At 44.2% G+C, this 72,089-nt stretch overlaps 1 protein-coding gene across 1 annotated transcript; it reads left to right on the top strand.

The window, feature by feature from the left end:
• Window positions 1-30,306: 30,306 nt before the first annotated feature.
• LOC119970442 (cysteine dioxygenase type 1-like) lies at window positions 30,307-62,630 on the top strand. Its single transcript, XM_038805060.1, has 5 exons — window positions 30,307-30,546; window positions 53,420-53,497; window positions 53,647-53,801; window positions 58,427-58,596; window positions 62,160-62,630. The coding sequence occupies exons 1-5, from the start codon at window positions 30,377-30,379 to the stop codon at window positions 62,187-62,189; spliced, it is 603 nt and encodes a 200-aa protein (XP_038660988.1). The 5' UTR covers window positions 30,307-30,376; the 3' UTR covers window positions 62,190-62,630.
• The last annotated feature ends 9,459 nt before the right edge of the window (window positions 62,631-72,089 follow it).

Raw genomic sequence — 72,089 nt, 5'->3', positions numbered from 1 at the left:
CATGGCTGCAAGGGGATCAGGGCTGAGATCTAAATATCCAAGGATATATGTCCTATTGAAAGGACAGGCAGATGGGCAAAGGGGGAGGGGTTGCATTGTTAGTAAGAAATGAATGAAATGAAATGAAAATCGCTTATTGTCACGTGTAGGCTTCAATGAAGTTACTGTGAAAAGCCCCTAGTCGCCACATTCCGGCGCCTGTCCGGGGAGACTGGTACGGGAATCGAACCGTGCTGCTGGCCTGCGTGGTCTGCTTTAAAAGCCAGCGATTTAGCCCAGTGAGCTAAACCGTTAAATCGATAGCAAGGAGCGATATAGGATCAGAAGACATAGAATCTCTGTGGGTAGAGTTGAGGAATCGCAAAGATAAAAAGCCTCTGATGGGAGCTATGTACAGGCCCCCTAGCAGTAGTCAGGGTGTGGGGCAGAAAATAAATCAGGAGATAGAAAAGGCAGGTAAAAAAGGCAATATTACAATAATCATGGGGGACTTCAATATGCAGGTGGATTGCGAACATCAGGGGCGGGATTCTCCGACCCCCTGGCGGGTCGGAGAATCGCCCGGGGCCGGCGTCATTCCCGCCCCCGCCGTGTCCCGAATTCTCCGCCACCCAAGATTCAACGGGGGCGGGAATCACGCCGCGCCGGTTGGCGGGCCCCCCGCGGCGATTCTCCGGCCCGTGATGGGCCGAAATCCCGCCGCTGACACGTCGCTCCCGCTGGCGTAGATTAAACCAACTACCTCACCGGCGGGATTGGCGGCGCGGGCGGGCGCCGGGGTCCTGGGCCCCCCCGGGATTGGGGGCGCGGGCCGATCTGACACCGTGGGGCGCCCCCACGGTGGCCTGTGCCATGGAGGCACTCTTTTTCTTCCACCTTCGCCATGGTCTTCACCATGGCGGAGGCGGAAGGGACCCCCTCTCCTGCGCATGCGCCGGTATGACGTCAGCAGCCGCTGACGCTCCAGCGCATGCGCGGACTTACGCCAGCCGGCGAAGTCCTTTTGGCCCCGGCTTGCGTGGTGCCAAAGGCCGTTCACGCCAGCCGGCGGAGCGGGAACCACTCCGGTGTGAGCCTAGCCCCTCAATGTGAGAGCTTGGCCCCTAAAGGTGCGGAGACTAAAGGTGCGGCCACTCCAACATGCCGGGACCCCCGGGTAGCCGAGAATCCCGGCCCAGGTTGGTACTGGATCCCAAGAAATGGAATTTGTGGAATGTCTAAGATGGTTTTTTTGGAGAAGCTTGTGCCAGAGCCGACTAGGGTACAGACAATTCTGGATTTGGTAATGTGTAATGAGGCAGACTTGATTAGGGAACTTAAGGTGAATGAACCCTTAGGGAGCAGTGACCATATTATGATAGAATTTACCCTGCAGTTTGAGGGAGAAGCTACAATCAGATGTAACGGTATTAGAATTAAATAAGGGTAATTACAAAGACATGAGGGAGGAGCTGGCCAGAGTTGATTGGAGAAGGAGCCGAGCAGGGAAGACGGTGGAACAGCAATGGCAGGAGTTTTTGGAGGTAATTAAGGAGGCACAGTAGAAATTCATCCCAAGGAGGAGGAAACATGTGAAGGGGAGGACAAGGCATCCATGGCTGATGAAGGATGTCAAGGACAGCATAAAGGCTAAAGAAAAAGCATACAAAATGGCGAGGGTTAGTGGGAAACCAGAGGATTGGGAAGCTTTAAAAGCGAGCAGAGGACAACTAAAAAAGCAGTAAGGGGGAGAAGATGAAGTATGAGTGCGAGCTAGCTAGTAATATAAAGGAAGATAGGAAGAGATTTTTTCAATATATAAAGGGTAAGAGAGAGGCAAAAATAGACATAGGACCACTAGAAAATGTGGCTGGAGAAGTAATAATAGGAAAGAAAGAAATTGCAAATGAACTGAATAGTTACTTTGCATCAGCCTTCACGGTGGAAGACACCAGTGGGATGCCAGAGCTCCAGGACAACCAGGGGGCAGAGGTGAATGCAGTGACCATTACTAAGGAGAAGGTTCTAGGGAAACTGAAAGGGCTGAAGGTGGATAGGTCACCGGATGGACTACACCTCAGGGTCCTAAAAGAGATAGCTGAGGAAATTGTGGAGGCATTAGTGGTGACCTTTCAGGAATCACTGGAGGCAGGACGGGTCTCAGAGGATTGGAAGGTGGCTAATATAACATCACTGTTTAAGATGGGAGGGAGGCGGAAGATGGGAAATTATAGGCCGGTTAGCCTGACTTCAGTCATTGGTAAGATTTTAGAGTCTGTTATTAAAGATGAGATCGCGAAGCACTTGGAAGTGCATGGTAAAATAGGACTGAGTCAGCACGGCTTTGTCAAAGGGAGGTCGTGCCTGACAAATCTGTTAGAGTTCTTTGTGGAGGTAACAAGAAAGTTAGACAAAGGAGAACCAGTGGACGTGATTAATTTAGATTTCCAGAAGGCCTTTGACAAGGTGCCGCATAGGAGACTGTAAATAAGTTAAGAGCCCATGGTGTTCAGGGTAAGATCCTGGCATGGATCGAGGATTGGCTGACTGGCAGAAGACAGAGAGTGGGGATAAAGGGGTCTTTTTTAGGATGGCAGCCAGTGACTAGTGGTGTGCCTCAGGGGTCTGCTGGGACCACAACGTTTCACAATATACATTAATGATCTGGAAAAAGGTACTAAAGGCACTGTTGCTAAGTTTGCAGATGACACAAAGATTTGTAGAGGTACAGGTTGTATTGAGGGAGCAAGGGGGCTGCAGAAGGACTTGGACAAGCTAAAAGAGTGGGCAATGAAGTGGCAAATGAAATACAATGTGGAAAAGTGTGCGGTTATACACTTTGAAAGGAGGAATTTAGGCACTGACTATTTTCCAAATGGGGAAATGCTTCGGAAAGCAGAAGCACAAAGGGACTTAGGAGTCCTTGTTCACGATTCTCTCAAAGTTAATGTGCAGGTTCAGTCGGCAGTTAAGAAGGCAAAATGCAATGTTAGCATTCATGTCAAGAGGGCGAGAATACAAGACCAGGGATGTACTTCTGAGGCTGTATAAGGCTCTGGTCAGACCCCATTTGGAGTAGTGTGAGCAGTTTTGGGCCCCATATCTAAGGAAGGATGTGCTCGCCTTGGAAAGGGTCCAGAGGAGGTTCACAAGAATGATCCCTGGAATGAAGAACTTGTATGAGGAACGTTTGAGGACTCTCGGTCTGTACTCGTTGGAGTTTAGAAGGATGAGAGAGGATCTTATTGAAATTTACAAGATACTGTGAGGCCTGGATAGAGTGGACGTGGAGAGGATGTTTCCATTTGTACGAAAAACTAGAACCGGAGGACACCATCTCAGACTAAAGGGACGATCCTTTGAAACAGAGATGAGGAGGAATTTCTTCAACCAGGGGTTGGTGAATCTATGGAACTCTTTGCTGTAGAAGGCTGCGGAGGCCAATTCACTGAGTGTCTTTAAGACAGAAATAGATAGGTTCTCAATTAATAAGGGGATCAGGAGTTATAGGGAGAAGGCAGGAGAATAGGGATGAGAAAATATCAGCCATGATTGAATGGCGGAGCAGACTCGATGGGCAAGTGGCCTAATTCTGCTCCTATGTCTTATGATCTCGTGGTCTTATGGAACAGCTGAGGAAGGCAAAGGGGGCGATTTATGAGTATGGGGAAAAGACTAGCAGGATGTTAGCGCACCAGCTCAGACAAAGGGAGGTGGCTAGGGAGATAGGGAGAGTAAAGAGTAGAGGTGGGAATACGGTCCTGGACCCAGTGGGGGTGAATGAGGTGTTTAAGGACTTTTACAGCAAATTATATGAGTCGGAACCCGCGGTGGGGTGGAAGGGATGAGGCAGTTTTGGGGTCAGTTGAGGTTCCTGAGGGTGGATCAGGATCTGGTGGAAGGGCTGAGAGCCCCAATTGAAATTGAGGAAATAATTGAGGGGCTGGAGGGCATGCAGTCGGGCAAGGCCCTGGGGCTGGACGGCTACCCGGTGAGGTTTTCAGAGATATTGAGCCCACTCAATGTTGGTGAGGACATTTAATGAAGCAAGAGAGAAGGGTGTCCTCCCCCCAGCAATGTTGCAGGCCTCGATTTCATTGATCCTGAAACGGGAGAAGGATCCGGAGCAATGTAGGTCATACAGGCCAATTACTCTACTGAATGCGGATAACAAACTGCTGGATAAGATACTGGCCATAAGGATAAAGGACTGTGTCCGGGGGTGATAGGGGAAGACCAGACGGGATTTGTAAAGGGCAGACAACTCAAGGCCAATGTTCGAAGGCTTTTAAATGTTATTATGATGCCCTCAGAAGGAGGGGAGATGGAGATGGTGACAGCGAAGGATGCGGAGAAGGCTTTTGATCAGGTGGAGTGGGATTACCTGTGGGAGGCGCTGGGAAGGTTTGCATTTGGTGAGGGCTTCGTTGACTGGGTGCGGTTGCTCTACCAGGCACCAGTAGCGAGTGTGTGTACGAACCGGATGAGGTCGGGGTATTTTAAACTACACCGAGGGGTGAGGCAAGGATGCCCCCTCTCCCCGTTACTGTTTGCCCTGGTCATAGAGCCATTGGTCATGCGTTAAGAGCCTCTAGGAACTGGAAAGGGCTGGTTCGAGGGGGGGGGGGAAGGGTGGTGGAGCACGGGGTCTCGCTTTATGCAGATGACTTGCTCTTGTAAGTTTCAGACCCGTTGGAGAGGATTGGGGAAGTTATGTGGATCCTCGGGGAATTTGGCAATTTTTCGTGTTATAAATTGACCATGCGGAAAAGCAAGATGTTCGCAATCCAGGCAAAAGGGCAGGAGAAGAAACTTTGGGAGCTGTAGTTTAGAATGGTTGGAAAGAGCTTTTGGTATCTGGGAATCCAGGTGGCCCGGGAATAGGAGGCACTGCACAAGTTAAACTTATCCCGGCTGGTAGAGCAAATGAAAGAGGACTTTAAGAGATGGGACATGCTCCCGCTATCACTGGCGGGGAGGGTACAGACCGTGAAAATGATGCTCCTCCCCAGATTCCTGTTTGTCTTTCAGTGCCTCCCCATCTTCATCCCAAGCATCTTTTTCAAGTGAATAAGGTTATTTTGGGCTTTGTATGGGCGGGTAAAACCCCGCGAGTGAAGAAAGTGTTGCTGGAGTATAGCTTGGGGGGGGGGGGGGGGGTTGGCGCTGCTGAACTTGTGCAATTACTACTGGGCGGCTAATATAGCCATTATCAGGAAGTGGATAGAGGGGGAGGGGTTGGTGTGGGAGCGGATGGAGGTGTTGTCATGTAAAGACACATGTTTGGGAGCACTGATATCAGCACCTCTTCCGTTTTCGCCGGCCCGATACTCCACAAGTCCGGTGGTGGTGGCGGCTCTGATAATCTGGGGGCAGTGGAAGAGATATAAGAGAGTGGAAGGAGCTTTGGTTTGGACCTGACATAATAATCATCGGTTTCTACCGGGTAGGCTGGATGGTGGGTTCCGGAGATGGCAATGGGCAGGAATTAGGGGATGGGGGATCTATTTATAGATGGGAGCTTCCCCACCTTGAAAGCCTTGGAGGATAAATTTGAATTACTAGCAGGGAATGGGTTTAGGTATCTGCATGTATGAGACCTTTTGAGAAGGCAGGTTCCAGCCTTCCCCCTGCTGCCGCCATGGGGGATTCAGGACAGAGCAGTCTCCAGTACATGGGTGGGGGAGGGGAAGGATGGAGATATTTACCAGGAACTTTTGAATGTGCAGGAAACTCCGGCGGAGGAGCTTAAGGGCAAGTGGGAAGGCGAGCTAAGAGGAAAGATAGAGACGGGTCTGTGGGCGGATGCCCTAAGCAGGGTTAATACATCCTCATCATGTGCCAGGCTTAGCCTGATACAATTCAAGGTAGTCCACCAGGTACACATGACGGTGGTCCTGATGAGCAAGTTTTTTGGGGTAGAGGACAGGTGTGCGAGGTGCATGGGAAACCCAGCAAATCATGTCCACATGTTTAGGACATGCCCGAAGCTTAGAGGGTTTTGGCAGGGTTTCGCGAAGGCAATGTCCACGGTACTCAAAACACGGGTGGTGCCGAGTCCAGAGGTAGCGATCTTTATAGTGTCGGAAGATCCGGGAATTCAGGGGGCGAAAGAGGCCGACATCTTGGCCTTTGCCTCCCTGGTAGCCCGGAGACGGATCTTGTTAATGTGGAGGGATTTGAAGCCTCCGCGTGTAGAGACCTGGGTTAGTGACATGGCTGGTTTCCTCAGTCACGAGAAAATAAAGTTCACCTTAAGAGGGTCAATGGTTGGGTTGACCCGGAGGTGGCAGCCGTTCGTCGACTTTCTCTGGTAAAATTAAAATGTCAGCAGATGCAGAATTCCAAAGGGAAGCAGGGAGGGGGCCAGACTGCTGTTTTATGGTTGGGGTGTGTGAAGATTGTGATGGGGTTGGAAATGTTTATTGTACCATGTTTATGTAGCTGTTATTGTTATTATTCTAAAAACTTGCAAATATCCTAATAAAAATATTTTTAAAAAAAGGCACCTCGGCAAACATGGATGGATGGGTATGGAGGGATACGGCACTAGGACGTGCTGAGGGTTTTGGCTAAGGGTCGTATCATAACCGGTACAGACCTGGAGAGTTGAAGGGCCAGTTCCTGTGCTGTATTGTTCTTTGTTCTTCTTTTGTTCTTTGTTCTTTAACCCAAGAGTTAGAAGAAATGAAATCACTTCTAATTCCAGAGTAACTATTTCAACGCCCAGACCCGCACAAACGTGACTCTCAGCGGATCCCCCACATCACCCCACCCCTGACCGGACTGCCTCCAGACTGTGCCCCACCCCTGTCCGACTCACCCACGTGGACTGAAGCAACATCCCGGACTAAACCTTCCCCCGCCCCTGTCCCGTACCAAACTGACCTGGCCCGACACCCCGCCTCCTGGACTGAACCCCCTCCCAGACTGACGACTCCTCCCACTCTCAGTCCAACTGATCCGCACTCCTGGACTGACCCTCCCTTTCCAGTCCGAATCCCGGGAAGATCCCCAATATGGTCCAAACACCCTCCCGATCCGACCCCACCCCCACTCCCAGACAGACACCCCTCCTCTTCCCAGTAAGAACCCCCCCATCCCCCCACGTCCCCCCCCGGTCCGACCCCTACCGGTCCCAAAAATTTCCCCAATGGGCATTAGTGAACCGGATGAGTTTTTAATGACAATTGGCAATAATTTCATAGTCGTTATTAGACTTTTAATTCCAGATTTGTTTTTATTGAATTCAAATTCCACCAATGCCCTGATGTGATTCGAACCTGGGTCCCCAGAACGTTACCCTGCGTCCCGTGACAATACCATTATGCCACTGCCTCCCCTGTTATAAGATGCCTCAAATTCAAACATCCAACATGAAAATTCCTCACCTCAATCAGCACAAAATTAACAGTACACTACACTGAGCACCAGATTGTGCCAAGGAGGCTGCTACAGTCCCAATGACTTGAGTTTTGTCAGAATACCAATGTTACTGAGTTGGCCAAGACAACAACAGAGGCACAAAAGAATAGAAAACGTAGAGTTAATATGAATGAGTTTTGCCAAACCTCATTTGTAAAACATTCCATTTGTAATAAAAAGAAACAGGAAATGCTCAGCAGGTCTGGAGCATTGGAGCAAAGAAAAACAGTCAGGTTAATGACCTTTCATCAGACCTGTTCTGGCAAACGGTCACTGACCTGGGACATTAGTCAGCACTTTCCCAAGCTGTTGAGGGTGTGTTCCAGAGTGATGAATGGAAAAGGACTTTGCAGAGGGATGCTGATGTGATCCCACTCTCTTACAGCTTTTCCAGGGTCAACTTATGAGTTCCGAAGGTAGGTGGGAAATCAATTAATAATTTAAAAGACAATTAAGATCCTTTCTAAGCTTGGAGTATTTCTTTGCCAACATTACATGAGTCACATACTGTGAGTGCAATTAACCAGGTTGGAGACAGCAACTGCACAGCGGGAGCTCATAGAGTGAAAGAGACCTGATACCAACAGTATTGAGGGTGATACATGGCAAGTGGCAGTCATGTTGAAAGGCTAGTGCTGGCTGAAGCAGTTCTTTCAACCTTCACTCAATGATTTCATTGGGGACAGCATCTTTGTGCAACTTGTTGCAAATGTCTTGGACATTTCACTCCGAGGGTCATCTTTGCTTGCCTGTTAAACTTCCCTGTTACATGGAGTCTGCATATTCTGAAGGTGATTGGAGTTCTGAGGAGGAGGTGTGGCGTGCTCTAGCTCAGCTGCTACATTAACAGGGGCAGCATGTCTATCAGCAGCAATGACTTTCTCCATAGTTATGTTATTCTCTAAGTCTGAATGAAGACTGAAGACTTACAGTTAACACAAGCTCTCTATTCAATGGGTTCATTCTGCTTCCAGAGCTCAACTAGATGTAAAACAGTTAAGAGGTATGACCAGTGAAACTAAGGTAAACTGCCTATGCTGAGCTGTCTCTGTGTACTGCCGCACCCTAGCTCTGTGCTTATAAAAGAGGCGGATCCTACCTTGGGCTGGACCCTTTATACCCGTCACTGATGCTGCCCTCTAGTGATGCTGTGACTGTTACATCTGTGCTGCAGTCCCTGGTGTATGTGCAGATGTATGTACAGATGTACAGATCACTATATCCCCCCTTTTAAGTTGATATGTTTCCTAAACTGACCGCAAGAAAACTGTACAGAACAAGTGGTGAGAATAAGCAAATCTTCACACTATGAAAATGATAAAGTAATACAGAAACAAGTAACAGTGCTGTGAGACCATCGTTAGAAATGTTCATATGCGTCTTGTGGGTGTGTTGAAATGTCGTTACAAATCCAGCCGGTCGGGTGCCTTACGGCTTCTGCTGGAGCATAGTAACGGTGGAGGTGGGGATGACGGTTTGATGTCATCAAGAGTACTGTCTGGCGTTGTCTGGCTAGGAACGTCCTGTGGACTAATGGACTTGGTCAAGTCCAGTGTGGGAAACACCAGCGTTGTAGGCCGAAGCACGAACAGATCCTGATGGTTACGGCGAAAGAGTACTCCTACCGACGACTTGACAATGTAGGACTGCGGTGCCTCCTGCCTGATCACCGTGGCTGGCTCACACCATCCGCCTTCTGGGTCCCTGATCCTGACAATGTCGCCCATGTTCAGTGGCTTGAGTGGGATCACATGTTGATCGTAGTATTGTTTTTGTTTGGACTGTAGTACCCGCATGTTGTCGAGTACCAGAGCGTTATCAGGTCTCGGAATTGAATCACCGGTAGGGTTGTCCGGATGTCCCTGCCAAAGAGCATCTGTGCTGGCGACAGTCCTGAGCTCAATGGGGTTGCTCGGTAGGAAGCGCTAGGTTGATGTCTGAGCGTGAATCTGTTGCCTTGCTAATAAGCCGTTTAACGATGTGGACACCCTTTTCCACTTTCCCATTTGACTGTGGGTAGCGCAGACTGGACGTTACATGCCGAAAGCTGTATCGGTCTGAGAACTCTTTCAACTCCCAGTTCGCGAAGCAGGGACCATTATCTGACATCACCACGCGCGGGATTCCATATCGCACGAATGTCTCCTGGCACGCCTTGATGACAGATGAAGACGTGAGATCATGGAGTTTCAGTACCTCCGGATAGTTTGAGTAATAGTCTATGATCAGGACGTAATCACGCCCTGCGGCATGAAATAGGTCAATGCCCACTTTTGTCCACGGCGCCATTGTGAGTTTGTGTTGCTGCAGTGGTTCTTTACACTGTGCGGGTTGATGTCTTTGACAGGTGTCACATGTCATCACCATGTCCGTTATGTCTTGATTCATGCCGAGCCAGTACACAGCCTGTCGTGCTCGCCTTTTGCATTTCTCAATGCCTAGGTGGCCTTCATGAATCATACGTAGCATCTCAGCGCGGAGTGTGGCCGGAATCACAATCTGCGCATTGCGTAGGAGGAGGCCGTCAACTTCAATCAGTTCTGACTTGACAATCTGAAATTGTGGGCATTGTCCCCTCGTTCAACTGTGCTGGAGTAGGTACAGCACCCTCCGTAAGGTTGCATCTTTCTGCGTCTCCTGTCGGATTAGGCAAAGTTTCTCATCCGAAGCTGGCAAATTCTCCATGCATAACTGTGTTTGGGCCTCGATTTCTCTGATAGGGGCTGATGGTGCATTGTCAGTACCAATTGATCGGGACAGTGCGTCGGCAATGGCAAGATCTCTTCCCGGGGTGTATACTAGGGTGAAATAATATCTTCGCAGCTTCATCATGATGCGCTGCAGATGAGGTGTCATTTCATTTAGATTCTTGTCTATGATATGGACCAACGGTCTGTGGTCTGTTTCCACTATGAACATGGGCACGCCGTACACATAGTCACGGAACTTCAGAATCCCAGTGAGGAGTCCGAGACATTACATAGAACATAGAACAGTACAGCACAGAACAGGCCCTTCGGCCCTCGATGTTGTGCCGAGCAATGATCACCCCACGTTACCTGTAACCCAACAATCCCCCCATTAACCTTACACTACGGCAATTTAGCATGGCCAATCCACCTAACCCGCACATCTTTGGACTGTGGGAGGAAACCGGAGCACCCGGAGGAAACCCACGCACACACGGGGAGGACGTGCAGACTCCGCACAGACAGTGACCCAGCCGGGAATCGAACCTGGGATCCTGGAGCTGTGAAGCATTGAAGCTAACCACCATGCTACCGTGAGGCCCCCAATCTTTTTCAATCTGTGCATCTCTGCACTCAGTTGGGGTCATGGCCCTGGACGCGTATGCCACCGGGACCCAGTCAGACTGGTCGTCCTGTTGGAGGAGAATGGCGCCAATGCCGTCCTGGCTGGCATCAGTGGTGATCTTGGTGGGTCTGGTTGCGTCAAAGAAAGCAAGGGTCGGTGCGCTCGTTAGTTGCTGTTGAGACTCACCCATTCATTTTGGTGACGTTGTGTCCACTCAAACGCAGTGATCTTTTGTAGGAGATTGTGTAAAGCTGCCGTCCGTGCGGACAGGTTTGGGATGAACCTGCCGAGGAAATTGACGAAGCCCAGAAATCGTAGCTCCGCCTTCTTGTCATGTGGCGTCTTCATGGTCCATATCTCAGCGATTTTCGCCTGATCAGGGCTGACACCCTGAGATGATATGGTGTCACCCAAAAAGGTTACAGACTCCTTCGCAAATGTGCATTTTGCCTGGTTCAGTTTCAAACCGTATTTATGAATCCTCTGAAACACCTTCCTCAGACGACAGAGGTGTTCTTCTTCAGTGGTGGACCATACGATGATGTCATCCACAGAGACTCTGACACCCTCGGTGCCCTCGGTCATTTGCTCCATTATCCTGTGAAAAATCTCTGACGCAGAGATAATGCAGAAACGTCCAAATGGCGTGTTGAACGTGCACAGTCATCTTCTCGAATCATCGAGCTGTATCTGCCAAAACTCCTGCGAGGCATCGAGCTTGGTGAAGATACGAGCATTTGCCATCTCAGACATGATCTCTTTCCGCTTGGGGATGGGGTAGTGTTCCCGGCGAATGTCCTGGTTCAGGTCCTTCGGGTCTATACATATGCGAAGATCTCCAGAAGGTTTCTTAACACAGACAATGGAGCTAACCCAATCAGTCGGCTGCGTGACTCGTGATATGATGCCTTGTGACTGCAGTCTGTTGAGTTCCGCCTTCAACTTCTCCCGCAGTGGAGTTGGAACCTCCTGGGCGGCTGAATGACGGGTTTGGCGTCTGTCTTCAGCATGATTTTGTATTGGCAGGGTAAGGTGCCCATGCCTTTGAATACGTCGGGGTATTCTTGTAACATGCTGTGGATTTTAGCTTCCAGGCTTGATGGATCCTGGGTGTGCCTGTAAATGTGTTGCACCAGCCGCAGGTCTTTGCAGGCCTGAGCGCCTAACAGTGATGATTTATTGTCATCTACAATCTCGAATCGTAGCTGCTTACGTATCGTCTTGTTGTCCACCTGGAGATGGCACAATCCCTTTGAGGCAATCTGATTGCCATTGTAGTCCTTCAGCCAACATGCAGCGGGTATTATTTCATGGTCTCCTGGAATCGAATGGAGATCCTTGCTTGTGAGGAGATTAGCTGAGGCCCCAGTGTCAAGCTTGAAGACTAATGGAAAGTCATTGACTTGCACAGTCGCAGTCCACTCACTGCTGGAATCAATGCTGTTGACCAGGTGAGGCGTGGCGATTGTTGCACCAGGTTCCTCAATTATCTCAATCGTGTCCACAACAAGCGAGTTGTCGCAAGCGAGGTTGTCCTCGCCCGAGGAATACTCATCATTGGGTTTTTTGTGCTCCATTGAATCTATGCTTTTTATATTGAAGTTCATGTGTTTCTGTCTAGTTGTCTTCATTAACAGTGCAGCTCTGCACTGTGAGGCAAAGTGATTGTATTTGCCCCACTTTAAACATTGTTTTCCAGAAGCTGCACATTGCCCTTTCAAGTGGGCGTGTCCGCAGCGGGGACACGTCATGACGCTGTCCCTCCACGCTCACACATGCGCAGTAGGCCTTTCTTCCGTGTCAAATCTTCGGGAGAACTGCGCATGCGTGTGGCCTGCATCCAGGTTCGCGCGCGCGGGATTGCCGCTAGAGGAGCGCCTTCTGGAAGCCTGGGCCACCATTTTGACGGGGTCGACCTCGTGGTGAAGGCCTTGGTCCCGATAAGTAAACTACTCATATTCTTCTTTACTATTTTCATAAGTAGAGCATCTTTGCATGGCTGTTTCTAGGGTTAGATCTTTTAGTTTAAGTAAGGATTTTCTAAGTCCCTCATCAGATATACTATGAACTATCTGGTCTCTGATGAGAGAGTCATGGAGGTTTTCAAAGTTGCAGGATTGAGCTAGTAATTTTAAATCAGTTACAAAACTGCTGAAAGATTTCTCCCGGTTTTTGCAAACGCCTGGTGAACTTGAATCTTTCAAATATCTCATTGACTTCAGATTGACAGTGGGTTTCAAATTTTTTGATGATTATTTCCAGCTTGCCCTTGTCCTCCACTGCCGGGTAGGTAAAGGAATTATATATTTCTAGTGCCAGGGATAAGAGCAAGGCTATCTTCCTGGCATCAGACGCTGAGGTTAGATCCTTAGCTTCTAGATATATTTTGAACTGTTGTATAAAAAGTTTCCAATTGGAATGCATATTACCAGTGGTCTGGAGCAGGTGTGGAGGTTGGATTGGGTCCATCGCGCCGATTGGTATCTGAAGGGTCCGAATGCTGTGAGGCCTTCCGTGGTCAAATGTCTGGTTTAAGTCCTCTTCTCTTGCTGTTGTCTAGCTAGCTTGCTGAAATCACTCCTGGTACCATATGTTATTCTCTAAGTCTGAATGAAGACTGAAGACTTACAGTTAACACAAGCTCTTTATTCAAAGGGTTTGTTCTGCTTCCAGAGCTCAACTAGATGTAAAACAGTCAAGAGGTATGACCAGTGAAACTAAGGTAAACTGCTTATGCTGAGCTGTCTCTGTCTGCTGCTGCTCACTAGCTCTGTGCTTCTCAAAGAGGCGGATCCTAATTTTTTTTTTAATTTAGATTACCCAATTATTTTTTTCAATTAAGGGGCAATTTAGCATGGCCAATCCACCTACTCTGCACATTTTTTGGGTTGTGGGGGCGAAACCCACGCAGACACGGGGAGAATGTGCAAACTCCACACGGACAGTAATCCAGAGCCGGGATCGAACCTGGGATCTCAGTTCTGTGAGGTGGTTGTGCTAACCACTAGGCCACCGTGCTGCCCCAGAGAAGGAAATAAGATAGTAATTTTTAAATTTCTGCGGTGATAAATCAGTTTTTGGAGGCTCACCACACTGCAGAGGCAGTTGTTAGCCCTTTATTCCTTTAACATGGTGTACCCTTTCTGTCTAGAGAAAATGGTGCTTCTCCCCATCCCCCACACGCATGCGCATGATGTACGTGGTGCAACCATCAAAAGCAACAAGCAGACATAGAACATAGAACATAGAATAGTACAGCACAGAAGAGGCCCTTCCGTGGCTGTTCGTTCCTGCGTTTCCTCGAGTCATAACTCGTCTTTTCTTCAGCTTTTTGTGCATCTAGATTAGTTCTTTTACCTACTCAGGTCAGTGAATAGCTCTAGAACAGGTGCAACTACGTTTTTTATACGTTTTCTGGTGATACTTAATGAAATATTTACGTGGGATGTAGTAAGAGTGAAGCCTGGATGATCAGAGGACTGTTATGGCATTTAATCTCGGAATAGGAGACATTTATTCCTTAACATGCTAATATTCGAATACAGATACCACTAATTTGCAAGTCTATGATATAAATTGCACAAAATTATCAGTGGAGAATCAGTGTGAAATAAGTTGATACGAAGGAACAAAGAAATGAAATATGGTTTATCCGTCTGCAACTGACCGATTGTTTACCATTTTCTTCCCATTTTCTCATGCGTCTTACGGTTTTTGAGATAGAAAATGAAATGTTACGAGTATTTCGTGTACAACCGAGTGGAGCACAGAACAGGAAAAAAAAGAGGGCCAGAGTCGAAGAAGAGTCCCATCAAAGAGGGGCATTAGATGCATGGATAAAAAGAAGTAAAGGAGAAGTAGGAGAATCTGGAGAAGTAAAAGATGATGTGGGTGCAGAGAAGGATTTTTCTGATACGTATTCAGCTCGGTCAGAACATAATATTCTCTCTCCTCAGTCTCGTTGTCAGGATGATGATCCATGTGAAGAAAATAAAGAAGATTTTAGCATATTTTTGCAAAGAAGCGATTTTGGCTGTTTGAAGAAACCGATTCCAGATCATTTGAAGATGACAATATTACAACATGGCCCTGAAAGATATCAGAATAAAAGTGGTCCATTTGCTGAGAAGGATGGGAGATCATTTTCCAAACAGTGGTTTGATAAAGTTTCCACAAACGGAGAAATTGTGGAGAGAAAATGGTTGTTATACTCTCCATATCGGAAAGCATGCTACTGTTTTGTTTGCTTTTTGTTTTCAAATGAGCATTTGTCGTCTGTGTCAAACTTTGGAAAGGAAGACGGTTTCTCCACTTGGAGAAAATTAACTCCAACAATACTTGACCATGAGAAAAGCCCTTCTCATAGAGCTCACATGAGGGAATACCTGAACCTCGTAGTTCGACTCCATCATTCAACTACGATAGATGCTGAACTTCAACAGCAAATGTCTGCTGAAAAGAAAAGATGGAAAGCTATAACTGAACGGATTGTCGAGGTTATATCCTTTCTGGCAAAACAGAATCTGGCCTATCGTGGACATCGAGGAGAAGGAATATCTGGGTTATCAGAGCCAGGGGAGACAGTCAGTGAAAATACAGGAAACTTTCTAGCAACAATCAGACTTTTGGCCAAATATGATGACATCTTAGCAAAACACTTGCAGAGAGGGAAAGAGAAACCAAAAAGTGTCACCTACTTGTCCAACAGAATTCAAAACGAAATAATCAATCTTCTTGGTGAAACTGTCAAAAAAAATATAATTTCCGAAATTAAGGACGCAAAATATTTTAGCATAATGCTGGATTCAACTCCAGATATTGCCCATGAAGATCAGGTTTCTGAAATTCTGCGTTACGTTCATATTGATGAAACAGAAAAGTAGAAATAAAGGAGACATTTCTGGGATTTTTTCAAGTCAACAAGAAAGATGCAGTCAGCCTGGTAAATAAAATTCAGGAAAAATTGGAAGAAGACAAAATTTCCATGAATGACTGTCGTGGTCAAGCATATGATAACGCAGCAGTTATGGCTGGAGTGAGAGGAGGTGTTCAACAAAAAATTCTTGAAGTTAACCCAAAAGCTGTGTTTGTGAACTGCGAGAACCACAGCCTCAATTTGGCCTGTGACCATGCAAGTGAGGTGCAACCTGTTGTTGTTACATTTTTTGGCATTCTAGAAAAACTCTTTACTTTTTTTTCTTCATCTACTTCTCGTTGGGAAGTGTTAAACTCATTTGTCACTCGGACTGTGAAAAGACAGTGTGACACAAGATGGAGTTCCAGCCATGACGCTGTGCAAGTAATCCATGAAGAGTGTGACAACGTTATTGCAAGCCTTCAACACCTGCTGGAAGGAGAATTTTCAAGGGAAACTAAATCTGATGCAGGATAGCTACTGAACTCTATTCAACAGTTCCCGTTTATAGCTTTATTCAATTTTTGGTACTCAGTTTTATCATCAGTGGAGAAAGTCTCAAAACATTTGCAGGATCCTAAAATGGGGTTCCATGAAGCTTCTTGTGATCTGAGAGGACTTATTCATATCTTGAATTTGAAGAATGACGAAATTATCCACAATGCAATAGATTTAGCCAATGAATATTGTGAAAATTGGGGAATACCAATTGCACGAACAAGGAGAAGAAGAATAATGCCTGGAGAGTCAGCAAGAGATAGTGGACTGACGGCACAAGAAGAAATTAATAGAGTAATGGTAGAGATTGTGAACAGATTAAAAACTGAAATTGAAGACCGCAGTGTCCGTCTTCAAAGACTCAGTGACCGATTTTCTTTTCTTCTGAACTTAAATTCAGTAGTGATTGAAGATTGAAGATGAACAAGAAAGAGAGAAATTAAAAAAGGAATGTTCAGACTTTGCAAATTATTATGACAATGATGTGGTTGCAATTCAGTTATATGACAAAATTATTGATTTTGTGATGCTCCTTCGAGCTGGAGGGAATAGAGTTCCCCCTGATCCTAAAGATGCTCTGGAGTCTTTACTGCAGTATGGGAGGGATGTCTTTCCGACGCTGTGTGCTTCATACAGATTACTGCTTACAATCGCATTTTCAGTCGCAAGCTGTGAAAGGTCATTTTCAAAACTGAAATTAATAAAAACATATCTGAGGTCTTCTATGTCACAGGAGCGACTGACCAACCTGGCTTTAATAAGCATTGAAAAAGAATTTCTCACAGCTGATGTAAAAAGTGAAGTAGTTCAGATGTTTTGTGACAGGAGGTATCATTTGGGGAAAATAACTTAATAAATTTGATTGATTTATATTAAAATCGAATAAAGCGTTTATTTCATGTTTCATCTGTGTTTATATATTCAAAATGTTTTCCTTTCTCATAATATTTCTCAGTGTATTAGGCCTTATACTTGAGTCTTTGGGGCATACACTCAAGATTTGCCCCGGGCATCACCAGACCTCTGCACGCCACTGTCTCCCGGCCAAGAGTCAGTTTCCTCAACCTCTCTGAACAACAGTGTCTGTGGCAGCGGCCCAAGTAAATGTTCCTGGCTTCCCAGTGCAAAGTACCAAATACTCTAAAGGCGTTCAAGTTATTGCCCAGCTTATTGATCTGATGAAGTTTTAAGATCACTGCAAACTTGCAAACCATTTTCTGGCTGCCTCTGCTGGAATTCGACAGTCACCATTAGCAGGATGGGTTCACAGAGGCAGACTTACACTGATTGGTGCCACCTCTCAGTATGTGCCTCCCACTGGACAAGGCTCCGTGCTGTAGTGCTGTGTGTTTCATGGTAAGTCCACCTGTGATTCCAGTGATGATCCCATGCATCATTCATAGGTTACTAAGGAAATTTTTTAAAGTATCAAATTGAAATAAAAAGCTGTACAATTCTACAAAGACTAGTGGTGGATCAGAAGATTAAAAAAACAGTAAAGAATGATTCAAAAACGATGTGGGATAAATTTAAACCTGAGAGAAAGCTAGCTAGAAGTAAAAAAACAAACTGTAAGAGCTTATACAGGTTAGGGTTAAAAAAGGAAAAGATTTACCAGAGTAGTTTTGGTCCTCCAGAGAATGAGTTTGAGCAATTAAAAATAGGGAAATAAGGAAATGACAGATGTAATGAATAGATATTTTGTGTCTGTTTTTGGCATGGAAGACACATAACATCCCAGAAATAATTGTAAATCAAGAGGTGAAAGGGAGAGAGAAACTTAAAACAATTACAATCACTGGAGAAAGAGTACTGAGAAAATTATTAGAACTAAAGGCTGGCAATAATGATGAACTTCAGCCTAAGGTCTTAAACAAAGTGACTGCTGTGATAGTGGATACATTAGTTTTAATTTTCCAAAATTCCCTAGATTCTGGCAAAGTCCCATCAGATTGGAAAATAGTGAATGGAACATGTCTATTGAAGAAAGTAATGAGGGAGAAATCAGGAACCAGCTGGCTAGTTAGCTTCATATTTTTATAGGGAAAATGCTAGAATCGATTATTAAGGGGGTTATGACAGGGCACTTATTAAAAATCTTAATGTAATTAGTAAGAGCCATGTGGTTTTGTGAAATGGAAATGCATGAATACTTTATTTGCATTCCATGAGAAAGCAACAATCAATGTTGATAAAAGAGATCATGTCGATTTTCTTGGATTTTCTGGAGGCAGACATCTTGAGACCAGTTTCAATAAAGCTCTTACTGAGCCCACACTAACGAAGTACAGCAGTCCTTATATGTAGAGATCTCTGTATATCAATACACATGATCAATATATGTAATGCTAGTACAGGCAATTGAACACTCGAGGTCTCACTATCAGGACCTATATTAATAGTTTTCCCGCTCTTTCTGTTGAGAGTGTATCAGGAGTGCAGAGAGAACAGACAGAAAAGCTGGAGAGAGAAGTTATTAGTTATCAAAGCATTGTATTGTATAATTTAATTAGTTATCTATACAATTGTTTCTTTCTTTTACTAGTTGAGTATTAAGTAAAAAGAACTCACAATATTTACTTATATTACTCAATAAATTAATTTATCTTTACAAGAAGATGACTGCTCATTTCAACAACTCGGCTGGTTCAAAAGAGTAATATATGTATTACGCAAGGTAATATAACATGATACTTGCAAAAATCTCCTTCTCTACCCTGGATGACCTTTTTATGCCAAGATGCAATTATCTGCACACTTGTGTATGAGAGAATAACTTAAAATATGCTCACTTGATTGCAGCCTATTTTTAAAATCCAGATGCCTGAAATTCACAGTAACCAACCAGTGACTTGCATTGCAACAGCTACCAGCCAATTGGCATCTGAGCAGAGTGCAACTTCTATTTTACACACAAGGTGATGGTGGGATATCTTGAAATCAGTGGCAAAAAGAAAAAGCAATTAACCAGTCAGTGCAGTCTTGGAACTCATCTTTGTAAGTACAGTGCTCAACATAAACAAAACTTTCATATTGCTGCATTTAAATTTAGCACAACTGTTAATACTGAGGATTTCATTACATGCAAACTGGTCAGAATTTCATGCTCCTCCCCACCCCCCTCCAACCTAGGTGGGTTCTGAGGCAGGTGTGTGGGAGCATAAAATAGCATGGATAAGATTCCCTCCAGGATCCTGTCCTGGACATGATTTTTTGTCTCTTTGTCTGTGAGCAAAGATTGCTACTCCCCTCCTTGGTTCCCCACAGAAGCCCTTCCGCAAGGTTCACCTTTTTCCAAAGGAGTACTAATCGGCGCAAGTGTGACCATTTGCTGGGGAGGTCAATGAATGACAGGAGGTTATTGGATGATGGGTGGCTTTCATTAATTGTATGGAAATGGGCTTAAGTGGTGATAGTTGGTTTCTCGCCATGCTGTGGCGAGATTCTGATTTTGCCTACAGGAGCAGGCCGGTTGCATCGCAAACTGTTTGGCGCCTGGTGCGGTTCCCGTTTATGGCCTCTCTTGCTATTCACTGGCCTCGTTATGCTTGAGCACACTGGGCTAAATCGCTGGCTTTGAAAGCAGACCAAGCAGGCCAGCAGCACGGTTCGATTCCCGTACCAGCCTCCCCGAACAGGCGCCGGAATGTGGCGACTAGGGGCTTTTCACAGTAACTTCATTGAAGTCTACTCATGACAATAAGCGATTTTCATTTCATTTCAAGTGTAACGAAGCCGGAAGATCGCGCCGCGAGTCTCACTTTAATGTGCAGATTCCTGAGTAACCCGAGGCATGAGATAAATCTCCCTCGCCTTGGAGACGTCGGGCGAGCACCGTTCAGCACTAGTCTCCACAAAAATCATCCCGGTCTCTCAATACACTGAAGAGTTCCGGAGAGCAGAGTTCCTCAGTGCACAAAATGGAGCTCTGTGCAACCTGGGCCGCACGTTCCCCATTGAGTCCCCTTATCAAAAGCGAGTCGCGTTTTATAGCCTTGTGTTTCTCGGCGCTGCTAGCTTGCTTATGGACCTTTGTTCCCATTTAGTTAAGTCGCGCCCAACATCTTTGGCTGGATGGGGCTATACTGTTTCTGGGGATGAAATGGTTCATTGATATCATACAATGCGCAGGAATGGAGTGTTCTTTTGTACACTGCAGTACAGAGCTGAAACTATTCAAATAAATTACTCTATTGTTTTATTTGGCAACAAACAAACTAGATAGCTACAAAACATCTTGGCATTTTAAGGTAATTGCTAAATGATAATCAATAATAGAGTGATCCAAGACACTGGTCCATTCCAGGATCTGGAAACAGGATGCATTGTACATCTGAGGATCAGCACAGACATTTCTCCTGACATCTGAGAAGTGCAACTGAAGAAGTAGTGATCACTTGTGTTAAAATGGAATTCAATGGCATAAGCTATGTTGCACTCCTTTCAAACTACGTGGCTCTGAACTAGACGTCTACTCATCTGAGCATTTTGGAACTGGGACCTAGTTGTTCTGTGCCAAGGGAGCCGGAAACTCTCACTTACAATCATGGGAGAAAAATGTGTTAATTAGGACGGCCAAGTTATACAACTGCATATTAGCAAAAGGCTTGCAGATTGCAAGGGTGAATGCATTCCAAGGAACTGCAATGGAATAAAAACAACATATATGGTTGATATGATGAAGTAATCTGTTTCTTGTCATTGTAATGGAATTCTGCCAATAAAACAAGATTACATCACTTCATATAAATACCGAGGCTGCATATAAATGTACAAACATAAATAAGATATGAATGTATAATAATAACCTTTATCAATGTCACAAGTAGGCTCACATTAACATTGCAATGACGTTACTGTGAAAAGCCCCTAGTTGCCACACTGCGGCGCCTGTTCGGGTACACAGAGGGAGAATTCAGAATGTCCAATTTACCTATCAGCACGTCTTTGGACTGTGGGAGGAAACCGGAGCACCCAGAGGAAACCAACGCAGACACGTGAAGAAGGTGCAGACTCCGCTCAAACAGTAACTAAAGTCGGGATTCAAATCCTGGTCCTGCCGCTGTGAAGCAACAGTGCTAACCACTGTGCTACCATGCCACCAACATACTTCGACAGGTGAAAATCTCCACTGAAATTGTCCCTTATGTAATTTTTGTAATTTTCCTTCTGCAACAAAGATAAAAGGGGAAATCGAAATGCCCCTCAGATGGAACTTCATTAAAATAACATATCAATGTCGCAGAAGGCTGAATGTCTTTAAGACAGAGATAGGTAGGTTCTTGATTATTAAGGGATGAGGGGTTATGGGGAGAAGGTAGGAGAATGGGGATGAGAAATAAATCAGTCATGATTGAATGGTGGAGCAGACTCATAGGGCTGAGTGGCCTAAACCTGTTCCTATGTCTTACAGTTAGTTCTATGGTTAATCAAGAGGAGGGAGGTGGGGGGGAGTAAGGGGCGGAGAGATTGAAGAAAAGAGAAAGACATAACGGGGAGCGGTGGTTGGGAGAGACAGCTGGGGATGGGGGACAGAAAGCGAGAAACACTACCAGTTGTTACACTGTGGGGGCAAAGGTCATGTTGGTGTGGGATGGTGATAGTGTCCAGTTTTTGCATGGGGGAAGAGGGGAAATTGCTGCATTTGGTTGACAAGGCTGTGTACAACCCCAGGGAAATCCAGCTGGCGGTTGCAAGGGTAACCCCAGAGCTGAAGATGAATGGAATTAAAATGAATTAACAATAAAGTCACTGATTGAGATTATGACATAATCAGAGAGGGAGGGGAGAAAGGCTTTCTCTGGCATTAAGTATAATTGACAGCGGTTGCCACATAGTTCCAACTCATGTCACTGAAAAGTACTGGTGCCTATTGGTCAGAAACTGGGAGCCCATACTGTATTTCCAATGTGTCCATTAGAATTGCCAGTTCTTCAGTCACTTCCAGTAAAATCGACCTGAGACCTGTTCCACACCGGTTTATACTGAGATGTGTTTTCTTTCTGTCCTGAACATTTTACCCAATGGGAACAGACACACCCTGGCCTCCACCCACTTACTGCATGATGCACGATCAATGACGACTAAAGCGAGGTTGCAGTCCAACTGAAGGCTTTAATAAGCTAGATATTTCCCCCAGCAGCTCAGGTACAGAAAGGAGGCTGCTGGGGCGGCACGGGCTCTTATACCCCGCCTTGCAGGGCAGAGCTACCATACAGGCTCGACCAATGGAAAGCATACAGTATCTACCAATGGTATTCCAGCATTAATAGGTACTGTAATACCTCTACACAGACTACCACACTGCAATCAATACCATCCTGGAGAATCACTGCTCAGAGCACTTCATCTTTATGTAGCAAAGTGCATGGACACAGCAGCAGTGTCCCTGGAAATGGAAGTCATGATTGTACACCCTCACTCAATTATTATTGATCTTCCCTTCAGCACACTCTAGCCTTCATCAATCACCCTTGCCTACCCATCAGATAAGTTCCAAGTACCCGCTTATCAGCCATCAGGAACTCTTGATCTTTCCCCCCAGTGCAGTGGTATATCCCCCCCCACCCCCATAACCCGCATCTATCATCCTTGGCACCTCCTCGATTATCATTGAAATTTCCAAAATTACTCTCAAACTTCAGGACTTCGGGAATAATGTTTCCAATTTGACCCTTGCTCTCCACAATCATTCAGGACCTATGTTCTTCCAACATCTAAGTTCCTTGAATGGTCCAGTTGCCCATGAGGGGTTGTAAGGGACAATGGAGGAGACTACAGCATGACTACATCCATGATGTTTTGCCCTCTCCTCTGCTGCACGTCCCTGACCTTCGCCTTACCTCCTTGCCTCCTTCTCTCCCTGCTTCCCTCACTCCCAGTCATGGACAATCCTGCCCCTGTTGCCTTTTCTCTGCCGCTATCGGATCTCAATCATTACCTGTCATGGAACAATGCTTTCTAAAGAGGGAAAAAACAGCCGCTACATACTAATTTCATAAACATAGAAACATCGAAAATAGGAGCCGAAGGAAACCATTCGGCCCTTCGAGCCTGCTTCACCATTCATTATGATCATGGCTGATCATCCAACTCAATAGCCTGAAGGAGACTACCTGCCTGTGCCTCCTGCAAGCCACTTACATGCATTGTCAATCTAAAAGTATGTACTTCACGTTCACTGATACCTTAATTTGAAAGGTGCACTTAATTCTGGTGAACTTGCCTTTTACTGAACATGCATTACATATATGAAGGGCGTTCTAATATTTGGCATTGGGAAGTTCGACTCATCTTCAAACTTCCCAGAATTTAAACCTTAGTTTCATCCTGCCATCTAGAAGTTGATTTTTGACCTCCCGCTCAATTATGTTCCCTTGCCTTCCTTGCTTCATACTCACAGGAGCAGCATAGGATTCAGCATCATGTATCTGTAGTGGTGATTAGATCTAAACTATTTATCTCGATTTGTGTCACCAGTTCATCTATCTTATTGTGGATGCTTTGCACAATTAAACAGCCTCTATTTTCCTTAACCACTCTTTTTTGCATGGACCTTAGTCACAGATCTGTCCCATCCTCTCCTCTGCTGATAATATTTTACCCACAATGTTACAACATTCTCCTGGATTTCTAAGTTACGTTCTCGGCCATTACACCAGTCAGTGTGGGGTAAGTAACAATGGTGAAACAAATTAAGAGCTGGTTAAAATATGGGTTGGAAAGAAGCTGTTCACTGTTCAGCAGGATTTAATTTCAGAGTTATGATCGTAAATTCCAATGTATCTATTATCTTTCTTAATTTTACTATTCAGCAACATAAGTAGTCATCTTCACCCAGAGATAGCAGCAGAATTTTCAAGTCTAATCAAGTATAACTGATATTGTTGTATGGCATTTGTACAGAAATATTGTACTATCTAATTAGGCAATTTGCAGGTCATTCACCTGAAACATGAAGCTAACATTGTTACTTTTTCCACAGATGCTGCTGAGTGCTTCCAGCATTTTTAATTTTTATCTGGTTTCACCCTGGCTGTTCCAAAGTGAAGTATTTTCTTATATTTAAGGAAGGAACGGTGAACCCACTTATGCCCATTTCTATAACATCTGAATTAAGACTGGCAGCGGTCGAGGTCAGGCAACTTGCCATGGAAGAAAACTAATACATTTCTTGTGCACGACAAGGTTTAAATTCACTGACAAACAGCAGCACTTTCAGAAACTGTGATGAATGATTACTGCACCTTTAATGTAATGATCCCTTTAAGACCGGAACCCTGGGGGACTCCGCCTCCGAATCCACAACCCCCCCCCCCCCAGGGAGTAAACCCAACTGTAGTGTTTGGTCCTTCACATGCCACAGTATTCCTGAAAGTGCTGACCTTCCCGACATAAGAACATAAGAACTAGGAGCAGGAGTAGGCCATCTGGCCCCTCGAGCCTGCTCCACCATTCAATTAGATCATGGCTGATCTTTTGTGGACTCAGCTCCACTTTCCAGCCCGAACACCATAACCCTTAATCCCTTTATTCTTCAAAAAACTATCTATCTTTATCTTAAAACATTTAAAGAAGGAGACTCAACTGCTTCACTGGGCAAGGAATTCCATAGATTCACAACCCTTTGGCTGAAGAAGTTCCTCCTAAACTCAGTCCTAAATCTACTTCCCATTATTTTGAGGCTATGCCCCCTAGTTCTGCTTTCACCCGCCAGTGGAAACATCCTGCCCACATCTATCCTATCTATTCCCTTCATAATTTTATATGTTTCTATAAGATTCCCCCCCCCCCCCCCCCCCCCCCGCATCCTTCTAAATTCCAACGAGTACAGTCCCAGTCTACTCAACCTCTCCTCGTAATCCAACCCCTTCAGTTCTGGGATTAACCTAGTGAATCTCCTCTGCACACCCTCCAGCGCCAGTACGTCCTTTCTCAGGTAAGGACACCAAAACTGAACACAATACTCCAGGTGTGGCCTCACTAACACCTTATACAATTGCAGCATAACCTCTCTAGTCTTAAACTCCATCCCTCTAGCAATGAAGGACTGCTTCACTGGGCAAGGAATTCCATTTGCCTTCTTAATCACCTGTTGCACCTGTAAACCAACTTTTTGCAACTCATGCACTAGCACACCCAGGTCTCTCCGCACAGCGGCATGTTGTAATATTTTATCAATTAAATAATAATCCCTTTTGCTATTATTGCTACCAAAATGGATAACCTCACATTTGTCAACATTATATTCCATCTGCCAGACCCTAGCCTATTCACTTAACCTGTCCAAATCCCTCTGCAGACTTCCGGTATCCTCTGCACTTTTTGCTTTACCACTCATCTTAGTGTCGTCTGCAAACTTGGACATATTGCACTTGGTCCCCAACTACAAATCATCTATATAAATTGTGAACAATTGTGGGCCCAACACTGAACCCTGAGGGATACCACTAGCTACTGATTGCCAACCAGAGAAACACCCATTAATCCCCATTCTTTGCTTTCTATTAATTAACCAATCCTCTATGCAGCAATCTTTTGTGTGGCACCTTGTCAAACGCTTTCTGGAAATCCAGATGTACCGCATCTATTGGCTCCCCGTTATCTACCGCACTTGTAATGCCCTCAAAAAATTCCACTAAATTAGTTAGGCACGACCTGTCATTTATGAACCCATGCCGCGTCTACTCAATTGTACAATTTCCATCCAGATGCCTCGCTATTTCTTCCTTGATGATAGATTCCAGCATCTTCCCTACTACCAACATTAAGCTCACTGGCTTATAATTACCCACTTTCTGCCTACCTCTTTTTTTAAACAGTGGTGTCACGTTTGCTAATTTCCAATCCGCCAGGACCACCCCAGAGTCTAGTGAATTTTGGTAAACTATCACTAGTGCATTTGCTCAACTGCACTCTCAACTCCACCTAGCACCCAACAACATCATTACTATCTTTCACCAGAAACAAAGTTAATGTTTCGTGTCCATATTACTCTGTTTCTCTCTCCACAGATGCTGCCAGTTTTTCCAGTATTTTGTTTTTATTTCAGATTTCCAGCATCTGCAGTATTTTGCTTCTGTTCTAGGATTATTGTTACTGAAAACTGTCTTCTTAAACAACTCCCCCCTGATCTCTACATCTAACATCTAACAATAAATGTGAAGAGATTATGGATTTCTTCATCACAAATATTGAGATGATCTGCTTATAGCCCATTTCCATTGGCCTACTGGGCCAAATATCCCAAAAGGTTTTCCTCTACCTTAGTCCTTATCTCATATTTTTATTTAATTTAGTTTCTATCTCCCTTCACATCCTCTCATTTTGTTCATGTGACCCACCTCCTTGACCATATTCTCACTTAATTGCTGACCATCCAACTTTCCTTCCAGGTCATTAAGTTAGCTGATATTGCTAATGGTCCTCTCCCTTCAGGTGCTGTCCTTTGCCCCTTTAAATCAACCATCATCATGCCTCCCCTCAAAAAACTACCCTTGGGCAGCACAGTGGCCTAGTGGTTAGCACAGCTGCCTCACGGCGCTGAGGTCCCAGGTTCGATCCCGGCTCTGGGTCACTGTCCGTGTGGAGTTTGCACAATTTCCCCGTGTTTGCGTGGGTTTCGCCCCCACAACCCAAAAATGTGCAGAGTAGGTGGATTGGCCACGCTAAATTGCCCCTTAATTGGAAAAAATAATTGGTTAATCTAAATTTATAAAAAAAAACTACCCTTGACCCTCGCTAATTATTAGTCCAGCTCTAATCTTCCAACGCCCCTCGGCTGCCATCCAACTGGTTGGGTTTGCTTTTACCTGGTTTCACTTTACCCAGAATATCACTTAAAATTGCTTTACTTCCTGCTCCAGCATCATTACCTCTGGACCTACCCTTGACACTATTTCTCATATAATTTTTTAAAAATTGCTCACATGAGTGGGAGTTACTGGCTAGGCCAGCATTTGTTGCCCACGGGGGCCTCACGGTAGCATGGTGGTTAGCATCAATGCTTCACAGCTCCAGGGTCCCAGGTTCGATTCCCGGCTGGGTCACTGTCAGTGTGGAGTCTGCACGTCCTCCCCGTGTGTGCGTGGGTTTCCTCCGGGTGCTCCGGTTTCCTCCCACAGTCCAAAGATGTGCGGGTTAGGTGGATTGGCCATGCTAAATTGCCCGTAGTGTAAGGTTAATGGGGGGGATTGTTGGGTTATACGGGTTACGTGGGTTTGAGTAGGGTGATCATTGCTCGGCACAACATCGAGGGCCGAAGGGCCTGTTCTGTGCTGTACTGTTCTAAGCTTCTAAACACTAATTTCCCTTGAGGAGGTGGTGGTGAGCCGCCTTCTTAAACTGCTGAAGCCCATGTGATGTAGGTGCACTCAAAGTGCGATAAGGATGCTGCCTCTCAATGGCATCATCCAAAATGTCCAAAGATGTGCAGGTTAGGTGGATTGGCCGTGATAAATTGCCCTTAGTGTCCAAAATTGCCCTTCGTGTTGGGTGGCGTTACTGTGTTATCGGGATAGGGTGGAGGTGTTAACCTTGGGTAGGGTGCTCTTTCCAGGTGCCAGTGCAGACCCGATGGGCCGAATGGCCTCCTTCTGCACTGTAAATTCTATGTAAAAGCACATCAATTTTCACATGTATAACACCCTAGTCTGACTACCACTTCTATTGACTTTTCCACTGTTTCTAAATTATAAGATTGCTTATCAATGGATGAGTTCAATTTCCTCAAATTAAACACCACTGTTTTCAGTCCCTGCTCCAAAATCCATTCCCTAACTATTGATTCTATCCCTCCCCTAGCAACCTCAATGTCATATTTGTACTGAGATGAGCTTCCGACTATCTATTTGTACCATCACTAAGATGCCTGTATCCACCTCTGTATCGTTGCTGGACTTCACGGTAGCATGGTGGTTAGCATCAATGCTTCACAGCTCCAGGGTCCCAGGTTCGATTCCCGGCTGGGTCACTGTCTGTGTGGAGTCTGCACATCCTCCCCGTGTGTGCGTGGGTTTCCTCCGGGTGCTCCGGTTTCCTCCCACAGTCCAAAGATGTGCGGGTTAGGTGGATTGGCCATGCTAAATTGCCCGTAGTGTAAGGTTAATGGGGGGGTTGTTGGGTTATGGGTATACGGGTTACGTGGGTTTAAGTGGGGTGATCATTGTTCCGCACAACATCGAGGGCCGAAGGGCCTGTTCTGTGCTGTACTGTTCTATGTTCTATGTTCTCTTCATGCCTCAGCTCATATGTCCTAAGAGCCATAATCATGTGTGTTTAGACTTCACTATTCTTTTTTCTTTAATAACTTTAGAGTACCCAATTCATTTTCTCAATTAAGGGGCAATTTAGCGTGGCCAATCCACCTAACCTGCACATCTTTTGGGTTGTGGGGGCGAAACCCATGCAGACACGGGGAGAATGTGCAAAATTCACACAGACAGTAACCCAGAACAGGGATCAAACCTGGGACCTCGGCGCCGTGAGGCTGCAGGGCCAACCCACTGCGCCACCGTGCTGCCCCTAGACTTAACTATTCTATTACACTTCTAGCTGTTCTCCCACATATTACCCTGCATACATTTTAAGTTATCCAAACTCTATTGCTAGTGTCTTAACTTGCATCAGGTTCCGTGCACTGATCACCCCTGTGCTCAGTGATCTCTACTAGCTTCCAGCTCAGCAACATCCTGATTTTAAAATTATCATCCTTGTTTTTGAATGCCACTCTAGTCTTATCCCTCCATATCTCTGTAATCTTCTCCAGCTCCACATCACTCTGAAATATCTGCACGGATCGAACTCTGACCTCTTTGAGTATTTTTCATTTTAATTGCTCCACCAATGCTAGTCTGAAGCTGTGCCCTCAATCCTGGAATTCCTTCCCTCCACTTCTGTAGTCTATCCTTTCTCATTTGAGATCCTCAGACCCTATGTCTTTGACCAAGCTTTTGGTTATGACTTCATATTTCTTTATGTGGCTGGGTGTCATATTTTGTTTCATAATGCTCCTGTGAAGTGCCTGTTGATATTTTATGAAGTTAAAGGAGCTGACAGAAATTGGTGTTTTTATTTAATTTAGAGTACCCAATTCATTTAGCATGGCCAATCCACTTACCCTGTGTCATAATGTACACCAGTATATCATGGTGCAGACACACACTGATGGACACACACAGGGACCAATCAACATGTACAAACACCGCAGCCAATCACCAGTTAGAATACACACACTATAAAGGCAGAGGGCACCATGGTTCCTGCTCATTCTGGGTGCTGCCTCTGAGTGTAACAAGAACTCATCCAGCTCAGCACAGACTTCCAACACGTGCTGAGAGAATCAACTGGTTCAGACAAGGCTTTAAGTTAGTTTATGTTAGCATCATTTAGACCCACAGTCATCATGTGTTAGTTAGTTAGAAGTAGTTAATAAAATTGAGTTGAACCTTCATCAGTGTTGGAAGTGTCTGTTCATCTCTCAAGTCTACACTAGCCAACACTTCACCCTGCACATCTTTTGGGTTGTGGGAGCGAGACCCGTGCAAACACAGGCAAAATGTGCAAACTCCACACGGACAGTGACCCAGAGCTGGGATCGAACATGGGACCTCAGTGCTGTGAGGCAGCAGTGCTAACCACTGTGCCACTGTGCTGCCCTTGAAATTGTTTAATCGGTCCAACATTGGTAACTATTCAGCTGGCTGGGCCTTAAACTTTGGACATCCCTTCCTGAACCTCTGTTTCACTTTCCTCCTTAAAACTTACTTATTTAACAACGGATTTGCCCTATTAAGTGATTGCATATCAAATTTTGTTTGATAACAAGGCCTTTGGACTGCTTAATTACCACAATAAAATTGTTGTACCATTGGGAGGCACGTAACCAAAATCCACACCATCCCATTGTAACTCTAGCCATTTGTGGTGAAATCGTTCATCAGAAAGCAAAGGGGGTGATTGTCTGCAGGTGATTCATTGACTTAGCGATGTGAGATAGCTGCTTCATTATATCTAGCCCTGTGTATTAACATTACGTGAAGAGCTTGCATGACTTTCACACATGACAGTGAAAAATAGGAAAACATCAATTATTCGGCGGACACGGAATGAAAAATCCCCCCACTCCTGAAATGGTGCTTGGTCCTTTCCCAGGACTTTGATTGATTCTATAAATAGTAGGACGCCGACTGCTGGGCTGGAGCAGTGTAAGGGATTGTGAGCAGGGGTGTGGTCTTAGTGTAAATCATGGAGCAGACTGAAATGCAGAAACCTCCGAATTTGGCGGATTTAATTCGGGGTTTGCACCAAATTTTTGCGAATGACAAGATTGATGTGGATGAGGTGCAGAATCTGCTGGAATCACACAAGAGTGACCCTCGTGAATGGCTAAAGTACGCCAAGTTTGACCAGTACAGGTGAGAGACAGGGGCGAGCTGTGTTTGTAGCACGGCAACCGAATGGAAGGATCAGATTTGAACAGTCAGCGCCCTTTGTATGAAGCCAGGGTATGGGGCAGGCCTGCAGGCTGGACACTGACCATACTGCAGACCCTGCTCTTTTGTGTGAATCAACGGGCATTCCGCGCTGCTTGCCCGCACAACGGTGAAGGAATGCTGTACTTTTAGCAAACTGACCCCAATGCCGCACAATTTGTTTTGCAACTGGCGCCCAGCTTTTTGCTTTTATCCGTTTGCGTTTCAAGATCCACTCGCTCCATTTCACTTAATTCGCAAAGGTGTGATCGCGGGATTTTGCGCTTTGTAACGGGATTTGCTGTCCCTGGGCACGATTTTTATTATCCGATCTGATTAAGCTTGATGTTTTATTTTATCCTAAAGTATTCCTGGAACATACTCGTCTCCAATAGCGAACGTCTTGCTCTCTGGCTCCTGCACTTTGTGCTGGAACTGGGCGAGATTATTACAAAACAAGAATTTCGAAATCGCACTACTTTCCCTTCGGCCTGCCTACTCATACCGTCTGGCGGTGTTTATCAAAGAGTGAAGTTAAACCGAGGATACCGGCTGATTTTTAAAAATAAAGTTGTATTACATAAGTCCAAGGGTGGGTCACAGACCTGAAACGTTGTGCGTATCTCTCTTCCCCCTATTCTTCCAGACCTGCCGAATGCTTCCAGCATTGTTCTGTCTTAGTTGAAAGTGGAATTAAAAAATGGGGCTTACTTTTGACCACAGTCCTGTCTGTAATCTTACTCACTTGGCTTTACTGATTTTTGCATTTTGTAAAAATGAAATGTGCTTTTGTAAGGTTTTTTTTATCTGATAATGTCATAATAAAGATTGCAAACTACTTGATATTGCTCCATTGATAACTGTTAGGAGGGAGCAGGCAGCGGCATTTAAGTTCAGTGTATGGAAAACGTTTGGGTGGCACAGTGGTTAGCATTACTGATTCTCAATGCCGGAACCCCGGTTCTGAACGTTGGTGACCATCTATGTGGACTATTCACATTCTCCCCATGTCTGCATGGGTTTCCTCCAAGGTGCTCCTGCTCCCTCCCACAGTCCAAAGATGTGCAGGTTAGGTGGCTTGGCTGTGCTAAATTGCCCCTTAGTGTCCAGGGAGGTGCAGGTTAGGTTTAGATTTGTTGTCACATTTACTGACCTACAGTGAAAAGTATAAGTTTTGTGTATAGTTCAGGCTTGTATGGTTAGAGGATAGGGTGGGGTGAATGGGGAGTGCTCATTCAAAGGGTCAGTGCACAGTCCTAGGGCTAAATCAGGGGTGGGCAAACTTTTCCGTGCAAGGGCCACATTCAGAAATTCACAATTTTAAAGGGCCGCATAGTATATTAAGTAAAATAATTACTTCACCCGGTTATGATTCTGGGCACCTCATATAGAACATAGAACAGTACAGCACAGTTGTGCCGAGCAATGATCACCCTACTCAAGTCAACGTATCCACCCTATACCAGAAAGTAACCCCCCCCCCCCCCCCCCCCCATTGACCTTTTATATATTTTTTATGACTTGATCTTGGTGGGCCGCATAAAGACCTTTGGCGGGCCGTAGTTTGCCCACCCCTGGGCTAAATGGTGACCTCCTGCAGGAATTCTGTAGGGATTCTATGAAAAATGCTAGAGTTAATTGCAACTTTAGCTAAAGATTTCTTTCTCAATTGGTTTACTTTTGTTTTTCCTCACACGCTTCCTGATTCATTTGGATTGTAAACTCTGGAATTAAATTACGACATCAGAATGAAAAATGCTAGACCTACACAGCATAACCTTTTGTAAAAGAGGAAAAATAATGCTTCAGATGCAGATACTGTTAAAAAAGTTGTTGATACATAATGTGGTTTTCAGGAATTTTGTGCAGCGAATTAAAAGTGATAGACCATAGATGCTGGAAATCTTAAATCAACAGTTAAAAATACTCTTGAGAGAAGGGTAGTAGAGTTGAATATACTCTGCAGGAAAGGGCGGCACAATGGTTAGGTTTGCTGCCTGTGGCGCTGAGGACCCGGGTTCGAATCCCGGCCCTGGGTCACTGTCCGTGTGGAGTTTCAACATTCTCCCCGTGTCTGCGTGGGTTTCACCCCCACAACCCAAAGATGTGCAGGTTAGGTGGATTGGTCATGCTAAATTGCCCCTTAATTGGGGAAAAGAATAATAATTAGGTACTCTAAATGTATAAAAAATAGAAAGAATATACTCTGCAGTCTAGGACTAGGTAGCATCTGTGGAGGGAAACACTTGTTGATGGTCTGTCCATGTGTATATATGAATGAATGTAAGTGATTTTTTAAAAAGATTTGTCAGGAATGCTTTGCAAATGGTATCTAGTTTTTAAAAGGGAACATTTAAGACCATAAGACATGGGAGTGGAAGTAAGGCCATTCGGCCCATCGAGTCCACTCCGCCATTCAATCATGGCTGATGGGCATTTCAATTCCACCTACCAGCATTCTCCCCGTAGCCCTTAATTCCTCGCGACATCAAGAATTTATCTATCTCTGCCTTGAAGCCATTTAGCGTCCCGGCCTCCACTGCACTCCGCGGCAATGAATTCCACAGGCCCACCACTCTCTGGCTGAAGAAATGTCTCCGCATTTCTGTTCTGAATTTACCCCCTCTAACTCTAAGGCTTCCTCGCCTAACGGAAACAGTTTCTTTGCGTCCACCCTTTCTAAGCCATGTATTATCTTGTAAGTTTCTATTAGATCTCCCCTTAACCTTCTAAACTCCAATGAATACAATCCCAGGATCCTCAGCCGTTCATCATATGTTAGACCCGCCATTCCAGGGATCATCCGTGTGAATCTCCGCTGGACACGCTCCAGTGCCAGTATGTCCTTCCTGAGATGTGGGGCCCAAAACTGGACACAGTACTCCAAATGGGGCCTAACCAGAGCCTTATAAAGGCTCAGTAGCACATCGCTGCTTTTATATTCCAACCCTCTTGAGATAAATGACAACATTGCATTCGCTTTCTTAATCACAGATTCAACCTGCATGTTTACCTTTAGGGAATCCTCGACTAGCACTCCCAGATCCCTTTGTACTTTGGCATTATGAATTTTCTTACCGTTTAGAAAGTAGTCTATGCTTGGATTCTTTTTTCCAAAGTGCAAGACCTCACATTTTCTCACGTTGAATTGCATCAGCCATTTCCTGCACCACTCTCCCAAACTGTCTAGATCCTTCTGCAGCCTCCCCACTTCCTCAGCACTACCTGCCTGACCACCTAACTTCGTATCATCGGCAAACTTCGCTAGAATGCCCCCAGTCCCTTCATCCAGATCATTAATATATATGGTGAACAGCTGCGGCCCCAACACTGAACCCTGTGGGACACCGCCGGTCACCGGCTGCCATTCCGAAAAAGAACCTTTTATCCCAACTCTCTGCCTTCTGTCAGACAGCCAATCCTCAACCCATGCCAGTAGCTCACCTCGAACACCATGGGCCCTCACCTTACTCAGCAGCCTCCTGTGTGGCACCTTATCAAAGGCCTTTTGGAAATCCAGATAGACCACATCCACTGGGTTTCTCTGGTCTAACCTACTTGTCACCTCCTCAAAGAATTCTAACAGGTTCGTCAGGCACGACCTCCCCTTACTAAATCCATGTTGACTTGTTCTAATCCGACCCTGCTCTTCCAAGAATTTAGAAATCTCATCCTTAACGATTGATTCTAGAATTTTACCAACAACCGAGGTTAGGCTAATTGGCCTATAATTTTCCATCTTTTGTCTTGATCCTTTCTTGAACAAGGGGGTTACAACAGCGATCTTCCAATCGTCCGGGACTTTCCCTGACTCCAGTGATTTTTGAAAGATCTCAACCAACGCTTCCGCTATTTCTTCAGCCACCTCCCTCAGAACTCTAGGGTGTAGCCCATCTGGGCCAGGAGATTTGTCAATTTTAAGACCTTTTAGCTTTTTTAGCACCATCTCTTTTGTAATGGCAACCATACTCAACTCAGCCCCCTGACCCTCTATAATTTTTGGGATATTACTCATGTCTTCCACTGTGAAGACAAACGCAAAGTACTTATTAAGTTCTCCAGCCATTTCCTCGTCTCCCATCACTAGCCTTCCGGAATCAGTTTGAATTGGCCCAATGTCTACTTTGGCCTGTTGTTTGTTTCTTATGTATTGAAAGAAACATTTACTATAATTTCTTATATTACTGGCTAGCCTGCCTTCATATTTGATCCTCTCCTTCCTTATTTGTCTCTTTGTTAACCTCTGTTTGTTTTTGTAGCCTTCCCAATCTTCTGATTTCCCAGTGCTTTTGGCCACTTTATAGGATCTCTCTTTTTCTTTGATACATTTCCTGACCTCCTTTGTCCGCCATGGCTGTCTAATCCCTCCCCGGATAATCTTTCTTTTCTTGGGGATGAACCTCTGTACAGTGTCCTCAATTATGCATACAAACTCCTGCCATTTTTGCTCTGCTGTCTTCCCCACTAGGGTCTGCTTCCAGTCGATTTTCGCCAGTTCCTCTCTCATGCCCTCGTAATTACCTTTATTTAACTGTAACACCATTACGTCCAATTTTGCCTTCTCTCTTTCAAACTGCAGACTGAACTCAACCATATTATGATCGCTGCTTCCTAAGTGTTCCTTTACTTTAAGATCTTTTATAAAGTCTGGTTCATTACATAGCACTAGGTCCAGAATAGCCTGTTCCCTTGTGGGCTCCATGACAAGCTGTTCCAAAAAGCCATCTTGTAAGCATTCCATGAATTCCTTTTCTTTGGATCCACTGGCTACGTTATTTACCCAATCCACCTGCATATTGAAGTCCCCCATGATCACCGTGACCTTGCCTTTCTGACATGCCTTTTCTGTTTCCCGGTACATGTTGCGCCCCTGGTCCTGACCACTGTTAGGAGGTCTGTACATAACTCCCATTATGGTTTTTTTGCCTTTGTGGTTCCTCAATTCTAATAATTTGCAAGAATATTGGGAAAGAGTAGGGGATAAATTTGAAGATATTAACTGAGAACCAATACAGTTCAGATTGATATTTTGGCTATCAATTTTTAATCTTTTTTTCTCCTTTACTCACTGACCTAATTTCTGTACTTCACAGCTGGTACATTTGCAGTTGTAATTTTAAAACATTTGAAATCTTGTTTCCTATACTTTATTTAGATTACATTTATAAAAGCACGGTAGCGCACATGGCCAGCACTGTGGCTTCACAGCACCAGGGTCCCATGTTCGATTCCCCGCTGGGTCACTATGTGCGGAGTCAGCACGTTCTCCCTGTGTCTGCGTGGGTTTCCTCCGGGTGCTCCGGTTTCCTCCCACAGTCCAAAGACATACAGGTTAGGTGGATTGGCCATGCTAAATTGCCCTTAGTGACCAAAAAGGATAGGAGGAGTTATTGGGTTATGGGGATAGGGTGGAAGTGAGGGCTTAAGTGGGTCGGTGCAGACTCGATGGGCCGAATGGCCTTCTGCACTGTATGTTCTATGTATGCATGTAAAGGCTTGAATGGAATTTACTGCTAATTGAAGTACTATAAATCAACTTTAAATTTTTATTGGCTGAGACTTTCTTGTTTCTTAATTTGAAGGATTTGTGGAGTGGCAGATTTCATTCTCATGTGCTGTGGTATTGCTTTGCACGGACACTAAGGTTGGGTTGGGCCTTGCTTACAGAATTGCGCAGCAGTTTTTTTCCATTTTTTGCAAGGCATATCTGATTTTTATAGTTGGAGTAATATGTGGTCTCTGCTTGCATAGCTACAAACTTAGCTCATTTTGAGACTGTCCAGTTGAGATTCAGACCCAATGCCATGCCAACTCTCATTTGATTTTCTGCTGCTCAGAAGATTTTGGTTGCAGAATGTTGGTTGCTTCCATCCTCATCTTCATGGCATTTATAAAATTGTACACATTCCAAAATTGTATGCATTATTGCATATAGCTTTTATGTTTTTTTTCAACTGATCTTGTGAATGGATTTTTAAAAATTGGCCAAAGGGAGAAAGTAACTCATCACAGCATTTATCATGGTTGTTTGTTGGGGATGAGACTGTGTCCCAAGGCTTGGTATTGAGGTAATTGAAATTAAGTACTCTTAAAATATAGATGATCACACCTCACATTTACCTATAGCTACCAGAACTAGCCTGTAATTCCAGACTGAGATTGGTATATCTCAGGCCTGCCTCCTGATGGAGACTTGCAGTTAAACATAAGGACTGATAGAGCCTGAAAAGAGCCTAAGTCTTCAGCAGTGGGTTAGTCACTGGCTTCAGGCTGCCTTTTTTAACAAAAAAACATCCAGATGCCCAACCTATGTCCAGATCTATGGGAAAACTGAAAAAGTCTTTGGGACCCCTTTGCCTTATCAGAAGATTGACCATTGGACATAGGAGCAGAATTAGGCCATTTGGCCCATCGAGTCTGCTCCGCCATTCAATCATGGCTGATATTTTTCTCATCCCCATTCTCCTGCCTTCTCCCCATAACCCCTGAGCCTCTTATTAATCAAGAACCTATTTATCTCTGTCTTAAAGCCACTCCGTGATTTGATCTCCGCAGTCTTCTGTGGCAAAGCGTTCCACAGATTCACTACCCTCTGGCTGAAGAAATTCCTCATCTCCCTTCAGTCTGAGGCTGTGCCCTCGGGTTTTAGTTTTTCCTACCAGTGGAAACATCCTCTCCATGTCCACTTTATATATGCCTCACGGTACCCTGTAAGTTTCAATAAGATTTCCCCCCCCGCCCCCCCACTCATCCTTCTAAACTCCGAGTACAGACCCAGAGTCCTCCACCACTCCTCATATGACAAGCTCTTCATTCCAGGGATGATTCTTGTGAACTTCCTCTGGACCCTTTCCCAGGCCAGCACATCCTCCTTTCGATTTGGGGCCAAAACTGCTCACAATACTCCAAATGGGGTCTAACCAGTACCTTCTACAGGCTGAGAAATACATTGCTGCTCTAGTATCTTAGCCCTTGCGACATGAATGCTAACATTCCATTTGCCTTCCTAACTGCCGACTGAACCTGCATGTTAACCTGAAGAGAATCTTGAACAAGGACTCCCAAGTCCCTTTGTGCTTCTGATTTCCAAAGCATTTCCCCATGTAGAAAATAGTTTATGCCTCCATTCCTCCTTCCAAAGTTCATAACCTCATACTTTTCCACATTGTATCCATCTGCCACTTCTTTGCCCACTCTCCTAGTCTGTCCAAGTCCTTTTGCAGACCCCCCTGCTCCTCAATAATACCTGTCCATCTACAGATCTTCGTATCATCTGCAAACTTAGCAACAGTGCGCTCAGTTCCTTCTTTAATGTATATTGTGAAAAGTTGTGGTCCCAACACCGACCCATGAGGCAGACCACTAGTCACTGGTGGCCATCTTGAAAAATACGCCTTGATCAGCACTCTGCCTTCTGCCAGTCAGCCAATCCTCTATCCATGCCAGGATCTTACCCTTAACACATGGGCTCTTAACTTATTTAACAGTCCCTCAATGGCACCTTGTCAAAGGCCTTCTGGAAATTTTAAATAGATCACATCCACTGGTTCGCCTGTCTAACTTCTTGTTCCCTCACATGGCCTCCCCATGATGAAGCCTGCTGACTCAGTTCTGTTTTACTATGATGTGGAGATGCTGGTGTTGGACTGGGGTGGACTCAGTAAGCAATCTTCCAATACCAGGTTAAAGTCGAACAGGATTATTTGAAATCACTAGCTTTCATGCTCCTTCATCAGGTGATTTTATCATGCACTTCCAAGTGCTCCGCAATCTCATTTTTAATAATGGACTCTAAAATCTTACCAATGACTGAAGTCAGGCTAACCGGCCTATATGGACTGGTTTAGCCCAGTGGGCGAGACAGCTGGTCTGTGATGCAGAACAAGGCCAGCAGCGCGGGTTCAATTCCTATACCAGCCGAGAATTCGGAATTTTCACTCTGTGTACCTGGACAGGAACCAGTGGCGACTAGGGGCTTTTCACAGTAACTTCATTGCAGTGTTAATGCAAGCCTACTTATAACGATAAAGATAATTTTATTTAATTTCCTGTCTCCTGCCTCCCTCCCATCTTAAACAGGTCATTCCATTAGCCATTTTCTAGTCCTCTGGGACCTTCCCTGCCTCCACAATCTCCTCCGCTATGTCTTTTAGAACCCAGGGATATAGTCCATCCGGCCAGGTGATGTATCCACCTTCAGACCTTTCAGTTTCCCCAAAATCTTCTCCTTGGTGATGGCCACTATACTCTCCTCTGCCCCCTGATTCTCATTGAGAAGTAGTTGACCTGAGGGAAGGACTGGCACAAGCTCTGCTGCCAGCATTTTTCCACCCTTGTGTTGAGGGCCCTTAGTCTACACATCCTTTCTTCCTTCTGTCAAATTTCCACTCAACACCAGAGACCCCGGTTCAATTCTAAACTCTGGTGACTGGAGTTTGCACATTCACCTTGTGTCGCTTGCATTTCCTCTGGGTGCTCTGGTTTCCTCTAGCGATAAGGCCCAGCCTACGCAAAAATGACTTACTACAGATAGATCATAGAATTTATAGTGCAGAAGGAGGCCATTCGGCCCATCGAGTCTGCACCGACTCTTGGAAAGAGCACCCTACCCAAGGCCCACACTCCACCCTATCCCCATAACCCAGCTACTCCACACAACACCAAGGACAATTTTGGACACTAAGGGCAATTTAACATGGCCAATCTACCTAACCTGCACCTCTTTGGACTGTGGGAGGAAACCGGAGCATCCGGAGGAAACCCATGCACACGCGGGGGGATGCGCAGACTCCGTACAGACAGTGACCCAAGCCGGAATCGAACCTATGACCCTGGAGCTGTGAAGCAATTGTGCTATCCACAATGCTACCATGCTGCCCGTCACAATGCTACTGTGCTGCCTGTTTGTTTGGAGATTTGGCCAACTTCAAATGACAATACTCAGGGACCTGGTGACCTGACTTAGTTAAGGAAAGTTTGCAATGTGCAAAAATAGGAGTTTGCAATGCATAAATCAAAAAATCAAATTAAACAGCAACTTTATAACTGTCAGAATCTGCACCTGCAACCACAATGTCTGAGTACTGTGAAATCGTTGTCTGAAGGTGGACCTGCGGTTAGAAAAGGATGTCAACTCAGACCAGGACACGAGGGTCTGACCTATTCTATGGAATACTCATTACAGAAAATGTAGAAATCAAAGATCTGAGACTGTTTCCTTTGCGATGACCCATGGGACCCACCTCGCACACTACACACCCTGAGTGAAGGCTCAGTGAACAAAAGAGACCTCCAAGAAAAATTTGGCCAATTCAAAGGGGTAATATTTACTTGTGCCTAAAGCTGTGAGTCTCAAGAGAAATTGTGATCATTTGTATGGCATAAGATTTGAATACATTATTTGATACAAATTTAGTGAATAAAATCGTGTTAAATCATAAGTATACTTATGTAGAGTGTTTGATACATATCTGTTTGAACTCTTATAACAGTACTGAGGCTCAACATCTCCCACATTCCAAAGATGTGTGGGGTTAGGTGGATTGGCGGTGCTAAATTGTCCCTTAGTGTGGGGTTGCAGGAATAGGGTGGGAGATTGGGCTTGGGTAGGGTAGTCTTTTGAAGGGTTGGTGCAGGCTTGATGGGATGAATGGCATCCTTTTGCACTTTGGGATTCTATGATCTCTAAACTGACTTTAATCATAGTCAACTACAGCATACACCACAATTATTCCCATAGTGAGTTTATACATCAAAATCTGGAATAACATGTTTTTTAGGTCATCTTCCACGTCAAATAATCTCTCGCTTCCATTCAAAAGAATTCCATTTCCAATTTATTTTTCATTCTAATTCTCCAAAATGTAAACATCATCAAAGTATACACAGGTTATACTAGTATGAAAATCATTACAATGAGAATAACCTTTTATAAAAAAAATTTAGAGTACCCAATTCATTTTTCCAATTAAGGGGCAATTTAGAGTGGCCAATCCACCTAGCCTGCACATTTTTGGGTTTTGGGGGTGAAACCGACGTGAACACTGGGAGAATGTACAAACTCCACACGGACAGTGACTCAAAGCCGGGATCGAACCTGGGACCTCAGTGCCGTGAGGCTGTAGTGCTACCCCACTGCGCCACCGTGCTGCCCTACAATGAGAATAACTTGAGAAATAATTCTTATCCAAGAGTGAATCCGTACATTTGTATCCCAGTTCAAAGTACCTTCCCACCAACTTATTTCTTTAATAGTCTTTATCTTTTGCTCAGTTTCTTTGACTTGTTCGATAACTAACTCTAATGAATGTTTGGTGGGCTCGCTCCAACTATTCTTTAATCCAATGTAGACCCCTTGGGTAACAATTGAATATTGGTTTCATATTTCTCAAAATACTGTCCCCAATTCCCCTTAATTGTTTCGGTGGCGTTAGCGGTAACCGTTTCTCTTATTAATGTCAACCAGCTCAATTTTGCCGATTCTGGCTGGTATTTGGGATTGAATGATGTCCGGGGGCCATATTGGAATCTTTTTAATGAGGTGGTTAGACAATATTCTCCCTTTTGTAAGCCACTCTTGTAATATCAAACATAAGTGTTGTGATATTCAAAGTGCAATTTAAGTCTCAATTCATTTTAAATCCACATAAGGCGTGTTCATTAAGATAATAGGGTAAGAACAGACAGTTGTTTTGTCTGCTTGTTTGGCCAAGTTTGTACCCACTATCCTTCCTTCCTTTTCCACTACTTAAGGCAAACATTATTATGGCATTTCCAAAGCTCTTTAATAATTCCTATTTTGTTCACTTCCGAAACACTTAATCCTATTTCACTTCTCCGAATTATTGGTATTCCCAATATCATTCCTAAGGCTTTACTTGTGGTTCCTCCGCAACCTTTCCCAAACCACACTTTGCTCAGTTGCCAAAGCTGGCAGCATGAAATATTGGGATGCAACTTTCTATTAGTGACGGCTATTAGTTGTTCATTTGTGATCCAGGCCGGGTCCTTTCCTTGTTTAACCTACTCGAGATTTTCTCTCAATTGTTCCAGTATCTAATTGCTGTAGAGAGCTACATGTAATTCTATTCTGTTGTTTTTCATCATCCTCTAATTTTCCCTCTAAGACCTTGTCCATCTGTCCTCAGCATGATTTCCAATAACTGTCCTTCAGCATTCCTTTTGCATTCATTATTGAATTCCTGCAAGACTAGTTTTACTGTTCGAGTCACCTGCCACTAATGCTGTCATCTTGTCACCCAGCCGGTAAGACACTGGATTCCCCACATAGCGACTTTCCATTGCTACCATACTGGAAGTCGTTATTATTCTTTGCACACTCAGTTGGCATTGATCCACCTCGCAGTTGTGTTCTGTCTCACACTCCCTATCTGTCCAACCGTACATCCCAGTGTCACCAACTTTCCTATGGTCAAGTTCAGTTGTCCCTGGTCATAGTTTCCTCCATCTTTTGCAGTATGTCATAGTCTCCCTTCTTGGTGGAAGGTATCCCTTTGTTGAATTGGTTGGTATTGATAATTGCTATCGGATTATATGGGCGGGCTTCTCCCATCGCCGGGCCGGAGAATCCCCGCAACTGGGCCACGTCGCCTCGATGCCGGCACGGGATTCTCTGCAGAGCGGAGAATTGGCACCATTGGCGCCGGTGTGTTTGGCGCGGCGCCAGTCAGGGGCTGCTCTACCCGGCCAGCCCGCCGATGGACCATGCGGCCGCAGTTAAAACACGGAGTCCACACCTGCTTGCAGCTGGCGGGAACACTGTGCAAGGGTTGGGTGGCAGCCTGTTAAGGTAGGGAGAGGGGCTCTGACCCCGGGGGGGGGGGGGTCTCCGATGCGGCCTGGCCCGTGATCGGGGCCCACCGATCGGTGGGCCGGCCTTTCTGTCCCCCCGCCTCTTTTCCTATGTATTTCTTGCTAACATTAGTACAAAGAGTAGCACCATATTCCATGTTGTTATTTTGCTGTACTGTTGTCTGAATCATTGTTTTTAGAACCCAATTCGATCTTTCCACTATCCAGCTGGATTGTGGGTGATGGGCTATATGGAACTTCTGATATCCTAATAGTGCCATTACGTTCTGCGTTATTTGAGCTGTACAGTGAGTACCCTGGTCAGATTCAGTAATATGGGGCATTTCCCAATTGCTAAACATCTGTTGTGCCAAGATCTTGGCTGTATTTATTCTGGTGGGAAAGGCTTCAACCCATTTGCTGAATGTGTTCATTATCACTAAAATGTACTTCTACCCCCTTTGCAGGGTGGCAAAGGTCCCACATAATCTATCTGTAAATTGTCCATGGTCCTTCCATGTGTCCGGCATGCCTTACTTCCCCCTTTCTTTGCATAATGATCTGGATTGTTTTGTGCACACGCACTATACAATTTTCTGTATAATGTTTCACATCTTTGGTGTAATTAGTCAAAGAACCAAGAATAGTATATCACCGGAACATGCCCTTCGGCCATCCAAGCCTGAGCCAACCATTCTGCCCATTTAATCTAAAATCTTCTACACTTCTGGGGTCCGTATCCCTCTATTCCCGTCCTATTCATGTATTTGTCAAGATGTCTCTTAAGCATCACTATCGTCCTTGCTTCCACCACCTCCTCTGGCAGTGAGTTCCAGGCACCCACTACCTTTTGTGTATATTTTAAAAAACTTGCCTTGTACATCTCCTTTAAACCTTGTCCCTCTCACCTTAAAACCTATGCCTCTTGTAATTGACCCCGCTGCCTGGGAAAAAGTCTCTGACTATCCACTCCGTCTATGACCCTCATAATTTTGTAGACCTCTATCAGGTCGTCCCTCCACCTTCTTCGTACCGGTGAGAACAAACCAAGTTTATTCAACCTCTCCTCGTAGCTAATGCCCTCCATACCAGGCAACATCCTGGTAAATCTCGTCTGCACCCTCTCTAAAGCCTCCACATCCTTCTGGCAGTGTGGCGACCAGAATTGAACACTGTATTCCAAGTGTGGCCTAACTAAGGTTCTGTACAGCTGCAACATGACTTGCCAATCCTTATACTCAATGCTCCGGCCAATGAAGGCAAGCATGCCGCATGCCTTCTTGACTACCTTCTCCACCTGTGTTGCCCCTTTCAGTGACCTGTGGACCTGTACACCAAGATCTCTCTGTCTTTCAATACTCTTAAGGGTTCTACCATTCACTGTATATTCCCTACCTGCATTAGACCTTCCAAAATGCATTACCTCACATTTGTCCAGATTACACTCCATCTGCCATTTCTCTGCCCAAGTCTCCAAACAATCTAAATCCTGCTGTACCCTCTGACAGTCCTCATCGCTATCCGCCATTCCACCAACCTTTGTGTCGTCCGCAAACTTAATAATCAGACCAGTTACATTTTCCTCCAAATCATTTATATATACTACGAACAACAAAGGTCCCAGCACTGAACGCTGCGGAACACCACTAGTCACAGCCCTCCAATCAGAAAAGCACCCTTCCATTGCTACTTTCTGCCTTCTACTATGACCTGCTGGCTGTTGGCTGTAGTAAACCCCCAACATTGTGACTGCACCCTTCTTATTCCTGATCTCTACCCATATAGCCTCGCTGCCCTCCCGGAGGTGTCCTCCCATAGTACAGCTGTGATATTCTCCCTAACCAGTAGCGCAACTCCTCCACCTCTTTTATATGACCCTCTATCCTGCCTGAAATGTCTAAATCCTGCAACGGTTAGCTGCCAATCCTGTCCTTCCCTCAACCAGGTCTCTGTAACGACAACAACATCATAGTTCCAAGGCCTATGTTCACCTGCCTTACCTGTTGCACTTCTTGCATTAAAACATATGCACTTCAGGTCACCAGTCCCGCTGTTTTCAGCAACATCTCCCTGTCTGCTCTTCCTCAGAGCCATAGTGGCCCTATTTCCTAGTTCTCCCTCAATCTTTTCACCTTCTGACCTATTGCTCTGGTACTCACCCCCCTGCCATACTAGTTTAAACCCTAGCAAGCTACTAGCTAGTCACATTAGCAAACCTCGCGGCCAGGATATTTATGCCTCTCCAGTTTAGATGCAACCCGTCCTTCTTATACAGGTCACACCTGCCCCAGATAGCTCCCAGTGGTCCAGATAACTGAAACCCTTCCTCCTACACCAGCTGCTCTATCTTCCTATTTCTAGCTTCACTGGCACGTGGCACAGGGAGTAAACCATAGATTACAAACTTTCTGCCTCGCTCCCTGAACTCCTGCTGCAGGACCTCATGCCCCTTCCTGCCTATGTCGTTAGTACCAATATGTACAATGACCTCTGCATGTTTGCCCTCCCCCGCTACCTGTTCTGAGGCATCCTGGACCTTGGCACCAGGGAGGCAACATGCCATCCTGGAGTCTCTTTCTCATCCACAGAAGCGCCTATCTGTGCCCCTGACTATAAGAGTCCACTGTGACTATTTCTTGTCTTTGCTTTGACCCTCCCTGCTGAACATCAGAGCCAGCTGTGGTGTTACTGCTCTGGCTGTTGCTGTTTTCCCCCTGATAGACTATTCCCCCAACAGTATCCAAAGCGGTATACCTGTTTGTGAAGGGAATAACCACAGGAGGATTCCTGCACTGACTGCCTGCCCCTTCTGGTGGTCACCCATCTCTCTGCCTGCACCTCGGATGTGACCACATCTATATAACTGCTATCTATGACGCTTTCAGCCACCTGAATGCTCCTAAGTGCATCCAACTGGGCCTCCAACCGAACCATGCGGTTTGTGAGGAGCCCCAGTTGGCTGCACTTTCTGCAGATGTAGCCATGCGGGACACTGGAAGCCTCCCGGATCTGTCACATCTCACAGTCAGAGCACCCCTCTAATTGAAATTGCGTTAACTAATTAATAAATTCAATTAAAAAATTAATTAATTAAAAAAGTTACTGTTAACTATATGTTTCCTTGCACTAGATTTCTACTATAAATGTAAATGCTAAATACAGAACTCTCCGGTCTCTGGCTTAGATACCCCACTAAATTATGATTAAGTAAGTAATTAATTATGTTTAACAATGTTTAATTTAAAAATTTAATGTAGATACCAGCCAATCAGGTCACCGCTCTCCTGTGATGTCACTTTTCAGTCCCCCCCCCCAAAGTCGGATCACTCAGAATAGCAGAATATCTATCACTTACCTGTTCCCAAGCTGCTCCCCGACTCTCTCACTCCTGCTCCAGAAAATGAAGGCCGCTGGAACCTGGGGGTAAGATTTTATGTCACCTACCTCCCCAGGGTGCTCCCTGGTTTTCTCCCTGCTTCCTGGAATGCACTCTGGATCTCTCCCTGCAGATTACCCCAGTTATAAAGCCAAACAAAGAAAACAGAACCAAAAGGGCAACAGCACCTCCTTCCACTCCGCCCCAAATTACCACACTACCCCAAATTACCAAGTTCCAATACCCACCCTGGCTGTGCCTCACTCTGGATGTGTCTCCTTCATGTACACAGCTTACTGAGTGTGTGCTTGATGCATGTCTTTTTTATATAGAACTCAGCTAAACCAAGGTGACTCTCACTACTTAAGCTTCAAACAGAAGAATACAATGTACACCCTTGTGCCACTAAGCAGGCTTCAAGTGACTGACAGATAACTGCCCCTCAGCAATTAGGGTGGGGGCAACTTCAGCCAATCAGACACTTAAGCTCGACACTGAACTTTTCCTCCACAAACATGACCACTCTTGTGTCAATTCCTTAATGTTCATGCCCATTATGACATTGGTAAATTACTTGATTTCTATCTTGCGTCGGTACAACGTATCTTCCTCATTTTAGTACTAGGCCATTAATTTGTCTGGCATATCACCTTCTTTAATTGAGGTAATCGCTTTATCTTACCTTTTTGTACTGCTTCAAGATCCTCTATCTTGATTTGGTTAGTGGCTACTGCGCAATTTGCTCTGTTTTTGAGTAGGGGACTGCCATGGGATTCCATCATGGGCACCCTGTTTTACCAACTCCTGTCTTGCATTTCTGGCGGAGAAGACCTGTCGTGAGCTATTACCTAAATGACAGCATACTCTTGGCCTTAGGCTTGTGATGAGATGTATTTAAGGTGTGGACAGCATACTCTTGGCCTTAGGCTTGTGATGAGATGTATTTAAGGTGTGGACAGCATACTCTTGGCCTTAGGCTTGTGATGAGATGTATTTAAGGTGTGGACAGCATACTCTTGGCCTTAGGCTTGTGATGAGATGTATTTAAGGTGTGGGGCAGAGGGTGAAGGTTTACCGTCTGAAGATACAAAGCCTGGTTTCCCATAGGGGTAAGAAATCTGTTGGGCTAATGCACATGTACATACTATCTGAGATTAGCCAATTATTTTTTCCAATTAAGGGGCAATTTTAGCGTGGCCAATCCACCTACTCTGCACATTTGTGGGTTGTGGGGGCGAAACCCACGCAGACACGGGGAGAATGTGCAAACTCCACACGGACAGTGACCCAGAGCCGGGATCGAACCTGGGACCTCAGCGCCGTGAGGCGGTTGTGCTAACCACTAGGCCACCGTGCTGCCCTACATACTATCTGAATAGATGTCTGCTGGTATTGAAAAATCTTGATGGAAACTTACAAAGTAACCCACAGCTGCTAACCCTGCTGCCTGTGTGCTTGTAGCGCTGGGCAGTTTAACTGCTAATTCGTGTATGATATTGCCTTTTGAATCTTTAACATAGATGCCACATACTATTTTACAGACACCATCCTTCACCATGGAGGAGCCATTACAAAAAAATAAAATTCATGGATTTGGGTGTCCTTTGGACATGTACCTTTTGTCTTTCTCCGTTTTATTTTCCTTTGTTTTGGTGGGTGGCTTTTGACTTGCCAATTCCTCCTTTTTTTTACTTTGGCACAAAGGGCCCCTTGGGATCCTTTGTCACAATTTGGCACTCGTGTGACTCCCCACTATAATTCAAATTGTCTGCTAAGAGGTTGTGTTTTGGCTCTCTTTATAGCTATGTCCCATCCCTGGAACATCCGAATCATGTGATTTTGGCTCGCGTATCATCTTTTATTCTTCCATCCAATAACAATTGGGGCAGGGTGTGTTCTGTTAGAATGGTAAATGGATTTAATCCAAATATGTATGCAAAGTGCTGCACAGCCCCAAATACGGCTAGTAAATGTCTTTCACAGACTGTAAAGCCTTGTTCCACAGGAGTTAGTAACCTAGATGCATAGACAATAGGTTCCAATCTCCCATGCCGTTCCTGCAGTAAGACTGCTGAAATGATGCTTTCAGTGGGTGCTACTTCTAGCACAAAAGGGTAGTTCGGGGTTAGAGACCTGTCGGGCCTTGGTTAGAGCTTGCTTTAGCTCAAATATGGGGGCATTTTTCTTTAATAGGTCTGAAATAGGAGCAGCTTTCATAGCAAATCTATCAATGTAGTTTTGACAGTAGCCTACGAGGCCTAAAAATGATCTGAGTGATTTCAAATTAGTTGGCAATGGCAATTTGGTAATTGTTTTTATTCTACCTTTTTCTCATTTTCCATATGTAACGGTTCTTCCCAGGTAGGTGACCTGTGATTTTGTGAGTTAGGGTTCACTTTTAATCCCACTTTGTTTAAAAAGTTCAATAATTCACTGAGCAATTGCAAATGTTCCTCCCTAGTTTCTGTTTAAAGAAGTAAATCATCTACATAGTATACAAGGCAATCTGGTTAGGTCTTGTGCAAACCTTTGGTGAAATATTGAGGGCTAATTGTGGAACCCTTGAGGTAGGCATGTCCAAGAGTATGGTTGGTCCTGGAATGTAACGGCAAATTTGTACTGACACTGCCTGTTCAGTGGGATAGACCAGAATCCACTACTAATATCCAAGACTGTAAAATAACTTGCCCGAGGGTTCTGTTTCATATTATTTCAGGGTTAGATGCCACCGTTGGCACGGTTAAGGCACCTTATTAAGCTCTCTAAAATCTATACTTGAATGCTGAGAGACAGGCAGGCACCCAGATGGCACCAGCAATGATAGGTTGCCAGCCTGTCCAGAGGCCGACCACTCGGGGGGGGGGGGGGGGGGGGGGGGGGCGCCCTCCGGGGGGCCCTCCGATCACCTGGGAGATCCCCCCCCCCCCATGTGCCCATACACCTGGTCTCCATTTGGGAGGACCAGTACAAATCGGCGATCGGCTGGGATATCCTCGGTGAGGCCGATAGACGATGAGGGGTGCCTGTGCGCATCATTATGGCTAAGTGTACCCTTGTAGTGTATTGTAGTCTTTCATGTTGTGTTTCTTTAAATTTAATAAATATTCTTCGTGAATTGATTATAAGAATACTGGACTGTCTCCTCACTGGCTTGCATCTTTTGCTTCACATTATTGACATTATACCAAACTGAACATGTACATCAGCAGGGTTCTTAACAAGCTCAACGAGTCCTAGCCCGCTCTTGTGAAATTCAGTTATGTTATGATCATTGCCACTTTGATCCCTGACTGAGAGGTCATTAATCTTGTTCCATGCCACATTACAAGATCTAGAATAGCCTGATCTTTTATTCTAAAACGTGCTGTTCTAAACAACTGTCCTGAAAATGACCTGTAAATTCATCTTCCAGGTTACTGATTCGTCCAATCTATTTGTAGATTAAAATCATTCCACGATTGATTGCAGTACCTTTTTTATAGGTGGCACGATGGTACAGTGCTTAGCACTGCTGCCTTACAGCGCCAAGGACCCGGGTTCGATTCCGGCTTCGGGTGACTGTTTGCATTTTTTTCCCCCGTGTCTAGGCGGGTTTCCTCCGGGTGCTCCGGTTTCCTCCCACAGTCCAAAGATGTGCAGGTTAGGTGGATTGGCCATGCTAAATTGCCCCTTTAGTGTCCAAAGGGTGGGTGGGAATACAGGGCTAGAGCGGGGATTGGGCCGAGGTAGGGTACTTCTTCTTTAAAGCACAGACTCTAAGGGCCAAATGGCCTCCTTTGGCACTGTAGGGATTCTATGATTTCTTCCTGTATACCCTATCCTACAGTGTTACTGCTAGACCTATAAACTACTCCCATATTTAACTCTGCCAGGATTCTAGAGTCCTCCCTCCTCATCGATCCACTGTATCCTTGTATTTCTCACTCGCTTGTCCTATTGGGTGTAATCTAAAGATTACTCCCTTAATGGTCCTGCTTGCTCGTTTGTTTCCCTCCTTGCTCCCTAAATTTTGATTGCAGGACCTCTGTCATGGGTACCAATATGGGCTATGATTGCTAGCTGTTCACCGCCCCAAGCTTTTTCCATTTACCTCTGCCAGCCCCCCCCCCCCCCCCCCCCCCAACTTCAGAATACTCTGCCACCACTTGGCCCCCCTTGTTGCTAAGGAGGAAAAATACTATTCTGTATTCACGTCTGTAGCCAAAACAATTGTCTGTTCCCCAACTATCTCTTTCCCTTATCTCTTTTTTCTGATATTCCTTGTGCAACTGAGCCAGCCTTTCAGTTGGTCTTGGCTGAACTCCCTAGATGCACTCGGGACGTCTACACTGCCTTCCGTGTCCTTTGAGTGCTTGGCTGCAATCACCCATTCCTTCTCTTCCTGCATATTCTTAACCTGTAGTGTGGCCACGCCCAGAATATGCCATGCACCAAGCTCTCAGCCTTGTGGATGTGACACCAACTGCTGCTCAGACTCTGAAACTCTCGTGAGCAGTGGCTGCTGACGATGCTTCCTGCTTTTTCTGGTTATCTAGGATAGGGCACTGGACGTCTCACATGGAGCAAGATGTGCACTCCATGGTTCTGAACTGCCCTGTCATTTCTCTATGGGGCTACTAAACATGCTACTTAGCGTCGCCAGCTACTCATCGACAAGCCGCTTTTCATCTGCTCATGTCATTTTATATAGGGAGAATAATTGAAATGAGTAAAACTCTTGATAATTTATGGCTTAATTAAATTAAAGCTTATCAGCATAGTCAGGCACCTGCTTTGTTTCCCTGATCTGTTTATTGTGGTGTTACTGCTCAATCTTATCATATGTTTGGTTTGACTTCTGGTCAGTGCTCTCCTCGGCTGCTGTTGGTGTCTCCAGTTGTACTCATGTTATTTCCCTGCTTTCTGGTACAACCTTCCATGTTCTTCTCAAACCAAAAATGTTGAAAATACCTCAGCAGGTCACGCTGCATATGCAGGGAGAAGGAGCTGATGTTTTAGATCCAACATCTGCACCGTTATGCTTTAGCTATATTCTTGCCCCTCCCTGGATAATATTTTTCCTGAAACCTTTGTTGGCTTGATTAGAGTGTTTGTTATAACCTCTAGTTTTAGACTTGTAACAAGTGGAAACCTATTTTCTCATCTACCCCATCAGGTAACTTTCTTCAGCCTTCTCTCTGGAGAGCCCAGTCCTGTTCAAATATTCCTGAACCTTCATTCTGGTGAATCCTTGTGAATGTTTTCTTGAACCTTCTCTAGTGCATCTTATGAAAATTAGAATGGCACTTTGGCTGTTCTAACCATTGTTTTACTGAAGTTTTACAAGGCTTTTCAATTCTATATCTAATAGAAATGTTTGTTTTATTACCATATTAACATATCTTTCATGGTTAGTATATCATGTGGATCCCTTTGCTTATTTACCTCTGTTATAGATATCTTTACAATACTGTAGGCAGAATTTGGCATTTAGCAAGTGAGGAAGCTGATTGCTGGCACAGGTCCTTAAAGCATCATTATAGAAAATGATGTTGGCCTCTTGACTTTAAGAAACCCAAATTCACCAAGGTCAGGAACTCAGTCCCACCTGCATGTCAAACCTGTTTCACAGCTTCAGTTCTACGTTTTATGTTCCACAGGCCCTTTGTAAGGTGTGGAGCACCATAGTCAGCAAGTGTCCAAGAGAAAGGGACAGGCAGAGGTCCCAGATAATGGACAAAGACAGGACAGAAATGTGTCCCAGATGGAGGGGATGAGGGAAATAGAGTTAAAGAACAAGCTGCAGGGAGAAGATCAGTAAAGAGGGCTCGAGTGAAGTCCTGGTAATTGAAGAGGACTGTTGGGCAAAGGCACCCATTGGAGCAGTGTGTTCTGTTCAGTACAGCCAAAGGTCTGAAGTTGTGCCTGGAATTTGGTAGACGGGTGTATCCTTGGGAATCCAGGGGAATGAAATCTCAGAAGACGAGATTGAAAGACAGGTGCACCATTGAAGCTATTAATGTTGGAACAACTTGGAATTCTCTCAGATGTGATCTTCAAATGTGAGTTTGGAGATAGAGTTTTGTGGAGATTGATTGTCTCCTTAGTGTGTCTAATATCTGGGTGGATTGTTGAGTAGTCCATGGAATCTGTCATTTATTGTGCAGTGTGGTGTTTCTGATCAACGTGCCTATTGATTCTCATATACCACATTAACCATGTTAAGAGTATAAGATGGATGGTGAAAATTGTCTTTCTGACCCTTGTATGTTTTATGTAAAGTCTTATTTTTGTTTCATACCTGTGGAATCTTGAGGCTTTATTCTATTCTTTTATCAAGTGTTTTGAATCTCAAGCATTTTTCAATTCTTTCACAGGATGTATGTGTCGCTGGCTAGGATAGCATTTATTCCCCAATTGATCTTTAGATGGCAATGAGCTGCCTTCTTGAACCACTGCAGTCTGTGGTGTAGGTACACCATAATGCTGTCAAGAAGGGAGTTCCAGGTTTTTGACCCAGTGACCGTGAAGGAACAACCGAATAGTGTGTGACTTGGAGGGGAACTTGTAGGTGGTGATGTTCCCATGCAACTGCTGCTCTTGTCCTTCTAGGTGGTAGAGGTCGTGGATTTCAAGGGTTCAGTCAAGGAACACTTGGCAAGTTGCTGCAGTCCGTCTTGTTGATGGTACAGACTGATGGCACTGTGCATGGTAGAGGGAGTTGGCAGGATGAGGGGGGAATGAGAAAATATCAGCCATGATTGAATGGTGGAGCAGACTCGATGGGCCAAGTGGCCTAATTCTGCTTATGGTCTTATGGAGTGCATGTTGAAGGTGGTAGATGGGGTGTGATCAAATTGGCTGCTTTATACTGAATAGTGTCAAGCCTGTGTTGTTGGGAGTTGTACTCATCAGATAAACGGAGAATATTCCATCATGCTCCTCCTGATTTGTGCCTTGTAAATGGTGGACAGGCTTTGGCGAATCAGGAGGTGAGTACAGAGTTCTTAACCTAGACCTATTCTAGTTACAGTATTTATATGGCTGGTCCAGTTCAGTTTCTGGTCCATTGTAACCCCCAGGATTTTATTGGGTAATCAGTGATGGTAATGCCTTTGAATGCCAAGGATATTCTTACTTGTTGAGATGGTTTATTGGTTGGTACCTGTGTGGCATAAAAGTTGCATGCCACTTAGCAACTCAAGCCTGAATATTTTTGAGGTCTTGCTGTAAATGGGCACAGAGGAAATCACAAATGTGCAAATTTCAGCATCAATCATTAGCAAACATCCCCACTTCTGTCCTTGTAATGCAGAGAAAGTAGTTTATGAAATGGCTCAAGGTGGTTGAGCCTAGGTCTATTTTAAACAACTTTTGTTGATCCCTAACCAGATCTCACCACAACTTGGGGGTCTAGCCAAGGATCATGAAAACCTGTATTTCAAGTAAATCCAAATTATGTTCATGCATATTGGTTGAAAAATTGTGATTAAGCGCCTCTTCTTCAATGTAACAGTTGAATGCCAACATTAACTTTGCAAATTGAAGTAATAAATCTTTGTATCTTGTGCTTCTGGTTTATCAACAATTTTCTAACTTGGATATTTTTGTTTTGTCACCAGTTTTAACCACCCCTTTGTTTGCTTACAGGTACACAAGGAATCTTGTTGATGAAGGAAATGGAAAGTTTAATTTGATGATACTGTGCTGGGGTGAAGGCCATGGCAGGTGAGCTATTTAATATGATTCTAAAATCTTTTTGTGCTTTGACTTAACATTTCATCTTTATATGTCAGTGTTTTTTATCAAGCTAAAAATTGAAATAATTACTATTTGAAAGCTCCTGACTCTTTTTTTCTCTCTCCATATTATTATAGTAGTATCCACGATCATGCTGATTCCCACTGCTTCTTAAAAATGCTTCAAGGGCAGTTGAAGGAAACACTCTTTAACTGGCCTGATGGTGAGAAAAAAGAACTGACCAAGAAATCTGAGGCAATCTTGCAAGAAAATCAGTGTACCTACATCAGTGGTAAGGCTTCCATATTCAAAGATCTTAAAATAATATATAGTTATACCAGCTGTTTCTTGTTTTTGATGTTGTAGGCTCACTTTGTTTGCTGCGACAATCACTTATGAATCTTCTTTATCTTAATTAATTTTGATCTGTTTTGTGTTCTCTTGCATGTCCAGTACTGTAATGTTCTGTAATTTATGTGTAGAAACATAATCCTATGCCATTCAATAATCCAATGTTAACTATTGTGAAGTACATCACTCTTAAATGTAAGAGGCTAATTTTCAAGTTAGGAGTGCATAGTAGGCCATTGCCTGACTTCAGCCGAACCTGCCCCTAATGCTAAATCAGCCATATTTTTGGCTCCTCCTGGAGATTTGGGCTGGTAGAATTGTGTTTGTGAGGCAACATTGGAGGATTGCAGATGCTAAGGTAGGCTGTTAGAACATCCGCCTTGGCTTGCTGAGACAACAGCCCAGATCTCCAAAATAGTTGTTATGCCCCTAGCCTTTGTCACCCTCTCCATACCCAGTGTATCCTCCCATTACCACTCACCCAGTACCCATTTAGTCATTTAATAGCAATGGAGATCCTTTGAAATGGATATTTAAAAAAAAAATACACCTCCTAACAATCTGTTAGAACTGTCTATGGAAAAACACAATGGGGAAAATCAAAGTAAATCCCCTCAAATGGTCTTAAAATAAACTTCCATTCTGTAACATCAATTATGGATGATCCTTCATCGACCTATAAAACTGACTGAACACCACTCCTCGTTGAAAAGTTTCCCTTTTAACTTTTGAAACTCAGCCAAGCATTCATAATGACCCAGCTGAGCAAAAATGCCGTTGGAAATACAAACAATGGAGGCTAGTGAAACATCAAAAAGGTTTTTTTTTTAAGCTGAACCAAATATTCCGTCAATTGTAGCAGTCCAGGAACAGGTATCTATTTCTACCTAAAAGTTGCAGACCATTTCATTTGAATCTTTATGGATTGGATACAATTCAATCACTTCAGATCATGTCAATAGAGCTCACAAGAAGTTTCCTTCAGATTGGAATGCATGCCAACACTTTTTTGCCAAGGAGAAAAGGATTCAAATGCAGCTCAACACTTGCACAATGCTTATCAATATAATGGTCAACTTGTCTATACAGGACAGAACCATACATCACTGTTGTAAAAATATATTTAACTGTAATACTGCAACTAATATTTCTGAAACTGTCAAACCATTTCAGAGCAAACTTCTGCCAAAGTTCATGACGAGGTAGGTTTTTAGAAGCCTTCCATAGCCTATCTGAGCTGATAAAACCCCAGGGAACAGAAAAAGCAATTTCCTCTCATTGTGACACCCAACACCTGAGGATGTGCCTGCGGGATGGTGACCTGAGCCTAATAGCCCAATCTGGCAGACTTGTCTTTTGTTCAACACGCATCCATTCCTGACATTTTTGGGGCAAGGATATGTGGCCCAAGGTTTCTGTTCCACCCATTGTCAATTTCAATTTCCTCCACAATATTTTATGTAGTGAAGGTTCTGCAGTGAGTAATTCCCCTCCTGCTTTTCCAAAACTAATCCACCATCTGCAAGGCATACTTCAGGAAATGGAATACTGTGCACTACCTGAATGCACCTTCTCCGAAGAAGCTTGATACTATCCAGGACCAAATAGCCTGCTTGATTGGCACCACATCCAGCACCTAAAACATTCCATTTTCCTTCACCCTGACACAAATTGGTGGTGTGATAAATAGTGATGAGGAAGCAAGCCTTCCATTGCAGGACGATATAGATGGCTGGTTAGATGGGCAGTACAGTGGTAACTGGAGTTTAACCCTGAACAGTGTGCGGTAATGCACTTTTGGAGCACTAATAATATGCAATGAATGGTAGAACCCTCCGAAGTACAGGGGACCTTGGTGTGCATATTCATAGATCTCTGAAGACAGCAGGACAAGTAGAAAAGATGGTTAAGAAGACATACGGAATACTTGCCTTTATTAGCCAAGAGCAGGGAGGTTATGATTGAGCTGTATAAAATGATGGTTAGTCCACAGCTGGACTACTGTGTGCAGTTCTGATCGCCACACTGTGGGAAGGAAGTGGTTGCACTAGAGAGTGCAGAGGAGATTCAGCAGGATATTGCCTGGGCTGGAGTGTTTGAGCAATCACTTAGGCTGGGTTTGTTTGCTTGTAGTAGAGAAGACTGAGGGGGGAACCTAATTGAGGTGTATGAAATAAGGGATATGGATATGCTGGATAGGAAGGAACCTTTTCCCCTTGGAGGAGGGGTCAATAATCAGGGGCATAGGTCAATAATCAGGGGCATATATTTAAGGTAAGGGACAGGGGACGTGAGGAAAAACCTTTTCACCCAGAGGGTGGTTAGGATCTGCAACTCACTGCCTGAACTTCAGGGTGGTAAAGGTGGCAACCCTAAGCATTTAGATGAGCAGTTAACTCCATCGCATACAAGACTGTGAACCAAGTGCTAGAAAATGGGATTAAGAGTAGATAGGTGCTTGATGGCCACTCTATTGTGGCTGTAGATGCATCACATGAGGCAATTAAGGATGGTGAAAAAATGTGAGCCTAGCCAACGATTCACAAATCATGAAAAAATTAAACTTGCTTTTCACTATATTGAACCTTTGTCCCCTCCTTGTTTGCCTCCATTAAGAAGTATGAAGATGCTGTTTCTTACTATACCACTTATTCTGTTTCCATCCTACTTTGACCCTTACCTTTTTGCTTGAAATTCCCAAGTTACTCCAGTGGCCTCTTCTCTTGAGGTCCCATTTGTGCATGGAATCCTCTCATTAATCAAATGATTTGTGATACTTGAACTGTCCTTCCACACAACAGGAGTATAACTTCAGATTGCTGTTGTCAGCATCTCCTTTCCTGTGGAAGTTAAATAATGCTATTGACACCTTTTAGAATGCCATGGTCACCACTGTGTAAGCTTGAATAACATTTTTTTTTAAACTAGCAGCAGGACTAAGTTTTGGACTGCATTTGACCTACCCCACCCCACTCTGGCATCTTTCACATTCTGCTTTTGCTAGATTAGACATGAATATTTCCATGTTTTGATGCAGGAGGAACAATACATTCTTTCAATGATAGTAACTGCATCAGTTGGATTTACATCGGACTTCTAACATTGCGAAATATTCCAATCCATTCACCACTTTCTCAAGGGTAACTAGTGATGAGGAATAAATGCTGGCCTAGCCAGAAACGCCTACATGTCACAAGAGCTAACTTGAGCTCAGCTGAAAAGTAAAACTAGTCCAGCTCAAGAATACTAAGCATACACTTTTTAACCCTTTGAGTTCTTGTTGCATGATAATCATCAGGAGAAAGTCGGTGGCCTCCATTTAATGCTGTGCCTTATTTTGGCCGTTGGTAAAATTTGGTCAACAGATAAACGTGGATCTTGTCAAACCTCCTACAAAGGCAGCTCTAGCATCAGTTGGATTTTCCATTTGAAGATAAAGTTCCAGCAATCTGGGTACTTATGAAGTAAGGGAACTGGTGCATTTTTGGGTGCTATAGGGCTGGATTCCCCATTTATTCTCCCGCCGGAGCTGAATTGCACCAGTTTTGTGATTTTCCTCTTTGATCATAAAGTGGGATGCAATTTGAAATGGGAGAGAATCCCGCCATCGGGCTGCTCTCTTGAGCGGACGGCTCGATAGTGAGGTCCTGAACCCCCTCCCCTGGGACCCTTTTGATAGGGGGATCACCCCAGTAAAGAGACCCTCGGCTGGAATCAGTGCTGATGGGTAGTGAGAAGAATTACACCTGCAACATCTACCTTGCAGCTCCACGTGGGGGGTACCGCTCTTACAGGGTGAGAGGAGTGGGCAGGCAGTGCATTGTTGGGGGGGGGGGGGGGGGGGTTGCCCTTGGATAGGCTCTGGTCTTTACTAGCGTGACTCTGGCATGTTGGACTTCGAGGTGGCCCACCTCTACTAGCAATGCTAGTAAAGACCACAAGTGATCTGTGCTCACATGTTTCTGGGGACCGGAGAATCCCAGGAGGCTGGAATATAGGGTACCGGGGCCACTAAATAGATGCAAATGGGTCCATTTTTATTTATTGACCCCCCCCCCCCCCCAAAAGCTGACGCACATCATGGACGTTCACGCTGCCAATAGGGAACAATGTGTCCGGGGCCCCAATCCTGATCTTTCCTACTCCCAACCCAACAAATTCCCTAATGGGACAGAGAATTGAGCATTTGGATGTCTCGGCACAGAAAATTCCCCGCTCCTTACATTTATAGGCTCAGTGTAAAAGTCGAATTGATGTTGGAGTCGTTTCTTGTTTGTAAATTTTGGGTTCTTCATTATTATAAAATCTTTTCCAAGTAAAGCTGGTGGATGAAAAGTGCATCAGACAATCGAAGTCTTAAGTTTGTTGCTCAAGTTGACATTTGTTTGGGGGGGAAAAAAATACAAAGGGGAAAACTATTTGTGTCCTTCCAGTAAACGTCGTGCCTTTCTTTCTAGGTGTGAAGTAAATCTTGATGATGTTCTCTCCTCAGGTACTGATGAACCTGAGTGTTTCTAATATTTTGTATTCTTCATCTACATCATGTGCTGCTTTTTGCCTTTTTAGATTCAATTGGGTTGCACAGAGTTGAAAATGTGAGTCACACAGAAGTGGCAGTCAGCCTTCACTTGTATAGTCCTCCCTTTGACTCTTGCAGCTGTTTTGATCAAAGAACTGGACACAAGAAGAGAGTGAGAGTAACGTTTTCAAGCAAGTATGGGGAAATAACTCCTCTTGTAAGTATTTGTGTATAAATAGTTGGTAATACAGAACGAGTATTGCTGGGGGAAAAAGTGATGCTGTGAAAGCTATTTGTTTTACACTCATTAGGACAGCTTTGCAAGGATACCAATTTTAAGGGAAACAATAATTTATACTGCACAAGAAGTGAGTCCTGATTGGTAGAGCTGTTGCTCTTATCAATAGCGAATCCACCAAGCAATAGTTAACTGCCAAGCCTTTGTTTAAATTCAAAACCAACATAGAACATTACAGCGCAGTACAGGCCCTTCGGCACTCTATGTTGCGCCGACCTGTGAAACCACTCTAAAGCCCATCTGCACTATTCCATTATCATCCATATGTCTATCCAATGACCATTTGAATGCCCTTAGTGTTGGCGAGTCCACTGTTGCAGGCAGGGCATTCCACGCCCTTACTACTCTCTGATTAGCACTGGTCAAGGCATTACCATTGGACACTAACCAGGGAATAACTGTCCCCCAAACTTTGTTTTAGTTGTAAAAGGTACAATGCATATACATGGAAAGGACCTTGTGTAAAAATATATGTAGCTTTCAGCACATGAAAGTGAACCATGATGTGAGTCTGACTGATCACCACTACCTTATTGGTTGTCAGTGTAATTCTTGGAGCAATCAGGATTGTTAGCAAGTATTGTCCAATGGAATTGCATCTAATGGGCACTTCTGAGTTTTGCAAGGACAGGCTGGTTGGGTATATTTTCTTACTTTGCCTGTTGCAAACAGCTGAAGGGGCATGCTGTTTGATATCATCTGCCAGTCCTTGGAACGTACAGCTTATGTGCCTGGTTTCATAGCGGCACTGAAATTCATATACCACGTTACTCATTTCTATGAGCGGCAAAATAAGTTTTCCACTTGATGACCACGTCATCAGATGCCAGTGGGGCAGGAAGGCTAAATGCTTTCTGACCCAGAATTAATTAATTAATTATATCCTGAGAGTGCAGAATGAGGCTTCTCGGCCCATCGAGTCTGCACCGATCCTCTGAAAGAGCACCGCCGCTGGGCTATTTTGATATCCATTACATTTAATACTGGTTTGAAGTCATTCCAACCCTATTATTCTAATTTGTTTTTCTCTGCTCTATAGCCAACTTTATTTGGCAACCATAGTGTTTTCCGATTCATCTTGTGCATTATGGACTCTTAAGATGCTGTATATTGATATTTAGAACCACCCCTTCCAGCAGTTGTGGAATAAGTACATGGCCGTTACCATTTTGCAACGGGGTGATGAATTTTTGCATGCAAATAAACTAGAATGTTCAAAACTGAAAATAGCAAATTATTGCTTCACTAATTATTTGTTTTTTATAACTGGCCCCTAATAGTACAATAAAGACATTTACAGATGTAGATTAGTAATTGGAAGATTTGTTGGGGAAGGAAGTCTTCTTTCTTTCTACCATATCTCCATAAATAAACGTTTGCAAACCCAGTGTCATGGTGATAGCATTGCTGCCTCACCAATCCAGGAACTTCGATTCAATTCTGATCTTGGGTGACTGTCCATCTGTATGGAGTTTGCACATTCTCCCCGTGTCCATGTGGGTTTCCTCCGGGTGCTCTGGTTTCCTCCCACTGTCCAAAGATGTGCAGGTTAGGTGGATTGGCCACCCTAAAATTGCCCCTTGGGTGTCCAGGGATATGGGCCTAGGTGGAGTGTTCTTTCAGAGGTTTGGTACAGACTTGATGGACCAAATGGCATCCTTCTGCACTGTAGGGATTCTATGAAATTCAGTTGGTTGCAATGAAAAGCATTTAAACCCTATTGTATTCGGTTTGAGTCGCCAATAAAAAATTGTGGCTTAGATTGCAATATTGAGGACCTTGTCCTGCTTGTCAGTGCTGTGGTGCCTTGCAACGTCTAATTAACCTTCAAAACTAGTTGCAGAATAGTACCTGATCTCAACGTTTTGCACACGCTTCTGCAGTGACAGGCAGTCTAGGCTAGTAAGCGGGCCACAAGTAAGATTGAAATCCGGCTTCACTAACCATGACCCCATGAATAAGATTAGATGCATTTAATACTTGCCAAGTATTTCATAATGTTGTCAAAAATGCTTAAATCATTTTTATATTAATAGAACTATCAACTTCAAATGATAACAACAAAATAAATATTTACACCTGGATGCAGAGGGAGCACTCGACTCTCACACAATTAATGTTGTGTGCAATCAGCATGCACCTCACTTACCCGTGCTTTACATGCGTATCACTTTCAATCATAACGGCAGGAAAAAAGTATATGGCCGGAAATTCGCTGAACGTGGCAATCCTCCATGTGGGCAACGGTCATTAAAATGCCTTGTGTGTCGTACTTGGAACCCAGATGGTCTGCAAGCTGTCCACCACTACCTTATGCCTATATGAAATTTGGGGAGCGAGATTCTCTGTTCCATGACGCCGATTTTGTGATCGGCGATTGGACGGAGGAATCCTTTTTTACGACAAAATCAGGGGTGGCGCCTGTTTGACGCAGGTTTTTAATGCTCCGCCCCCTCCAAAACAGCATCATCGCGGCATGTGCCACATGCTGTAGGGATGGCCTCGGTTTGTCACCTGAAGGCCCTCCCCTGATGGGCCGAGTTCACGGTGGCACGGTTCACTTCTGGTCTCAGCCGTGCAGGAACCCGGCATGGTGGCTGCAGACTCTATCCAGCACTGCCACAGTCGGGTGGGAGCCATGCTTCTGGCTGGGGGGGATTCCGCATGGGCTGGGGGTAGGGTGGCCAGGGGGGGCACTATCTGGCAGGTCCGCTCCACGCACGGCCGGTGCCATGTTTTCTGGCTGTTTATTTTGTGGAGGCCATGAGCTTTACGTGACGTGGCTGCTAGTCCCTCACCGGTGAGGGTGTGGCACTGACTAATGTAAAACGCCATGGACCCTTCGCATTTAGCCTGAAAATCTGGCCCAGGGTCTGTCGCATGCAGGGTTAATGTATGGTACCACCCACAGTGATGTAAGGAGGCACATACCCAGACCAGGGGTCAGGGTGGCATTGAAAAGGGATGGGGTTCAGACCCAAGCAGAGACAGCTCCTACTCTATCTTTACTGTGCGTGTGTAAATAATTTCCCTTGTTAATAAAGATGCAGTTAACCTAAAGACTACAAAGACTTCTTTCACTGTTCTGTAACCAACACCCTCTCAACAGGTTTGAGACCAGTCAGGGGATTTGTTTGCCACAGCAAATTATCTAGTTCTTGTGTGTTGATCTGCTTCATTCACTGACGTGGAAAATAAATGTTTCAATTCACCTTCAGTAATCAAACCAAACCCCTAAAGTTTGGTTAAGCATTAATCAGACTGGTGTGATGATCACACACCCTGATTTGGTCAATAAAAGCATGAACATAGTAACCATTGGGAATATACTTTTCTCTGTTTTAGCTCATAAGTTTTAGGCAAACAATGGCTTAAATCACTATTGGCTTGTGTTGGATAATCTTTTGTAAACAAAAGTGGAAAACTTCTTAACCAGTTAGACTGCTGTTATGTTAGTCTAATTTTGTTTTTATGATTTGCAGGTAAAGACAGATTTTCAAGAGAACAACTAAAGAATTCATTTGAACTACCAGGCCAGATCAGTGGAACTTGTGGAATATGCCCATGTAATGTTGCAGTACATGTGAAATTGTTGACCGCATTTTGGCCTACACTTTCTGGGAGGAGAGGAAGAAAGAAAACATGTAATAATCTATTATCTCTTTCCCTGCATTGCAATTTTAATAGTTAATATTACTTCCGAAGCTGATTAAGCAAATGTAACTTTTTCATAGAAACAGTCTTCATTATTATTCACTTTTCAGCTTGAGGGCTGCAGAGATTGAGGTTATCAAAATGGATGTTTCATTTATTTTTGTACACTTGTAACAATGTGCCAATGCTCAATGAAGACATCCTCGTTTTTAATGCTAACTGAATTTCCTATTATTTACCACATCATATTTCAAATAAAATGCCATATTATCCTTTCCCTTGGCATTTTGGAGACCCTTGTTGTGTCTAGCTGTTGTATTCTATATTTTCCCCGCGTTTGTCTGTGATAGAGAAATTCAAACAGCATTCATTAGGTAAGCAAAACTGAACTTTATTCACTAATTAGAACTGCTAGCAGAAATGGCAGAAACTTGAAATCGGAAGGCAGTCAATTACAAACTGCTGAGTCCGTCCCAAGTCTGCGATATTACAGAAAAAGAAGGCGATTCTTATACATTATAGGATCAAGATAACATGAATACAACTTGGTCAGGAATTTGATCGAAAGTAAAACATAAGTAATAATCGTTACAATGGCGTCACCTTGCTGACCTTTAGGGGACTGGAGTTTCATATCATTATCTTGTCTTTGTTTTAAGAAAGGGACAAATTTGTTTACAAACAGGAAGAGACAGTTGTTCAGCTTGTTATGTATTGAGACTGCTTCTAGGTTCATGACAAACAAACCTTATCTAGACTCTGAGTCACCCAGTTCTCAGGACATGCTGTCTCTGTGTATTCTGTGTCTTAGGTTATATGAAAATCAGTTTAAATTCACTTGTACCAAGAAAACTTGACTACTTTTCCCATCATGCCATTATTTGCTTCACACAATACCGCATAGCTTACATATTGAAATGTGATTAACAATACAGCTGTAAATGTACTGATTTTATCATAAAAGCTGTTGGCTTGAAACTTTCACTGTTTCACTTCACAAAGTCTAAGTAATTTTAACCTGTATGTGTGTGTGTATATATACATATATATATATAAATATTTTGAAAAAGCATTTAATTTTTAGTTGTTTTAGTATTTTAATAAACTTTTAAATTCCTGCATACAAGTGCTTTAGTTTGTATGGGTGATGAAAAGAGAGTGCAGTTGGTGGAATTAATTGATTTTACACCCCACTAAATAAAATCTGTCTCAAACATTCCCCTTTGGTTTCCTGAGAAGTGCAAATGAGTTTGAAGAAAATAGGCCTGTTTCAAGGAAAGGAATTGAGGAATAAGGTGGGTAGATTGTATTTAATCTTGCATTGAGGAAAATGGATGCTTTCACAATATCACATTATCCGCTTGATGCTGCTCAATGCCGAAATAGTTTTGATCGGAGTGTTTAAGAGGTGACTTAATAGAGGCATACAAGATGATCAGAGGATTAGATCGGGTGGACGGTGAGAGCCTTTTTCCTCTGATGGTGATGCCTAGCACGAGGGGACATAGCTTTAAATTTGAGGGGAGATAGATATAGGACAGATATTAGAGGTAGGTTCTTTACTCAGAGAGTAGTAAGGGCGTGACATAGAACATTACAGCGCAGTACAGGCCCTTCGGCCCTCGATGTTGCGCCGACCTGTGAAACCCCTCTAAAGCCCATCTACACTAGAACATCTGCCCTGCCTGCAACAGTAGTGGACTCGCCAACATTAAGGGCATTTAAGTGGTCATTGGATAAACATATGGATGATAATGGAATAGTGTAGATGAGCTTTATATTGGTTTCACAGGTCGGCGCAACATCAAGGCCGAAGGGCCTGTACTGCACTGGTATGTTCTATGTTTCATTGGAGATCATTTGGCCCATGGAGTACACCCCTCCCTAGCACCAAATTGGAGATCATTTGGCCCATGGAGTACACCCCTCCCTGGCACCATACTTACTAATTAAGTAGAGATGGCTGGACAGATGAAATGCTGTAGCATAAGTGATTGTTGCTCTAGGAATTTGGCTCAATTGCTGGAGTCTGAGCTTCAGATGCTGCAGCACATCTAGAAGGGGTAGAGTTATCTGGACGCTTTGTTTCAGGAGGCAACCACACCCCATATATTAAGTACCCCAAATTTGGCAAGTTGTCAGGGACAGCAGGATGGGACTGCGATTGAGGCAGGTAGAGGGATCCTGAATTCAGAAATGAAGGAGCCTCAGCCCTTGTCCAACAGGTGTATGGTAATTGCTCCCTGTGTGGATGAAGAAAAGGACTGTCGGGAGGATGAGCTAGCTGAATACTGCGCCGTGGTACAGGAGGCCATTCAAGTGAGGGAGGGGTGGGAAAGCAAAAAAGACAAATGGCTGTAGAGGATTCTATATTTGGGGGAACTGATGGTATCCTTTGCAAGTGGCAAGAGTCCTGCATAGTATGTTGCCTGCCTGGTGCCAGGGTGAGTGACATATCTAACCAGCTTGAAAGGATATTTGAGTGGGAGGTGGAGGACCCAGATGTTGTGGTCCACATTGGGACAAACAACATAGGCAAGATTAGGAAAGAGACCTTCTATCTTGAACTTTAGCCTGCTGATTAGTTCTGACATGTTAATTTTATTATGGGATGAATGAGGTTAAGAATTTACTGCCAAAATGATGCCTCATTATCGATGTGTAAATGGTCCAGAAATCTGTGACCGATATTGTGTTGCTAATCGCCATAAATTGCTGCACAATTTGTGCTGCATTGCCATTTAGCACCACAAAACGGTAACTCCTGGTCAATATCTGAGTTTCACAATTATTGCATTTGTGTATTCATTATTAATTAACCACACATGTGCAGCATGGTTGTGTAGTGGTAAGCATTGCTGCCTCACGGCGCTGAGATCCCAGGTTTGATCCCGGCTCTGGGTCGCTGTCCGTGTGGAGTTGGCACATTCTCCCCGTGTTTGCGTGGGTTTTGCCCCCACAACCCAAAAATGTGCAGGGTAGGTGGATTGGTCACACTAAATTGCCCCTTAATTGGAAAAAATTAATTGGGTACTCTAAATTTATAAATTAAAAAGAAAAAATAATAATTAACCACGCTGGGCATGTTGAGGCTGGCACCTAACAATAAACATACCTCTGAATACCTAGGTTTATGTTTTGTAATGCCAACGAACTTCCCTGGCAAATGGGGAATAATTGAAACTGAACCCTTATTCCTGCAAATAGTATTTTTAAAAAAAAAGAAAACATTTTTGAGAGAGAGGGAAAAGTTGAGTTGGGGGAAAAGTGTGTTTGTTATTTAAATGTGTTTTCCTTGTCTGTAACGGGGCATGCTATGAAATGCTCCACTCGAGCAATCTATGACATCTTTGGACTTTTTTGCCCCGAGAAACCGATCAATTGGGCGATTAAAAGTTTTGTTTTGACTGCCTGTACTCCTATAATCTGATTTGTTTTGCAAATAATAATGTATCTGGTGTTTTGTTCCAATTTATTTTGTGCTGACAGTTCTACCAGATGTGACACGCAAACCCTCATTCACACATTGCCTCTGCTCATTGACCTACATTGACTCCCAGTCTATCAAGGCCACAATTTCAAACATTCTGATCCCAGTGTTTAATTCAATTGGAGTGACCTCATCATTCTTTTATCTATAAACTCCTCCAGCTCTAAATCTCTCCAAGAACTCCAGGTTGCCCTGGACTGTTGGGCATCCGACACTTTCTTATACCCACCATTGATGGACCTATTTTCAGCTCAACAATTCCCTACCTAAACCTCCGTCTCCACCTCCACTTTGATTTAAGATTATCCTTAAAATTTATCAGTTGCCCCGCCTCCTTTGACTGATAATCCCTTGGACGTTATTGTTCGATTTGGACTGTCAGTTGAGGGATTTTGAAACCATCCAAGGTTACCAGCTGCACTTGTGATTACTGGAACTCCGTAGAAATTCAAGTTAAAACTTGTCAGGTGCAAATAAGAATTGTTATTTGTCTTCTATTGATTACAACTTGAAAGTCATTTAAAAGGCAATTCATAGATAATTTGAAGCTTTCAAAGAATCACAGGAATTATCTTCTTAGGCAAACAGCTTGAAACATAACTTTTAACAGTCAAAGTCTGAAAATGAAATATGAATACAGAGAGACAGTGAATAGTTCAGATCAAAGTATAGATGCTTCTAACCTACCAACTAAAACTAAACCCTAAACCTAAAAACTTAGCCTCTCTCTCTCTTTCTCTCCCTCTCTAACCTAAAATGGCGGCAAAGTCTTCTTCTGTTATACTGCTTCATATCTGTCTTAAGTCATCTGATCACACCCCAATATAATCCTAATTGGTTTGGGTTAGACTCAAACACATTTGGTTTGATGGCAAGCCGTCCATCTTCAATATGTAACATTACTTCTGTTGCCTATCTACATACTTGTGCATGTTAAAGAATGCGATATTGTGCTTTATCAAAGCCAGCAAAAACTGGTTTTATGCTGACCTGACTACTACAACAATGGAGACCTCATGCTATCTCGTCATGCCATGCTGGACATGACTCCAAAAATATAATTCAAACTGTCTATTTCAATCTTGTAAAGTAAATTATGCTGCTTTTATAACATTGTTTTGAGAATGTTGGAATCAAATATATATTTGATTCGATGGTCTAACTGATCATTTATTAAAAACAAGGCAACATAGTCTAAAATGTTTCAGCTTGTATAAATTATGGGATGTGATTCACCCTAATCTCGAATGGCGTGAGAACAGTAGAACCCTCACTCCTGCCACCTCGTTGCCATGGATTCAGCCCTTGTCCTTGGAGCAATGTCATGAAAAGTGTTTGTCTTATCAGACTTCTGTGTTACTTTAAAACTATGTCAATGAGTTTGCAGAATGTTTTTTTTATCCTTAATTTTAAAACTGGGGCTTAATATTTATGCTTAAACAGCTATCTTTTACCTACATTAGGTGTATTAGAATACCTGGCTTCTACAGCTATACTGCGATAAAGGTGCAATAGAAATGCAAGTTGTTGTAAAACAAACATCCTTACTGTACAAAATAGGAAGGATGCTTTGATTTAAATACAATCACTTGGCAATGGACTTGTTAAATTATTCAGTTATTGTCAATAATTCCATAGCAATACCATTAAAATTAATTGATGCGCCATAGTATTTACACATTGCCTTCAGCTGAAGTAGGGTTTAGAGGGCAGAACATAATTGCACCAGAATTAAATATACAGTATTTTGATTTAGTTATCATTCAGAACCAAGTTTATCCCAGTTTGCGAAGCAGATGTTGATTTGGTTGAAACGGAACAGGCTATGAAGCCTGACATACAAACAGCACCACTTCTGGCAAGAGCATGTAATCACAGTTTGACAATTTATATGGAAAGTTATAAAAGTGAACACAAGTTAATATTCGGAATAGTTGAGTCCACCTCATTAGAAAATGTAATTTCTCTTTTGAATTGTTGCAAGCATGAGGTTTCAGAAGATGATTATGTTTTGGGACAGCCTTCAAGATACAATGGAGCTGAGTAGGCTCATGTGCTCGCATATGAATTCTGCCCGACAACAGGACTGGGTGACTGCTACTATAGGGCAGGGATCCAGAATGAAACTTACCTAGAGCAAAGTACATAATGTTTACACCTAAAGCAAAAGCGGCTGAGAGTAGAATTATAGATTTGTTACAGTGCAGAAGGAGGCGATTTGGCCCATTGGGTCAGCATGGAGCCCCCCACCCAGACCCACTCCTCTGCCATAACCCCGCCTAACCTTTTCTGGCCACTCTGACAATTCAGTGTGGCCAATCCACCTAACCTGCACATCTTTGGACTGCGCAAGGAAACGAGTACCCGGAGAAATCTCACGCAGACACGGTGAGAATGCACAACCTTCTCACACAGTCACCCAAGGTTGGAATTGAACCTGGGACCCTGGCAAAAGTGCTAATTATTGTGCCACTGTGCTGTCTGCATTTTTGGACAGAAGGAGAAAGAGATCTCTCAAAGACAAAAGGTTGCAGCTAGTGTGGTCAGCAGGGAGGAGTGTGCTGCCTTTCTGTAGACTACCAGGCAGAATATGGCATGGAACACTGTCTCTGGTTAAAGAGATACATTACATGACATTGTCCTTGCGTGATTGGGGAAATAATTCCCTAGAGGAGGCTTTACTGCTGGCGTTGGTTTAGGGCTTCTCCCGAAACTAAGAGAAGTACCTTTTGATAGTCACTCGATGTTACAATTCTGTAATGAGGGGAAACATGTTGGGACACGGAGTGATATTGGACTGGTTTTGTAAAAATGGCAATTCTGCAGAGAGTGGGCAGTGAAGCCCATTGTGGTGTGGGATTTTCAAAAATTAGAGGAGTTTGGTAGTGTGGCCCCTTTAAGGGGATGGGCTCCACAGACCATGTGACGAGCTCAGGGCCAATTGTGCGGGAGCATACAAGCCCTGGCCAAAGGGGGTTTACATGGAGGAGGATCCCGGGCAGTGGGAACCAAGGAGCTGAAGTGTTAAGACCATTTATATTGAGTTCTGTGCCTGTTACTTAACTGCCTTTGCCTTTCATTAATAAACCCTTTTGTTAACTACTGGAAGCCTCCAGTGTATGTCTTGAGCCATCACATTGGTGATGTGGCAACAAGGTTAAAGTCTTCAGTTACAGCCGACAGCCATCATGAATTGAGGGAGGTAGAAAGGAACAGTTGAGAAAGTAGAGAAGCTCCAGCAAGAGTTGGAATTATTTAAACCGTGAGTGGAAATGCTTATCATTGGTAAACTAGACCCATTCGACCAAGGGATTGGGAGACTAGAGTTAGGACATCAAATGGCTTTTTTTTTATAGCCAACAAAATCACAGGTGAGGATAAGGTGGCGGTGATGCTTCTGAACCTCATGCCCCTGACTCGAAGATCTTTGACCAGATAGTGAAATTGGTAAAGAATACGTCAACCCAAGGCCCTCAATTATCCTCCAACGTTTTGTGTTTAACTGCAGTGAAGGACCATGAAGAGTCTGTCTCAGCTTTCATAGCCAGGCTTCACCAGCTTAGTGACATGTTGCGTGAACAGCTTGTTTATGGGATCCATAATCTTAATAAACAGAAAAAGCTTCTGGCGGAGACCACAATTATGTTGGTAAAAGCAATTGGGATAGCTCAGGTGACAGAATGCACCAAAAAGGCACCACTGAGCATCAAAGTATGGTTGAAGGGGAGGTTAACCAAGTATGGGGCAGTATGGCCATGACATCTTCAACGGGATTAACAAGCATAGTGCAGAACAGGACTCGGTGCTTAGGGCAGGACAGGGACCCACGGAGCAGGAAGGATCGGGGCGTCAACCTGAATCCGATGTGGACTGATATTGTTGCAGGGGGTACAATCTCCAATAGACCTGCCATTTTCAGGAGTTTGGGTGCTCCCAATGCAATCGAAGAGGGCACATTCACGCATGTTGCTGCGCGAGGCAAAGAGCACCAATGCAAAAAAAAAACAGCATTCCGTAGCGCCACTGAACATAGCAGAGAAGAGCTCTGAAGAGGAGCATGCAATGTCTCAGTTGGATTCAGTCCAAATGAATAAGACGGCTCCGATTGAAATTGTCTTAAGGGCAAATGGTAAACCTCTGAAAATCAAATTTGACATTGGGGCTTTGGTGACCGTAGTGGGTGAGCAGACCTTTCAATATTTTCATGCAGAAACGCTTGAAGCTTGAAGAGTACTACAGCCAAGCTTCCAACATACACCGGGGAAATGTCTAATATTCTCTGAACAGTCAGTGCCCTAGTAGTATAGAGAAGAAGGATACCAATCTGCCTTTGGGTTTTGTGAAAGGACATAGACCAAGCCTGTTGTGAAAGGACTGGTTATAGACGATTCGGCTCAACAGGTTGAAAATCTAAATATCTAACAGCGTGTTCCAAGTTGTCTTAAGGCAGTATGAAGATGTCTTCCACAAGGAATTGGGCCAGATTAAGGACATAAAAACCAAGATATATGTTAATCCAGATTCAACGCCCAAGTTCTTCAGAGTCGGACCAGTGCCATACACATTGCATCAGAAGGTTGAAGCAGAGCTAAAGAGATTGGAATAACTGGGTATAATAAAGTCTGTTCAGTTTTCAGAGTGCCAATAGTCATTGTCCTTAAAACCGATCGTTCAGTAAAGATTTGTGGGCCTTGTCATATGTCAACACGACCATAAATCTGGCTGCTCAGGTCAATAGGTTATTGATTTCTCGAATTGAGGACTTCTACATTAATCTGGTGGGGGGGGGGGGCCTGTTGCACGTTTTACTTGAGTGTATTACGCGTTTATTGGAGTGTATTAACACGCCTCCGTTTAAAGGCCGTGTGCTTAACACTGCTACAGCTCTGTGTGTGTATTTTCAGCTCGGAGTCGCCAGGTGCCGTATTTAGACACCTCACAAGTATTTCAAGGTCAGGTTCAAAGTAATAAAACTATACACCAATTAGTAAGTTCAAACGATTAATATTTATTATACAAATATAATAAATACGCATGCATACGCTAAAGACTAATACTTATTACTACTATTAAACGACTAAATACTTATCTAAGTAGGAACCAGCAAGGTCAGGGGACAAGGCCTTTGTTCCTTCCTGGGCTGCACCTTCTGTTCGTTAATAGTCGAATAATGTATAAGCAATGCCGGGTTCACGTAGCGAGCATCGTTTTGGCACTTACTGAACGATGGCTGGTGCTCAACAGCTGGTGATGGGAGACAGGATCAACGACTGGAGTCTGAGTCAGGATACAACAGCAGATCTGGGCCGGAGTCAAAGCAGCAGTCCAAGCCGGAGCACAAAAACAGACAGAACCATGTGCCTTTATAGGTCCCCCAGTGTCCGTGCCTTTTCGGGGCGGGCCTTTACCTGCCATGTATCGATTGGGTCATTTCCCAATCGATGTCTTACAAATCCCCCAATCTGAGGGTCTCTTCTCGATGGGTGGGGCGTTCTCTAGGGTCTTTTGTGATGGACACTTCTGGTGCCGTTTCGTCTGGGCGTCCACTCAAAGTATCCATTCAAACCCAAATGTTGCTATTGTGTGGGCCCAGATCTGGATTGCCTCATTACTATGCAAAGCGTTTTGCTATTTACACCTTAGGTTGAGATTTTGCACCTGGCCATAAACTAGTTTCGATACGTGCAGAATGCTAATTAGCCTTTGCAGACTGCTTGTCCTGGCTAAGACTGTTTTCTCCCTACAGTCTTAGCAGTTCTCCATTTTGTTAGCCCAGTGTCCATCTTAGGTGGCTACAGGCCTCACCTATTTAGTCACGCCTATCTGCAGTTAGAGTTGGATGAGGAGTTTCAGACATTTGCTACAATAAATACCTACAAAGGTCTCTTTCAGTGTAGCAGACTGCCAATCTGCATCACTTCAGCCTGCACTATCTTTCAGCGTACGATGGAAAATCTCCTCCAGGTAATTCCCACGGTGATCGTTTACCTTGATGACGTGCTAGTCACCAGCATTATTCCAGGCTAGCCTAGAGGAAGGATTAAAGAAGCTTTGTGATGCAGGAGTCTGCCTAATATGGAAAAAAGTACTTTCCAGGCCTCGGGGGACATACCTAGGATTTTGTGTTGATGCAACAGCTGCACCACTTTCACGGAAATGTCAAGGCCATATGTGATGACCCTCTCCTCAAAAACGTCAGCAAGCTTAAATCCTTCCTCGATATGGTCAATTATTATGGAAGGCTTATTTTGAATTTAGCTTCAAAAGT

The sequence above is a fragment of the Scyliorhinus canicula genome, chromosome 8 (genome assembly GCF_902713615.1).
Source record: "Scyliorhinus canicula chromosome 8, sScyCan1.1, whole genome shotgun sequence".
NCBI classification, from domain to species: Eukaryota; Metazoa; Chordata; class Chondrichthyes; order Carcharhiniformes; family Scyliorhinidae; genus Scyliorhinus; species Scyliorhinus canicula.
This window is presented reverse-complemented; position numbering and strand designations above follow the sequence as displayed.

Bases quoted from the DNA above. Each gene is read 5' to 3' on its own strand.
- LOC119970442 (XM_038805060.1), top strand. From the start codon at position 30,377: ATGGAGCAGACTGAAATGCAGAAACCTCCGAATTTGGCGGATTTAATT. The intron at 53,498-53,646 runs GTGAGCTATTTA...ATATTATTATAG, and splicing joins TGGGGTGAAGGCCATGGCAG to TAGTATCCACGATCATGCTG. The intron at 53,802-58,426 runs GTAAGGCTTCCA...TTGCCTTTTTAG, and splicing joins TCAGTGTACCTACATCAGTG to ATTCAATTGGGTTGCACAGA.